This window comes from Chenopodium quinoa, unplaced genomic scaffold (assembly GCF_001683475.1).
Source record: "Chenopodium quinoa cultivar QQ74 unplaced genomic scaffold, ASM168347v1, whole genome shotgun sequence".
Classification (NCBI taxonomy): domain Eukaryota; kingdom Viridiplantae; phylum Streptophyta; class Magnoliopsida; order Caryophyllales; family Amaranthaceae; genus Chenopodium; species Chenopodium quinoa.
This window is the reverse complement of record NW_018743197.1, coordinates 1503824-1575912: the sequence shown is the minus strand read 5'-3', so window position 1 is coordinate 1575912 and position 72089 is coordinate 1503824. Positions and strand designations below refer to the sequence as shown.

The following is a 72089-nucleotide window of genomic DNA, read 5'->3' as shown; positions in this document are numbered from 1 at the left end:
AACTAACCGTTTCGTTTGACTTGTGTTTGTAAATAAGTATTAATAAACTAATAAATGACTAAAGGATTTTGCTTAATCAATTAATTAATTAATTTAAGCTAAAAAAATAAACTTAAAATCGAGTCATAGTTCCTTTAAGTAAACCCGGATTTTTATTCCCGTAAACTGAACATGCGTCAACTTGTTTTGGTCATAGCAGGAGTTCTAAAAAGAAATATGAGTCGTACAACCTATGGATTTGTTGCCCCGAGTTTTATCTTTAATTTGGCGTTGGTTTCATCCCAATCAGAGTCACAGATCAAAAAGTTATATCTAAAATATCACAACCAGTCCAGTTTAATGCATATACATGAAGTCTTAACTTAGTCTTTGCTTGAGTCTAGTCACATAGTCTAGCCACATGGTCATGATACAAGTCTTAACATGTCACCTAAACTCACCATTCCTAGCACACACTTTGTGTACAGTCATCATGACCATGTCTTAGGTTAATGCATGAGTCGGTTTATTCTGTCATTTGAGTTGGGGGGTACATTCTATTCCTAATTTTTTTTCCCATCTACATCATCTTTCCATTATATACATGCTTTCTCCATATCACAATATTCATTCTTCCAACCACCTTCCATCTATTGCATGTTGAATAGAGTTTGAGTCAAATAATTAATAGTGAATATCCCTAATTTCCCTTTCCACGATACTTGGTCAAGAAGAGAAGGGCGATTAATCAAATACAACACCTTCATTCAAGTACAACTTTTTGATAAATAGGCTGGTCGAAAAAGAAAAGCTAAGAAGATAATGGCAAGTCAAAAAGAAGTCAATGAGCTTAGGAAGAAAATGGCTAGTGTTACTGAGGTGCTAAGGACCCTAACCATCCAAATCAATGACCCTGTGAAGCAACAACAAATGGAGCTCATGCAAAAGAGCTTGAGCAAGAAATCTAATGACTATAGATTTTAGGGAATTAGCTCACAAGGGGTCTCGGTGGACAAGGAGCTTCTTCCGCAGAAGTTCAATGCCACTGACATCCTTAAGTTTAAGGCAACAGATAATCCTTATTTTCACTTAAGAGCCTTTGAAACTATAATGAACATTAAGGAGATTGATAGGAAAGTCTTTCATTCCTTGTTTTCTTTATCTCTTGAAACCGTTTGTCAACAATGGTTCTTTTCTTTTGATAAAGAGAAAACTTCTGCTTAGGATGCTATTGTAAACGCTTTCTTTGATAGATATAAGTGTAATATTCAAGTCGAAATCGATTATAGACAACTTAAGATGCTAAGGCAAAAAGAGAATGAAGGCTTTACTTCTTTATTTAATAAGTGGAGGGAAACTTCCGCTAAGATGATTGAGGTGCCCACCGAAAAAGAAACTCTAAGGATGTTTATCAAGAATCTCTAAGAGAAGTATTCAAAGAATTGAAAATACCAACATAATTTGGATACTTTCAAGGCCGTCTATGACATCGGTATTGAAATCGAAGATGACCTCACAAAGAAAAACGCCACTAATAATAGTAACAACTGTTGCTGGAAAGGAAAGAAGAACGACAATCCTTCTTCTTCCGAAAACGCTCACTCTAGTAACAATGTTAGTACCTTTGACCATAACGGTGTCTTAGCTATGGATAATCAAGGATCTAAAAAGAAACCCAAAAGAGAGTTCACACCCATTGGAATGACCTATGATGTTTCTTTTGATTGTCTTTATGATCGAGGATTAATCAAACCTATTGGCCCTATTGAGGATCCAACACCACAAAAGCGATCTTCAATATGGGATCCCAATTCTTATTGCAAGTACCATCAAGGAAATGTTCATACCACTGACGAATGCTACAGATTTCAAAATCTCATTCAAGATCTCATAGAAGCAAACAAGATCCCATTGCCTCTAGCTAGCAAGAAGATTGGGTGATGATAAAGCAAACGACACAAGACAAGAGGCGAGCTTCAACGACAAGATTTCATGACCTCTTTTTCTATTTCTTTTTCATTTTTTGCATTCCCCAAATAATTCTAGCATAGGCACCTTTTATTTTCCTTTGATCTTATTTTATAGGTTTTTCCTTTTTACCTTTTAATAAAATAAACATTTATTTTCTTGCATATGATCATTGCATTACATCGCATTAAAAAAAAAATTCATTGTCGAACTAAGCACAAGGTATACCAATGATTTGAGGCACCCCTTGTAGCCACATCATATTACCTTTCACCCTTCAAATATACAATATTTTCTTGATAAACCACTTTGAGCCTCGTCTAACGATAGACCTTTCTTTCTTCAACCTACATTTACCTAACCTTTGGATGGGACATAAGCAACTTATGCAATTTTCAAAGAACAAAAGCTTGAGTGTATTGAAAGATTAAAATAGCAGAAATAAAAATAAATAATAGCGTACAAAAGGGTAAGTGTTCCAATGTCATTGATATCAACATGTCTTTGATATGAACACGTCTCGGATTGCGTTTCTTATCAAGTGCTCGCTACCGTGCCTGAGAAACATGAATGCCAAGTAGTGATAGACCGCATGATTAGGATTGCCCACACTTATAAAAATAAAATAAATGCAAAAGCAAAAAAAAATAAGAGAGAGAAAAAATATAAAAGAGAATTTAAAAGTGAGAGACCTCAAGCATAATAATATAAAGATTCAAAAGCAAGGTTGCACACCTTGGGGGCTTATCGAGGGTCTTGAGCCTTTATTCCCTTTTTCTTCAACCTTTAGCCCAACCACGTTACAACCCTTAAAAAGACCTTTTTGAGGTATACACATACTTGTGCGAGGTTTGGCTAGAGCTACGTTCAGCCTGATTCTTAATGGATACATAGGCAACCTCACATCGAGGTACGGCCGTAATAAAAAAGAGCATTCATATTAACGTTCAAAATTGATCATATCAAGGGGATCTCTTATTCTCATCCTTATTTACTTAGAGCTAGACTTGGGGCTTAATCCCTACATCATTAGCCTACCCAGCCTAAGTGTCACCACCATTTGACTCTTTTCAATATATATTTCCACACACTTAGCCTTTGCGGCCTAACCTTAGTGTCACTTTCATACACTGCACAGATACATGACCAAATATACTTCCCTTAGGAACCCTTTGTCATGAAATCTTAACACAATGCATAAGCATGCCTTGTCATATCTCTCATCATTGCATAACAAAGTATGAAGTACTTTAGCCTCCTCGCCTAAGTTACCTAAATACTTTTATTATCAAGTCAACTAGGATAGTCTAAGATGTTACCATCCTTGTACTGTGAGAGACAACGTTAACGGATTAAGCTCATTCAACATGCACCCTGTAAGGAGGGTGATCCCATCGTAAGGGGTTCTCTCCATAAATGCCCTGGGCCACTTAAAAGCCTAGGACTTTACACTTGTTAGGGTGTTGTAGGATTTGAATTCCTGACTATTTTGGGGACCTTGAATTAGAATTGATTCTATCATTAAGCTTTTTTGTAAGAACCAAGTAGGAGTCGCCAATGAGTTTTAGGAACAACTCATAAACCTCGTTCATGCCTTTCTTCCATGTGGAGTTCATGGAATAATTAGCACAAATCATAAGTTTACCCATGCCAAAATTGGTCTATAAACCAGAAATGAGTTCAGGAGCGAGGGTACTAAGATAACGTTCCTTTTAGAGGGGAATCGTCATCCTATCCCTAGTACGGCCTCTACTAGCTCTTCCTTTTTAACAATTTCATCACCTAACAATATATGCAACGTGATACCTAAAACTATGTTAGTTGATTTTATTTACAAGTATTAATCACATAGAAATTACATTGCAAAAGTCGTTATTCTTATTTAATAATATTCGTGAAAGAACAATAAATAAACAAGATTCGCCTTTACTTAAGTGATCAACCAACAATTATTTGATTCAATTCGAATCTTTATTTAACGCAAGATACTATGTGGAATTGATTAACTTATTATCTTAAAGGTGATCAAACAACACTAATTAATTAATTAAAATCCTTTTAAACCAAAAAATAAAGGTGATTTAATTAAGTGCTCGGGAATTTACCACTTCTTTTTGCTAGATCTCCGTTTAGAATACTTATGGACTCCTTCTTGTTGGGGTACCTCCACCGTAGTAACAAGATATCGAAAGTTTGAGTATTTAGGACAAGAGGGCTAGGTTGCACAAGTGCACAACTTATTTTGCCGGAGATTTTTAGGTTAATTTCTGTCTATTAAAGCCTCGGTTTAAGCTCGTATTTATAGGGAATGATTAGGTTTAGGGTTTCGAGCATTCTGCCGTAACAGGTGTCGCGCGCAACAAATGAAGTTGCGCGTGGCATCCCAGCGAAAGTTATAGAGTTGGGCTGCTATGTGCAGCGCAACTAATTGTCTTGTGTGCGACTTTATGGTAAGATTCGATTTTATATTTTTCGTATTATTTCGAATAATTCTGAATCTTCCGCAGCGCAACTCTGATAGTTGCGCTGGGTGTCGCGCTTAAGAAAATTAGTTGCGCGCGGCAGCCCTGCGCAACTTTGTGAGATGCGCACGGCTTAATCTGCCGCAACACTAAGTTTAACCTAGGCGCTCCTAAATCCGTCATTATGAGGGTTTAAGCACGAACTTAAGCCTAATTATTATCGGGTTTAGTTAATTGGACCTTTGTTTTGGCTTTTTTTTTAATTTGGGCTAGTCTTTTGTGTTTTGTGGCTTAACCAGTTATCCATAAGCATTCTTCACTTCGATCCAACACGAAGATGGTTTTATTTATCGTCATTGCACTTCCTGTGGGGATAGGAGGCCAAAAATAGATGTCTACAGTAAGCCCCCACTTTGATCGAGTCTAGAATAGACGATGATCAAAGTAGTCAAGGAAATAAATCTGAGACTCATTCTGCGAGGTTCTCTAAGGATACAAAATCTTTCAGTAATGTTTAAGGATGTCAAAACAATTCTTGGTTCACTAAATGTTTGAAACAAGTAGCTATTGAGGTTAGAAAAATCCCTTCCTAGTCTTAACGCGCTAAAGAATCTAGATTGATCCTTTGCAATTGTAGAACGCTTTTACAAGTAAAATGTGTTCTGGGTGATGTCAGGTCATGAGAAGAGATCGGATTTAAAAGGATAAAAGGGGAGGATTTCCTCTCAATCGTGTCATCATTGGTCTAAAGTCACTCGATATGTCATTAAAACTTTAGCCTGACTTTAACAAAGTAAAAGATGAAAAAGGGGTTTTTGGTATTCGAGCCGAAATGGTCCGGTATTCGAGCCGGAAGTCCACAAGATAGAAATACATATCTCAGGACTAGAGGCATATATCCAAATTCAGTGAGAGGGAAGAAAGTCCGCAACTCTCTCACCAGTTTTGTCCACAAGATGAGTACACGTACCTCAGGACTAGGGGCACGTGACTACATGGGTGCGACATCGTCTCGTCGCTTCTTTATACAGGGGGGTGGATTCGACACCCTAACTGTCCGGTAAGTTATTAAGTGCACTAACTACCGTATCCATTCAAGAAGTGCATGTTCCTAAAGGTTCGGCGCGCCTATCGACTCGTTGAGCTAAAACCTACAGTAATTCTCTACCTTTTAGTCCCGAGAGGTAGATCTCGCAAAGCTTGGGCTAAGTGAAATTTTACGCAACACCTACACCGTACAATTTTACGCCGTACGACAAGCCATTTGCATTTTTACGCTACATGAAACCGCCTTCCTTTTTTCTTTGGACGTGAAAAAAGAAGAAAACCCGGACATTTGTAACGTCAGTACAGTAAAATGACAAACCTGTCTATGGGTGCTTTTACGTAAAGCACCACCACGGAACGTCTTAAGGCACTCTTACGAAAAAAGTTCAAAACGTATGCTTGGGGAAGGCACAAAGCACGGTGTGCATGCAAGATGATGCAAAAAACTAACAAAGAAGAAAACAAACTACAAAATGCAAAGCACTTTAAAAGAATTTGATAATTTACGCGCCATTACATCTAATAACGAGCAAAAACCGTTGAAAAATGATCAAACGGATCAAAATCCGGATACCGATCATTTTTGTGACCCAGTATCCACACGCAACTCAGTAGGTCGCGTTGGCTAGGCGCGCGCATCTTTGTGAGTTGCGCTTGTCTGTCACGCGCAACTAATTCAGTTGCGCGTGACATTCAAGTCAGCAAAAAGAGAATCGCTGGGCACGATTTTTCATTTCTCTTTCTCTCTCCTTCCTTCACAATTTTCGCTTCTTTCTCTCTCTAAAGAGCTCGGATTTCCTTGTTTTTCGAATCGACTGGAAGTAGATCTCGTCCCTTATTCATATTTTCCATAATTCGTTCATTCTTGGCTGAATTTGGGCGATTTTCGAACCGTTAAACCCCAAATTTTGAATTTGGGGGGTTTTTTATTCGACTCGTTTTCATGAATTTGTTTGTTTGTCATTGTGACATATTTAAGCAATATATTGCAACAAATTTCATGTGAAGTGATAAAGTATTGATCCTGTATAAATATGTCAAGCATATATTTGTTTTTATTTTTTTGTTCTAATTTTGACTTTGTGCTTGAACTTTATTTCTCTATTGTTTTGCTCATATAGACTATACTTATTAATTTTAATATAAATTTTGAGCTTTTACAATAGCATGAATTTGTTCTTGCGACTCATGTTTATTTTTTCATGCGTAATTTTCAAAATTGGTTTTATCAGTGATAAAAATAACCGACGGTTATTATTAGTCACTTATAAAACTGTGATTTCAAGATTTGCACAAAACTGGTTAGTCTAGGAAATTCTTGAAGAGATCATCGAACTGGTGTAGCTTGGTTATATCGCGGGTTCGTAATCCCCCATTTTACATTTTCAAAAGTTGTAGCCCCCGGTGTTGGGTGCTTTGATGATTTTCTTGTTGTCAATAATTAGACCCTTTCATGTCGCTTAAAATGGGTATACAAATCCCTTGTTTTGTCTTATTATGATAACAACTAGGATCTTAGAAATGATTAAACTAGTGTGTTTATACCGTTTTTTGACCATTCATAGTTTTAACAAAGAAATTTGCTAAGTCTAGTAGTATTTGTCATTCATTAGAACAAGTAAGGGAAAAATGAAATGTTGTTCAAATTTTTCATCTATTCTTGCTACTTTTGAATTCTTTCTTTTAAGTTCAAATTTTGTCACTGTTTTGAATCTCGAGAAAGTAGATGTTATCCTCCTTGCGAAATTCCAATGTGTGCAACAATGGAGAATAATTTGAAATGAAGACTCCTTAATTTAGAATTTAGTAGTCTTTGTTTACATTCTAACTCATGAAAATGTTTGTCTTATATTAATAATGTGTCTTGATATAATTTTCATGATGAATGATTGAGTAATAAACTTTTGTATGAGAAAGTATGATTTTGTTTCTTTTGCTCTATACTAGTTATACTCTCTAATCCCTAGAGTAAATTGAAGTATTGAAACAACAATTATGCCCTAAGATTATTTTTTGAATTTGAACTTGAAAATGGCTTGAGTATGTAACCTGTTTAATGGCCAAGTTCAATTGCAAACTTAGTTTTCAAAGGAACAACATGATTATTACATCATTTTGATACATTTGAAAATTGTAAGGCTCGAGATCTACGTAAACCATTTGTAGTTTAGGCGATTCTCGAAAGTAGCTCAAATGGCATGAATATCTCATTTTGTTTTTTGTTGATATTGGAGCCCCCATGTGTTGGGTTATGCGCATTCTTGCTATTTCACAAGTCTAATGACTTGCTAGGATATTCATATGATTTTGAGATGGACCTGTGTATATATCCTATTTTTGTTTTTGAAATATTTAGGACAGTGATATGGCTTTCACATTTAAGTTAAATTTATTTTCAAGAAAGCAAGTTAGTTTTTTGCTTGTTTATAGACCAAAAACAATTGTGTTTAAGGTTTAGTAATCTTACCTAATGTCTAAACGTTTGTAAAGATCATTGCGGTGATTTTATTCTTCAAAGTTAATTTAGAACATCAAATATTTTCTTTGTTCTTGTCAATCTTTGATTTTGGTCTTGTAGGTGGTTCTTTTACCATCTCTTAGCCAATAAGCGAGAACAAGTTCGAGTCAAGAAGAAGTTGAGTCTTAATTCATTCCTTTTGGAAATATCTATGTATATACATGTATTATCCAAACGGTTATTGAGAATCTGAAAATTTATTTATTTGAGAAAACAAAGTTTCAGAAAGGAAATTTTAAATACAATTTTTATTAGAAACTAGAATTCAAAATTTGAAAAGGGTCCAATGAAAGTTTGTTTTGAAAAGAAACTTTTTCTAGTAAGCAAAATACATAATCATATTATTTTCAAAACTGGACCCAAAATGGAAAAAAAAAGTCTAGCTCGTAATTGAGTGTGACTTTTTTAAAGGTAAGTTGTAATTTGCAACTTATTTCAACAAAGATATGAAAATGTGAGCAAACTTTTGTATATCAAATTTTGTCATCTCTCCCTTTTTAGTGTTCGTCATCATTGTCATACTTTGATAATTGAAAGTGAAGTTCTTTCAATTAAAAAGTGTCGTAGTTTGAAAATGAATATTTACCAAACTTAGGTTTGATGGAGTGTTAGAATAATTTATAAACTTATTCGAATCACTTTTCAGAATATGGTCTCATTTCAAAATGAAAGTTGAGGTGAGACCTATATTTTTGTAGCCTTCAAGTGTAACCTTAGGTGGCTTTTGCAATTCATGTGTACACATGCTAGGGGATGTTTCTCATGTTTATTTGAAGCCCTAAGGTTTGTATTTTACATTTGTGGAATATTGCATATGTTTATCATAAATGGCTTGATCAAGTAACATAATTAATTATCTTGGTCAAATAACAGGAAGTGGTATTCTTCCCTTTATTATTTAAAGTTGTTAAGATGGTTCGTAATAATCTTTGCATGACATTGATTTTGCAGCATAAATAGCGTGTTCAAATTTGTAAATAGAGAAAATTTGGGATGCCCTGGCTTTTTTAAGCCCCCAATTTAAGGCAAAGAGAGAAAAAATTATATTATTTTTGAGTATTTTAGTTGCCAAATGGGAGGGATCATCCCGACTTACCCCCTAAAAAAGAAATGAACAAAAAAGACGGATTTGTATAAAAAGAAAGGGGAATCCAACTTTCCCATAGAAGAACAAAGAAAGAAAATTAGACATGTTTTCGAAAAGCAAAGATTATTGACTTAATATTTGAATCATCGTGATGACTTGGCAGTTAGGTATACGTGTGATAGTGATAATGATAATTTTTTTCATGTAGCGATCATGTTCAATCAATATTCCTCGCTTAGAGAAGATGGAGATATCTCATGTAGGCGGACGTATAAGTGAGAAGACTAATTCTCAGGAGTTCTAAAAGACATCTAGAGTTGACGTCGAGGCTGTCGATATATCAAATCAATTTATTGTATTAACTCTTTTTCTTTCTAGGCAATGTATATAGAACTTGAATTACCTTGGTAATAAATAGCCCTATTATTAAAAGAAAATAAGATAATTGTGTTTTTTTTTTAAAAAAAAAAAGTGATAGTCATCTCATTTTTATTTGGCAAAAGATATGGAAAACATCGAATTTAGTTTGATTCGATTGCTTTACTAACATGATGTAATCAAGCCAATGGCTATCAAATCATACAAATCATTTGATTTATTTTTATATGATCTTGTAATCATAACTCAACACCTCATGCATTTTATATATGGGCATGACTATTCAATAGTAGGTCCATATGTGCAAAGGCCTAAGGTTGGTCATATTTTCATGGAATGATGATTTTGGTATGTGGTTATGGTCTACCTCAAGGAGGGCCTTTCCAAGGTTGTAACGTGGCTAGGCTTGGGGTTATGAATAATGGATAGGCTCAAGTATACTCCCAAAATCCCTTACTTTTTGGTGCTTCTCAAATTTAAATCATTTTACTTTGTGTGGCAACTTCCTACATTAGGTGCATTTTCCTTGTCATCTCTTTTTTTTCTCTCGTTTTTTTTCTCGTTTTTTTTTTGACAAGTTTTGTTTTGGGTTTAGAACGGTTTTTTCTATTTTTGTTTTTGATTTGATCTTTCCTTTTGGGTTTAGACTAACTGTGTGTCCTCCTCTTATGTTTCGTTCCCTCAATTTCCTTTTTATATCTTTGCACCATTCCCATCCCAAGGTATGGAATAATGTAGGATGAATAACTAAGGCTAAATTGACGAGGCTCAAAAGGGCTGCCAAAAAGATGGATTTTCTCTAAGGTTAAGAACATGAGATTATATTTATGGAGTTTCAAGTTGCCTCCTGTGTTGGCGAAATCATCATATCCTTTCTTTTTTGGCCTAAGATTGGCCTCTTTTCATTCAATACATCTTGTAAGCCAAAGCTGATCAAGATTCTTAAAGTGTTGAGTATGTATGCCTTTTGATATTGCCTGTTTATATATATACGTTTTGTTTAATTCAAGTCATTAATAATAAAGAGATTGAAAAGTGAACAAGATATATGTACTTGAAAATACATTTTTTATTCATTAATTAATGAGGGTACAAAATAAGTTTATTCGATAGCATGAATCCCTTAGTCTATCATAAAACAAAGTAAAGAAACAAAACAAGACCTAGGGTGCTACATCTAGAATTGTTGACAACTTCTTGAGATTGCGTCTTCGAGCTTTGTCCGTTTCTAACGTAGGTGAAATCCTTTCTAAAAATCAAGTCCATCTATATGATTTATGGTTTCATTTATCAAGTCCCTTTCAATTAATGTTCCCACAGTATAGACTTTATGAAATGTGTCTAAACAAAGGTATTGTAAATTGCAATTGTATGGTGGAGACATAACGTCTATGAACTTTAGGACAAGTTCATGATCCGCAGGTCTTTGTGGAATAAGAGCAACCTTTGATTGCCACCTGGAGAAGAAGTCAATGAAGCCTTCTTCTTCCCCTTGCTTAAGCAATTCGAGATCGCGCAAGGTAGTTGTGAGCTCGATGTTATCTCCATATTGGGTTAAAAAAACGCTTTTACAACGTCACTCCAAGTGGAAGTTTGTTTTGCCTCAAGGTTATAACACCATGATATAGCAGTTGGGTCCAATGAAAGAGGAAAAGTACATGCATATAGGCTTGGCTCAACCCTTTTCAATGCCATAATTCTAATAAAGCTCATTAAGTGAGGTTCTAGGATTGTCTGTAACCTTAAAGGTTGGCAAATCCGTAGTCAAGAACTCTTCTGGGAGAGTCTTGCCACTAGGTTGTGGTGCAAGCTCATAATTGAAGTACTTATTCCCTGAGTTAGCTCGAAGAACAAGTTTCTCTAAGGCCCCTACTCTTTCGGCTCTTGCTTTTTCTTGCAGAATGTTTTCTTTTTCTTTTTCGACTTTTATTTTAGCCTTTTCTGCTTTTTTATGAGCCCTCATTTGGGCTTCTTCTTCTCATAGGGCCTTTAGGTTTTGGAGTTCCTCTCTAAGTTTCTCCAATTCTGCTTTGTCACCCATGATTGAACTAGTATGCGAATGTGGAAGATGATCTAGTAATGTGTATCACGAGAAATTGAGCGCGTTCACTTAAACCTTTTCTGCCAAGCATTCAAACAATAAAATGACCAAAGCCAAAATGATTGTTTTATTTCTTTTTGTTAATCCTTGTAATACGAATTCACTTTTAGCAAGTTTGTTGATGAAGAATGTAAAAAAAAAATCACGAACAATCATTAATGAAATGTCATGATTTGTGTTGACTTCAGCAAAGTAATCAAATTTAAGGATTTTATTCATTATTTTACTTTAAATGAATTGTTTTCGAAAAGGTAGAAGAGAAAGTCAAGAAAGTTGGATTGAAAATGCTAATCAAATTTAGGAATATTAATCAACCCGAACATACTCCTTAAAATGATAAAAAAAATACTATGGTATTTGTTGATCACTGAGATTGCAATAGAGATCTATATTATTTTTTTTAATTATGATTCTCATATTGCTCATCTTTAAAGGATAATATTTTACTATTTGCTTAAAAAGAATGATGGCCTCCGAATGTAAAATCCCAGAAATAATTGAATTATTTTCTCGGTTTTATCATTCATTATTTTCTCTCTTTTTTTAAAAAAAAATGTATTTTTTTTGTATCATACTCTCTTTTTTATTATTATTATTTTTTAGAACGACATTTCTATATTTTTTTTCGTTCTATTTCTCTCTTTTTTTTTTCTTTTTGTGTGAGGCAATCATCCCAAGGAAAGTTCTCGGTATTTTCTTTTTAAACCATAGAAGAGGTATATAAATTATACTCTTAAATCAAGGTTGACCAATTACATCTAAAAAAATGATGAACACGAAAATAGGCATGTTTAAGAATAAACATATTAAGGACACCCTATTAAGAGATGAGAACTTCTAATGACGAACCTCACAAGAAATAATGTCATTAGCTCAATTATTAAGAACGTACACAAATCATCATAATAAAAATAGTATCGCGCACAATTTTCCCCATGCGCTAAGGTGGAAAGTGCATCTTCAAGAGTAGCATCTACCACATGCAAGGTTTTTTTTTTTGTTTTTTTTTTTTTTTTTTTTTTTTTTAGTGAAAACGCAAAAAGAACGATAAAAAATATTTTTTAATTATTATTTTTAATTTTTTTTTGCGAAAACGCAAAAAAGAACGATAAAAAAAAACATGTTTTTCGAAAAAAGACGATCATAGCAGAAGTTAGACAACGTTGTTAGCCAAAGAGATGTTTTTAACACCTACTTAACGATTAACCTTGAAGCGGTAGTATCGTTTTCTCCGTATGATATTGCTCGTAACGAGTCAAAGTCAACCTTGAACAGTGGGCGCGCGCAAGACACAGTGTTGCGCAAAGGTGCCGCGAGCAACTTCTGAACTTGCGCTAGGAGGGCGCGCGCAACTGGCAGTTGCGAGTGCCACCTGGTAGCTTCGCCATTTTTTTTTTTTTTTTTTTGTCGAACCATAATTTTTGCGATATTTTTCTTTTATTATATCTCTAGGTAAAAATGTTGGAATTAGTTAGATTAGACACGAAGCACATATTCATGTAGTCACATAAGCACTTAGAAGGGACCGTCAAAGCATACATTGTCATTCTAAGGTCAAGGCTTGGGTGTCAAAAGGTATCATATCTTAAGGGACGATGCACGAATCAATCACTCAATGTGTTGACCCACGACATAGCCCTCCCAACATTTTGTTGTTGATATGGGTGGGATGATTGTTATTGATTTTTGGGATAGAAGCCTAGTGTTGGCAACCCCTAGTCAATGAGCCAATCCCCAATGGTTAAAATATGCTATGATTATGCATGATGCATTGTTGATTTTTACTTTTGTGAAAAAGGAAGATATTATACGTTCGAGTCTCGCTCTCTAACTAGAGATTATCCAAGTTAGTTCTCGCTACAATCCATAGGCAACCAAGTGTAGGAAACCTTGAACCATAACTATGAACTAATCTTGTAACCTCTAAGTCCCCAGTGGAGTCGCCACTGTAAGGAGGGTGATCCCATCGTAAGGGGTACTCTCCTTAAATGCCCTTGGCCACTTAAAAGCCTAGGACTTTACACTTGTTAGGGTGTAGTAGGATTTGTATTCCTGACTATTTTGGGGACCTTGAATTAGAATTGATTCTATCATTACGCTTTTTTTGTAAGAAACAAGTAGGAGTCGCCAATGAGTTTTAGGAACAACTCAAAAACCTCGTTCAAGCCTTTCTTCCATGTTGAGTTCATGGAATAATTAGCACAAATCATAAGTTTACCCATGCCCAAATTGGTCTATAAACCAGATTTGAGATCGGAAGCGAGGGTACTAAGATAACGTTCCTTTTAAAGGGGAATCGTCATCCTAGCCTTAGTACGGCGTCTACTAGCTCTTCCTTTTTCACAATTTCATCACCAAACAATATATGAAACGTGATACCTAAAACTATGTTAGTTTATTTTATTTACAAGCATTAATCACATAGAAATTACATTGCAAAAGTCGTTATTCTTATTTAATAATATTCGTGAAAGAACAATAAATAAACAAGATTCGGCTTGGCTTAAGTGATCAACAAACAATTATTTAATTCAACTCTAATCTTTATTTAACGCAAGATACTATATCACTACAAGAAATTCGACTTTAGGCAATAACTAAACTTGAAGCCCAAAACCAATATCTAGTAGCCCAAAGTCTTGGGCGACGAATTGGGTCTAGACATGGGTCCAAAGCCCAAAGGTCGAAGCCCATTACATATTGGGCGACGAATTTGTATTTTATTGCACAAATGTTATTTTGTGCAACGAACAAGTTAGTTTCCTATGTACTATTCATTTCTTCGCCCATAATATTTTGGTCGACGACCAAGTTCGTTGCCCTATACTTTCTACTTTGGGCGAAAAAGTATTTTCGTTGCCCATAATATTTTGGGCAACGAAATTAATCGACGCCCATCTTTGCCCCAATGGCCCAATACATGTTACGTCGTTGCCCATAGTACTTTGTGCAACAAAGTTACTCGTTGTTCATATTTGTCAATATCATACAATATAATGCTTTGTTAATAGGGCCGGGTGTTTTTATTATTTTTTTTTACTACGGGTAGTACAACCTATTAAAAAACAAATTAATCTGAAAATAAATTCAAATACCAAACATTTTAAATAATGACTATATGAAATAGTTTGATTTATAAAAAACATGTTAAGAAAATAGATAATCCCACTTTGTCAACAAGGTACATGATCCTTAAAAATTAAATAAAATAACACTAATTACAGACTTAATTACATCGACCCCTTCTGAAGGCTGCTCATATATACCACCTTCAATAGTTGCGATCATCCATCTTTCATTGCTAGCCCATGTTATTCCTATGTAAGTGAAACATAAGTTAGTAACATCAAAATAATTATTGAAAGCATCTGATATTTTAGTATATAAATTAAGCAATCATTTTCACAAATCTAAACTTTATTACACAATAGTATTAAAATTGTTGGATCCAACAATATATACTACTTATTTTCACCTTGCGGATGAGGATATATCAAAGGGGATGCAAGAAGAATTTACAATTCTCCTGAACACAAAATCATTTTATAAAGACACTACTTGAATGTTGCTCGATTTCTTTTTTTCTTTTAGATAGTAAGAAATATACAAGTAGATGACTATACATCTATACATAATAATCACTTTTGGTTCATGCAGATTAAGGCTTTGATTGATTAAGAAATACAAAGTATAAAACTATAAAAAGGAAGACAGACAACCTCATAACCAGGCTTATGTGGACACCATCAAACAAGCATTGGATATGTTGTTTTGTTTTTCCATAGAAGACTTGCAAACTCTATTTGAATTTAGATAACCAGGATGAACTACAAAACTCCTCCCTATTAACTTCTTCACAGGGCAAATTCGATACCTTCATTCAATCACTGAAATTTCTCCACCCCAACTACAGCAAGCTATAACATTTGGAATTACAGGATGGAAAGCAACATCTATGCATGGCTGATTATAAGCTTTTACTTTCTTTACGAGATTGTATGATCTGACACTGTAAAAATATATTTCACCATCCGAGGAACCAGAGGCTAGAATTTCACCATCCAAGTTGAAACAACACTTAATAGGAAAACCAAAAACGCCATGTGATTCATACCTCTTGTACTTGTCTAGTCTGAATGGATGTTTAGTGAGAATATAGTAATATAGTTTCCATTTGACTGAGCCACAAATGAAGGTTCGAAATCATGACATATAACACAAGGGCATGTATAATAGATCTTGACTATATCAGGTTTTTAAAACCGGTCTATATTCAGAAGAAGCTATAAATTTGTGACTGGCTCGGAATTAAGCTTGTTACTGAATCATCTTAGATATGAAATAGGTTCGGTCTTAGGTGTGTGGTTTCACAGCCTGGAGGTTGATAACTCAGTGTGAATAAGACCAGTGCACAATTGGCCTCGCTTAGTTGAAGCAGATTTTTCAAATTAACTGTTTTCCAAAAGAAGCTAGAAATTCTTGACTGGCTCACCCATCCTATATATCTAAATTAATAAATTAATCTTGATACTGAATCAGGTTAGATATGACACAAGTTCAGTCTTAGTTGTAGTGTTTTGCAAGTTCAGTCTTAGATATGACACAAATCCTGCCTTGCCTTGCTAAACTCGATTACAGATGTAAATCTGTATTACTAAAGAAGCTAATATGCATGCCCAACGCAAAAAAATTCTCAACAGAAAACGAATACATCATTTCTAAAACTATTATTTGTTAGCAAATGAATGGAGTTTAAAATCTACGTTATTTAAGAAACTTGTCCCCAAAGACCCCAATAATAGAAATCAGATTTAAAACCATTTATCCCTACATCACACAACCTTATCTTTGTTCTGTTTCCAGCATACGACTCAGCCACACAATCAACAGTACCACCAATATAGTTTTTCCACCAAACCTCCATCCTTAATACAAAAGCACTTGCAGGAAGCAGAAATGAGCAAAAAGGAACAGATTAGAAAGACATTTCTGTCAACCATGGTAGAAGCATCAAGTAGAGTTTCTAATAAGAGTTAGTGTAATCCATGACCAGCTTATTTTTTGCCAAGACTAGCCTGCCCCACTGCCTTATCCATGATGTGCTCAAACCATAACAGCAACAACACGCAACAACATTTTTTTTATAATAACTAAAAATATATATCTCAAATAGAAGATGAGTAAGTTCCATACCTAAGTTGTTCAAACATTTTCATCCTATCATCTCTGAGCTTCTTTCACGTATCTGAACTTCTATGTTGATTCTAGATACGGTCACTTTAAGCTCATCATTTGATGCTATAAGCTCTTCATTTGAGGTTCTAATCTCTTCATTAGATTCCTTCAGGGATTCAATCTTAGATACAAGTACACCCTCACGTGTTACAGCATCCTCTTTTAATTGTTGAATCTCAGCCGATAATTCCACTCTAGCTTCATTAGTTTCTCCTTCAACTCTTCTTTTCTTAGGTGGACGAGCTCCAGGACCAAGTCCCTTGACCTATCCAAAATTTGGTTTGAAAACCTCCATGTATGCTGCTTTGACACTCAGTGTATCTTCACCATGCTCTTCCACTTCTTTTTCATGAAGGTTTCTAAGCGCTTCATAGTCTTTTTCAGCATTAGGTTCAAATACCTTGTCTTTATGCCTATCATATTAATTTAGGCACAACAATAAACAACTCAATTCAATAATTTATAAAAATTAAAAAAAAATTATATAAAAAGATGCTAAAAAAAATTACCAAGGGACTATTGAGTACTTTTTAGTTTTCTCAAATAAGGTGATGTATAGAGGATCCTGTTGAGTTTCAAGAGGATTATCTGATGATCCTTCATCTTCTTGACTACCTTGAGTTTGTTGCACATTCATCTGCATTTATGATAAGCAATGCCGAATTATACAATTAAATGTGATCAGTGCTCAAATAATAGTTACAGTCCAAAAGCTAGAAGAACTAATCTACCATGAAATTATTCATTTGCCTTTAGGCACAAATTAGTTTATAAACATGCACCACTTTAAAAATATTATTACATAAATCATTGCAAAAATATAAAAGTCGTACCAATTCATGGAAAATTCTTACGGTAGACCTTGCACCATTTGGAGGAGTTTCAGTTTGCTTAAGCTTATTTTCCGTATTAACTTTACTAATACTCTACAAGCCATATAAAAACAAGGCACTATCAGATTATCATAATAAAAATATCAACTAATGGTCAGGTAAAAAAAGAGTCAGAGGGAATTTTACCTTTTGCTTTTCATCATTCCAATACTCACATACTAGCCATGTCCATTGGTTAGCATCAATATTATCTGGTCTGTTGTTTATAGCATCTACAATAGACTTGTTTCTAAAGTATTGCTCTTTAAGCCTGAATCTCCAATGTTTATACAGCATGGAGCACTAAAAGCTCAACGCATCAATAACATCAGCACCAGCAACTTTATCAGGTAAATCATATTTACCCTGCCAACGTAAATCATAATAAATATGCATCCATGCTAAACACATTCAGACATTTTTAATGGTCCCAAATACTTAAAAACTTACCGAATCTTTTTATACAACCTCTCTTTTGCACCTGAATCCGTCTTAGCCCAATTCCTGTCATGAATAAAGTAAATTCAAAGTCATGAAAATTAACTTTAGCAGCATATATTCAAAAAACTTGTAAGTTATAGCACATACAATGACTTGAGGGGACAAAATTCTTTCACCCAATTGCTACAATCACATATGAATTCATCTGCCTTTTCACCAACCACCCTTTGAAGCTCATCCATGAAATTTATATTAATCTTTTCTTCAAAATTAGGATTCCACATCTTAGTAACACATTTCTTACCTCTAGTTGGCCCACGCCTCTTACGATCAGGAAACTTTTGTCGATGTTCAACTTGTTCAAGCATTCGTTTCTCCCGGTATGTCAATCTTTGCTCTGTGGACTGATTAGCAGTTGATGCATATATATATATATATATATAACACTTGCCATAAAAGCAACATCTTAAATTATGTTGTCTTTTTAATATAAATGTTGCCATAGATGGCAACATAGATATTAATGTTACATTTTCAAACAATAGTTTTGTTATTATTACCTTTTCATGCAACAATTATTATGTTTGTTGTCTTAGACAAGAAAAAGGTAACACTTTTAGCGATTGTTGCCTTATATAGTCTAGAGCAACACTTTTTTTCTGTTACTTTAGTTCAAGGTAACAAATAAATATTGTTGCGTTAGATTATTAAGAGTAACATTTATGTAAGTGTTGCAATCTTAAGTGTTGTCTATTCTTATTTTTTTGTAGTGGTTTGTTGTTGCTACCCCACAATCTGCTATTGTTGCTGCTGGACAGTTTGTTGTTGTTGTTCTGCATTTTGTTGTTGTTTCTGCTCTGTATTCTGTTCTTGCTGCTCTGCATTCTGATGTTGTTGCACATTGTGCACATGTTGCCTTGTATTTGACGCTTGCCTTATCTTACGCAACTGCGATGCATCCCACTGCACTTGCTCAATTGCCATTTTCCTATATCAATTTCTTGTGCATGATATTAGTGATATTCAAATAAGCATAAAAGCAACATAAAATTATGAAAAACTAAACTTCATCAAATCTAATCTATATAAAGAAACATATAAATGAAGACTCAACAAATTAGCAGTTGCATTGGAATGGAGGGAAGACCCTAAACAAGAGAAATTAAAACAAGAAAAGCAAACAAATTGAAAAAAGAAAGCTGCTACAAAACAAAGAAACTAACACAAAGAACAAACTAAAAAAAATAGAGCTAGTTTATGTCTAGTGATTAACTTTTCACCATATGAGAAAACCACTAATGCATAAAAATAGTTTTGCTAATTACTAACTAAGAGAAACAAAGATTTGATTATAGATTGTAGTAGCGCCTAAATTGCAACATTCTCTGCGGGTGCTGGGTAACTGCAATGATACCAATACAATATATTTATAAGAAAAAATGATTTAAGTGACTCATTTACTTCATTTTAGTTTAGAAAACATCAATTACCAGAAACTAAGAAGGGGAATCTGTAGAACTATCGCTGTCAAATTCTACATCCTCAAGATCCTCATCTATCTCATGACGCTACAGCTTGTATCAAGATCGTCTTCATCATCCTCTTCACTTTCCTCTTCTTGCTCATCGTCATTATCCGTGTCAGAACTATTATTAGTACATTCTAAGATGACCTCTGCATCAACCAACTCTAGTTCAACATCATCTCTTACCATATTGATTTCCTCATCACTAAGTGTAGTGAACTCTTCAAGGTTAGTTGCTCCTTCTTCCACAACATTCCATAGATATTCATTTTGTTCGGCGTCTTCATCATTAGGGAAATCAAAAAAGTTACGTGACTTAACTTTAATTACATATTTCCAATGTCGCTCATCATGAGAAGAGATAAAGAAAACTTGTTCAATAATCTTAAAAGCTAATGCAAACGGTTCATTTGTTTGCAATGTACAAGAAACATTGACAAGCGTAGACCCAAATTTGTCCTTTTTAATCCCTCTTGCGTCGCTGAATACATCAAACCACTTACACCTAAACAATACCACCTTAGGAATTATTCGGTTTTCTAAGGCATCATACTCGAGAACAATAACTTCATCTAAAGTCCCGTAAAAGTCCTTCCCTCCACTCTCTACATCCCCTAATACAATAACGCAACTATTTTGGGTTTTTCGATGTCTTTGACGCTTTTTAGTGTGAAATCTAAACCCATTAATAACATATCCATCAAAAGTTACAACACGCTTCATCGGCCCTCATGCCAAGCACAATAATTCTTCTGTAACTCGTTCATCCTTATCTTCCCAAAGTTGTATAATCTAATTATTTTAAATAAAAATAAAAATAAAAAATGAATATATGTGCAGAATTTAATGTATTTATGTGTGTGTGTGTGTGTATATATATATATATATATATATATATATATATATATATATATATATATATATATAGGAATAAAGAACTATCTTATTCTATTCTCAAACCACTTGCAAAATTCAACATCTCGATGGCCTATGTCATTCTCATACTCATTACGAAAAAAAAATTTGTTTATTAACATTTAGTCCGTATAATAATATAATTATAATTTTACATACTTACTCGAAAAAAGGTTGTGCTTCTTCATAATTCTGCAAAAACATACAATTGAGCTTTTCTCCAATCTTCAATACTCAATTGCATTAAATTTGGCTTCCCCAATGGCTTGCCGGTGTTATAAAACACCGAAAGACTTTGTAGTGTTGGATAGTTCATATCCTCATTTCGATCTAAACGATTGAATTGTGTCTCAATCTTAGGGAGATATCTAGCACAAAATGCTAGTAATTCCTTCTGAATATACCCTTCGACAATTGATCCTTCAAGATGCGCTTTGTTCCGTACAAATGGTTTAAATGTCCGCATTGCTCTAATAATAAAGACTAGAATAAGTGTAATAAATTTCACTTTATATTTAGATATTTAGACATACAATAAATTATACTTACCTTTCAAATTGATACATCCAGCGATAATGCACAGGTCCAGCCAATTTTGCTTCTGTAGCTAAGTGTATGGGAAGATGAATCATCACATCAAAGAAAGCCGGAACAAAGATACGTTCTAGCTTGCATAATGTGATTGTTATATTTGCTTCTATTCGTTCCAAGTCGGCTACTTTTATGGTCTTAGCGCAATGCTGCTAAAAAAACAAACTAAGCTCTCTTAAAGGTCCTAAAACTTTTTCATCTAAGACACCTTGAAAGGTCGGGGTAAGAAAATCTTGCATGAAAACATGAAAAACATGAGTTCTCATTCCTATGATTTTTCCATCTTGCAAAGAAGCACATCGAGCAATGTTAGATGAATAACCATCAAGGAATGCTAATTTCGATAAAAATGTGACAATTTTCCTCCTTTCATGTAAGGTCAAGTTGAAAGGGGCTCGCGGTATTTGATACTAATCCCTTACTTTCTTCGGTCGAAGATCATCGTGCATTTTCATGGCTTCTTAATCAAACCGAGCATTTAAAGAGTCTTTGTTCTTTCCAGGTAAGTCAAGTCACGTGCCTAATATATTTTCACAAACGTTTTTTTCCACATGCATCACATCCAAGTAATGTCGAACTAATAGATGTCTCCAATAAGGCAATTGAAAAAAAACGCTAATCTTTTTCCACTAGTGAACAATATATCTTTTGTCTCATTTTCGTTTCCCTTTATTATCTTTACCAAATTCTACATTAGGGTATCCATGTAGCTTCTTCCAATGCATCATTCCCTGATAATGGATTAGGTGGTGCGCGCCTTTCAACTTTCTTACTAAAGAACCTCTTATTAAGTCACCACTTATGATCTGGTTCTAAAAAAACACGATGACACATATAACACCATTTGTGGCCATGTTTCAACCATTTGGAATTTGTGTCTTTGTGGAAATTTGGGCAAGCCTTCGCCCCTTTAGTGCTCCACCCAGACAAATTGGCATATGCTAGGAAATCACTAATTGTCCACATTAACACTACTCTCCTATTAAATGTCTCCTTACTGTGGGCATCAAAAGTTTTAAAGTTTTTACCCCAGTCTCCCATAATTCCTTCAAATCATCAATCAAAGTTTGTAAACTAAAATGAATGCGATATGAAAGTACAGAGTGAACGTCCCAAGAACTAGAGAGAGAAAGTTAAAAATCCGATTCAAACCCACAATTTTGAACTTCGATTTTCAGCCCGATTTCAATGGCAAAGAGGAAGAAGGGTAAGGAAAGCAAGAGTTCAGGATCCAAATTGAAGAAAAAGCAGAAAGCAAGGCAGAATTCTGGACCCAAAATAAAAAAAGAAATTATACGAAGAGAAAAGAACAGAGCATTGCCTCTGAGGACGTTTCAGTTGAGAGCTGGCTTGATGAAGTAATGGAGAATACTAGCTCTATGAAGGAGGTAAATGTAGAGGATTATGGTGAGCATAAGCAGGGGTTTAACAATTGGCTTAAGGTAATTCGTTCTTCTTCATCCTCCATTGATGATGAACTTCGTACTGCTGCTTGTTGTGATAGTGTATTAAATTTTGATAATCCAACTCCTATTTTGATGCCTAAGAACTCTAAGTGTAATATGAATGCATTTTCCCCAATTTCTTAGAACCCCGATTTGCAATCCTCTGTTTTTCAATCCCCAATCTCTAATTCTGTTGCTCGATTAAATTGGAGGGAAAGCTTGTTTCAGGACACTAGGGATGAGGGTGTAGACCTTTCTGAGAGGAGGAATGATTCTGTAAGGGATAGTTGGGATAAGGTTCAAATCAATTTTGAGGATGTACAACCAGAGATTGATTTCTAGAATTCTGCAATCGTATGCCATGTGATTGGAATCAAGACATTATTGCCTATTGTTAATGGGTTTGTTAGAAGAATATGGGGTAAATTTGGTGTAGACAAGGTTTCTTGAATGGAAAAAGGGATTTTCCTTGTTCGGTTCAAGACTGTTGATGGAAGGGATAGAGTATTGGGTTCATGACCTATATGGTTTGATAATAAGCCTGTAATAATGAAAAAATGGGTGGCGGGAATGGACCTGGCTAATGAACTAGTGGATTTAGTCCCTATTTGGGTGAGGATGCCTGGTTTGAACCTGAAATACTAGGGACAAAAGGCTCTAATGAAGCTGGCTTCACTGATTGGAAAGCTTATTAAGACTAATAAGGCAACTGCTACTAAGGAAAGACTGGAGTATGCCCAGATTATGGTGGAGGTTAAGTTCAATGCTGAGTTACCAGAACTCATTTAGTTCCTGGATGAGCTTGGTAACACAATTAAGCAGGAGGTGAAATATGAATGGAAGCCTAGGGTGTGTAGGGTGTGTGGAGGGATTGGACATGATGATGCTCAGTGTCCTTATCATAAAGTACAAGCTAGGAAAATGGAGGGGCTGCAAGTTGAGAAAAATTAAAAGCTTAATAAACAAAAGAAAAAGCCACAAAGAGTATGGAAGCCAATTCAAAAACCTGATACTAAGAATTAGAATGCTAGGAGCAGGACAAGTACCTTGAATGATGATTTGCAGACTAATGATGCTTGTCAGAAACCTCAGTTAATGAAGCCAGGGGTGATTTTAATCAGCAACAGTGGTAACAAATTCAGTGTCCTGGAAGAGGGAGAATGTTCTCACTCTTACCATGGATAAGCTTGGATTTTGGAATATAAGAGGTCTCAATAAAGATAGCAAGCTCTGTGATGTCCTTTGGTTTATTAGACACCATGGAGTGGGTTTATTTGGACTTCTTGAAACAAAGGTGAAGGTTGGGAAGTTTGGTGATGTGTTTAGTAGGCTTGGAAGTGACTGGTCTGTATGTGCTAACTATCCTTACCATAAAGAGGGTAGAATTTGGGTGGTTTGGTTATCTTAGTTCTTTGATGTGACTGTGGTAAGATGTGAAGTTCAGTTGATTCATGTTTATGTAGCTCACAAAGCTACTAGGTTCAGCTTTGATTGTACTATGGTATATGGTCTGAATACTGCTGGAGCTAGGGTATAGCTTTGAGAGCAGATTGTTGAGCTCAGTAATAAGATTACAGGCCCTTGGATTTTGCAAGGTGACTTTAACAGTGTGCTGAATCTGAATGACAGAATAGGGAGCACTGTGTCCTTAGCTGAGGTTGAGCCTTTTAGATCTTGTCTAAGGAATGTTGGACTCACTGATTGGGCTACAGGAGGAATGTTTTATACTTGGAATAACAAATAGGAAGGCAAGGATAGAGTTTGCTCAAAGATTGACAAGGTTATTGCTAATAATGAGTGGATGCTGAAATTTGCTGATATGCAAGCTACTTTTTTCCTTAAGGGGATAATGGATCATAGCCCTTGTGTGATTAATCTATTTGATTCTGGTAATCATACTAAGAAACCTTTTAGGTTTGTGAATATATGGGTGGACTCTCCAGACTTTCTACCTGGGGTTATGGATGTTTGGTGTAAAATGGTCTCTAGTACTCCTATGTTCCAATGTGTGAGGAAGATGAAAGAGGTGAAGCAGTTTTTGAAAGAATCCAAGATGGGTAGATTCTCTTGTGTGGAGGTTGATGATGTAATTGCTGAGAAACACCTTGAAGACATCCAGATTATGCTGCAAAGTGATCCTGGTAATGAAGAGTTAATCAGTCAAGAAAGATTGGCTAGGATACAGTTTGCTAAAACTCAATCTAATAGATTTAACTTCTTAAAACAAAAAGCTAAAGTTCATTGGCTCAAGGATGGTGATATGAACACAACTTTCTTTCATGCTATGATTAGGAAGAGAAGACTTCAAAATAACATTTACTCTATTGTAACTGATGAGGGGTGTTTATATCAGATCCAGGGCAGGTGTGTGATGCTTTTCTTCAGTATTATCAAGGAATACTTGGTATTGAGACTCAAATGAATGGTAATATCCACCATGGAGTGATTTCTAAAGGTAAAGTGCTTTCTGAAGACCAGGGCATCAATATTTGCAGCGAGTTTTGTGAACATGATGTTAAGAGAGCTTTATGGAGCATTGAGGATGACAAAGCTCTTGGATCTGATGGGTTGTCCAACAAGTTTTTCTCAAGGCTACCTGGAGCATTGTTGGTTTTGATATCACTAAAGATGTTCTGGATTTCTTTAGTTCAGGTAAGCTCCTTAAGCAAATTAATGCTACCACCCTTACTCTGATCCCTAAAGTTGAGCATGCTAATAGGGTCACCCAATTTAGACCAATTGCTTGCTGCAATGTGGTTTACAAGATCATTTCTAAAATTATTTGTGATAGATTGAAGGAAGTGTTACCTGAGCTGATTGATGGATGTCAAGGTGCCTTTGTTTCTGGGAGATCTATCTTGGATAATATTCTGATTTGTCAGGATATGCTCAAAGCTAATAGTAATAAGAGGAAGCCTCCCAGATGTACTATAAAGGTTGATCTGAGGAAAGCTTATGATTCTGTTAATTGGAGATTCATTCATGAGATGTTGAGTGCTCTTAATTTTCCCTCCAAGTTCATCTCTTAGATCATGCAGTGTGTGACCACTCCTTCTTTCTCTTTGTTTCTCAATTCTGGTTGTTATTGTTTTTTCAAATGGAAAAAAGGTGTGAGGCAGGGTGATCCTATGTCCCCTCTCCTGTTTGTCATTGTCATGGAGTATCTAACCAGGCTGCTCAGGAAAATTGGTAAAAAGAAAGAATTCAAATTTCACCAGAGATGTGCCCATTTGGCTCTTAATTATTTGATTTTTGCTGATGATCTGATGCTATTCTCTTATGGTAACACTGAGTCTGTTAAACTCCTTATTAGAGCTTTGAAAACCTTTGGACTTTGTATAACCGGGTCTTTCCTCAAGAATAGCCTTGTAATATAAGGAGACTAGCTTAGGGGGTGTGCACACTTGGGTGAGAAATTACATTAAAAGGAATTGGTTCTTAATAAAGGAATTGGTTTTATTAACTATTATTTTGCATATTGAATCATTGGAATCGGTTTTGAAATAATGAGTTTTGAATTTATTAGATTAATTATTGGAATTGGTTTTAAAAGCATGTTTGCAAATAAATTGAGTTTACACTATCTTGCACTTATTGTACTTAGCATATTTTTCTATTCCGTATTTCTTATTTGTTTTGGTTCGCCCTGTTTACCGTAATGGTAAGCAATGCTGACTATATATAGGTGGAGTCATGAATGAGCATATAGGAGTCCAAGGATTTTCTTCAGTTAGTTTAGGAATGTTGGTCTTGTCTTTATTTTTTGAGCACTCATAACAATGTTACTATTTTTATAAGTATTAATAAAAGAAAGTTGAGTTTCCGCTGCAAGTTTTGTTGTTGAGTTAAGTATTTTGAGTAGCCTTGTGTAATCACGCGGCGGTAATACGCCCAAGTCTATCTCTACAGTATCATTATACGTATTATACTGGTATTTCTGTAGAGGGAGATTTGGGGGTGTTACAAAAACCATCTGGCATACCATTCCAATTCAATTCAAATTCAAACTTCAGAAAATAAAACACAAGTGTTAGAAACCAAACACAAACATTAAAAACCGACCTATTGGGCGGATGATTCATCATAAAAAGATAAACCCTTGGCCAGCAAAACTAAAAATTCAAATTGTTAACTGGCTAATCAGCCGGTGAAAAGAAAGAGAAATTGTTGATTAACCCGACTGCTCAGTCGGTAAAGAAACAAGAGATACTCGGCACGCAGGCCGGAAATGTATTTGAAATGGCCATCCGGGCGTAGAAACAACATTTAAATTAATAAGCTTCAAGACATGACTCAGCTTCATTTTCATCCGCTACCTCTTCATTGGCCGGATGATCTCCATCGCCTTCCTTGGCCTCGTCATCATGCTGGCCCCCTTCGCTGCCATCAGCTCCCTGGCCCGCCCGAGCATCCAGCTCCTCTGTACCTTGCTCATAACGATACTCCCAAATGGAGTAGTCGTCTTTGGGAAAGAGAGCCTTCCACACCATCTTCATTCGAGTGACGCAGTCAGCCTCGTTTTCCTCAAAGAGAAGCTTTTTCTCCTCTTCCACCCTGGCAGACCATTTGGAGGCGAGCTGCTTTTCTTGGTTGGCAAGCTTATGTTGAAGTTTTTCATTTTGGCGCTTGAGACTATCCGTCTCTTTTCCAGCATCTTGGAGCTCTTCAACCTTCTCTTTAGCCTCCTTCAGCTCGGCCTTCAGCTTAGTCACCCTTTTTTGGGTCGCCTCCAAATATTTCTTCACTTGCAAATTTGCAGTCGCATGTGAGTATAGGATATCTTGAGTCAACAACTCAGTTTTATTTACATCAATCATGGCTTTGTCAAGATTGGAAGCGGTTCTTAAGTTGCCACCCCTTACCTCATTCTGCTTGTCGGAAAATGGGTTTTTAAGACCATTAACTCGCAGCATGGCCTGCATCCGGCAAAAAGAAAAAGAAGGTTAGTATACAGTCGGAAAAGGCAAGAGTTAAAAAATAACTTAAAAAATACCTCCGCCAAATTTGCAAGGATATCATCAAAGTTCAGGGAGCCGACTCCTTTAATAGAGTCGCGCTGATCAGCAGAGACGTCGGCGAGCATGTCCTTGGCGATTTGCTTAACATCCGGCGCCTGGGGAGCATCTGCATAATCAATAATTGGTAACAGGATGTCATAGATCCGGCCAAAAGACTAGCTGGTTTCAGAGTGGGTTAGCGAATGACTGTAAGTCTTAACCCTACAAGGGTAAGGCAAGGGATCAAAGGTGGAGGTACCTGGGATGATGACCAGATCCTGAGCATTCTTGTCTTTCCACCTGCTTATATGGCCGCCTGGAGAGTCGGTGGCCCCATTTGGAGGTTTGTCCTTAGTCGATTTGGACTCCTCCGCCTCTTTCAAGGCAGCCATTACAACCGGCGACTTGCCGCCTGTAAAGGGGTGGAACTCAGACTGGCTGGCCGACGGTTTATGAGCAATCGTCTTCCTTCTTTTAGACGGAGTTTGGCCCTCATCCGGAGCCAGCTGCTTTGGGGGCCTTACCTCAAGTGTTGGTAGTACAGGCGGCTTCACCGATCCTTCCTGAAAAAGAATCACAACTTTGAAATAAGAAGTTTGAAAACAGGCCAATGACAAGAGGACGGATGTAAAAAAGCTTACATGCTTAATCTGTTCTCTCTTGAATACTTGGTTTTTGTGCTTCATTATTTGGTAGTAAGCAGAGGCGTCGCCTCCTGGTTTTTTGCTCGGATCAAGCTGAGACATGGCTTCTTCTGCAAAAGGCCGAATGAAATATTAGTAAAAAAAAAAAAGGAAAATGAATGATGAAATGATGGCCATGCAAAGACTTAGGCGGCTGCCCACCTCATCCTTTCTCACTACTAAGGCCACAGGCGTCCAAATAGAAAGGATTAGTTAGCCAATTGAATTATGGGATATAGCTTTTAGGGGTAATCTCTTTCTCGATTCCCCCCTTAACCATTTTTACATCAACTTTAAAAAGACCAGGCGTCAAAATTTTGTCCCAGCCTTCATCAGATACAAGCGGGAGAATAGCTTTTTGACCTAAGAGATAGGGATTTTGGTTCCAGGAGTTATACTTCCGGTTCCGGATGGTATTCGGGAAAGAAATAATGTAAAATTTGTTTCTCCAATCCTTCCATTTGGGTGAAGGCCTCAAAGCTAGGCTCAACGTCCTGCATCCTACAGGCGGCTACAAATCCTAGAATATTAACCCAAGAATTGGGTGCTAGTTGCCATATCCCCAGGCGATACCCGTCAAGGATCCTTTCAATTGCCGAATACAGCGGAAACCTAAGGCCCGCCTGTATTATGGCCGCATAGCACCCAAAGCACCTATCCCCATAGCTCTGGTCAAGCGTCTAGACGACTGAATCGTCAAGGGTCGAAACATTTATCTGATAGCTGGCACCCATGACATAGCTGTCAAGGAAATCACCCAAGTTTTTCCGCATGGTTCTCGGGGTAGATGTGGATATATGGGTGAAGTAAGGAGTAAATTTTTCTTGAAGGGAGGAAGAAGTTTCTTCCTAGCCTCGCTCGATAGAGGCGGCCTTTTTCTCAGAGCCTTCCTCAGCATTCACATGCGACTCTTCCTCACTCCTAAGGCCGCCTGAGCTAGCATCCGACTGAGACAAACCTTCTCCAGAGCCGGATGCCTTTTCGCTGGAAGCATTTTCTGGTTCACTCAGAATCGAGTCAGTCAGCGTCATTGGGACGCTGGATAGGTAATAAGATACCTCGCTTTTGGGCACTCTGATAGGACTCTCGTCCTCTTCATCACTAGGCGACCGAGCTGTCCTTTTTGTTCTAGCCATAGTGTCTTGCACAGACACAGACGGATTCGTTGGCGAGAGTAGTTCAGGACATGAGGCATCCCTAGTTCTAGATTCAGCCGTCCCAGGTGACCAGCTAACAACTACCCTAGGTTGTGCCGTGTGTGTTTGTGATACCATTTAAAAAAAAAGAAACAAACACAAGCGAACTGAAAAGAGAGAGAAAAGAGCAGGCGGTTGACTTAAAGAGGTACTGCTGAAGTTGAACAAGCCGACTGGGTCAGGTGGCAAATAGCAAGCGACAGACGGAAGTGCTTTTTTAAAAGAAAAGTCAAAGATTCTCTCATATTCTCTGAAGACTTTTTTCGTAAATGAGTGACAAGTGACAAGTTTATCTTCTCTCATATTCTCTCAAGACTTTTTTAAAAGAAAAGGCAAAGTTTCTATTTATAGAGGGGTAACTCCAGGGGCATCCTGGTAAATTCCCCAAAAGGTGAAAAATAATTATTGTTCCACCACTAAATGAGTGACAAGTGTCACAGATGCCACGTGGCCCTCCACATCACATCTGTAAGGGGAAAATGTTTTGGGTAAAATCACCCCGCCACGTGGTCCAATGAGAATAGGACACGTGTCCACCCTATATTGGCCTAAATTGGGCTACTTAAAAAATGACACGTGGAATCCACTGTCATCAAAAGGAATGACGGCTTTCAAAGGCCCAATTCCCAAAAAGCCGCCAAAAGTGCGGGCAGCCCACCAAATCAAGGTCAAATGACCTACGTGAGGGCACACTTATAAAAAATGACCCTATAAATAGGGAGATTTCCCCTATTTGTGGGACAGATTGAATTTATTACAATATCACTGATATTCTCTTACATCAGAGAAATCTCCTGATCTCGGAATCCGAGAAGATCTCACCTTTATCTTTTTCCACACTTTTTACTCACTTCAACACATTTTAACTTGATTGTCGGAGGCGGAGCTCCAACCACCCGGAGTCTCTGTTGTTTTGCAAATACAGGCGATCCTCAACCAGACTTCGAGTTGTAACTCTCCCGAGGGACAAAAACACCCAAAACAGGTGTGGAAGGCCAGTTATGTATCATAAGCAATTTTGGTGTTGGGGAAAACACTGGAGATTTCAGGGCCAACACACCATCTCTACAAGATTAATTTTTCTACTAAAAAACTATTAATGTTTGTGAAGAAAACTTACCATCCCTCTACATGGCTTTAACTTAGTATCCATTTTATGCTATATTATAAAAAAAAATTGGATGATAAGTTCCTGATAGGTAAGCTATATAACTCAAGTTATTTACTATTCTATATTATAAAATCAATTTTATAATCATGGGATTTTTTTATAGACATTATTGCTCAAGTTGTGGTAGTTGGTTCCATTGAAACTATTAAATGAAATGAGAAGGAAACAAAGAGGCTTACTATAGAATTGAATGATGATATTAGGTATATTTTCTTAAAGAGATATAAGAACGGAAATTTTGCAAAATAACACCACAAAAAAGATGAAAAATGGAGTAAACACCACAACATTTAAAACTTCTATAATAACACCACAAAAAATACCCGAAAATTAGAGTTCACTACCACTTAACGGAATTTGGATGAATTCCGTTAGTGGGGGCCGCAATAGACATGTGTTGACGTTACATTAGTTTAAAAAATAGAAAGATTAAAAAAACCCAAACTCTAACCCAACCACCACTAACAACCCAAACCCCTCCGCCGCCGGCAGCATATTGCACCTCCGAGGCTGGTGTTTCAGAATTGGGCGAGGGTGGTGCACATTGCTGGTGGTCGGATTGGTTGATTCAACAGTGGCAGGGGTTTCTGACGGCGAGGTTTCGACTGCAGTTGGTATGATGTGGGTTGATGTTGTAGGTGGTAGGGTGGTGCCGTGGTGGTTGAGTTAGGGTTTTAGGAATTTATTTCACTTTTTTATAGCTAATTTACCATTGACAAATGTACATAGTAGGTTCCATTAACGGATTCCGTCCAAAGATCCGTTAAGTGGTGGTAAAATCTAAATTTAGCTTAAATCGAAAAGGAAGTTCTAATCACGCCTTACTCTCACAAATTAATTTAATTATATGTTAGATTATAAAATGTTTAATCGTGCATCGCAAACCATCTTTTCCAAAGTTGTACACGTGGTGCTATCTCATGAAAAAAATTTCCGCTCAAATGGTTTTTTTTTTAAACAAAGTGCTAATTAATTTAAAATAGGCAATAGCTATTATTTTAGATAATTAATTAAAAATACGTACCTATTATTTTGATAATTTATATTGATATTTGGTTGTTGGAACCTTTATAGGAGTTGTTAGCACACTTAAAGTAAATTAAAGTGAAATTATGAACATTTAAAAAAAATTACAAAAATCCGAAGATAAATTACTGCGAAACCCGTGCATCACATGGGTGCTAACCTAGTTGTTTGAATAAAACACACCAAATGTGTAACACAATATTTTGAAATAAATGAATTTTCATGAGTGTATCCTCATTAATCTTATCTCTTACATACTTAAGTTATCATTTTTCAAACGTAAAATTAAACCCTTAAACTGCAGACATAACACACGTAAATGAACTTAATTGATCATATTAGCCTTTGACCTTTGTAACATCTCTCTAGTAGAAATATACGTATAAAAAAAACAACAAACTCAATATAAAATAAAAGTTACCTCAAATGGGTTTAACTTACCTAAAATTGTAAAAAGTTATTACCATTAGATTGATCGTCTTTTAATATAATTACAAAAAGTCTACATTATACAACACTTATTGTATATTATATGTTAAGGGTAAAAATACCCTAGACATGTGGATCAATCAGAGAGGTCCATGTGTCAAGTCTGGACAGGTCATCTTAGGCCACTCACAAGTTAACACGTGGCAGCCTCAGATACATCAGAAGAATTGTAGCCTTCAAGGCCCAATTCCTGAGAAAGCCGCAATTACAGCATAGCCCACAAAACCTAGGTCAGAGTGACCTAGGGAGGGGTACTTTTCCAGAGTGACCCTATAAATAGGGAGATATTTCCCCATTTTAGGGACACATTCAATCATTTATTACATCCATTTTCTCTCTCATCAGAGAACACCTGATCTCGAAATCCGAGAAGATCCCACCTAAATTTCTGCACCTTTTCCTCATATTCAAGTTCTAACTTGATCTTCGGAGGCGGAGCTCCTACCACCAGGAGTCTCCGTTGTTTTTGCAGGTACAACTCGAGTCGGACCAGTCTTCAAGCCAAAACTCTCCCGGGGGACAAAAACACCCAAAACATTTGGCACCGTCTGTGGGGAGAGTACCTCAAAGATGGTTCAAGAGTCTGTACCACTTCCTGATTCTACCAACCAACAAACGGCTAGTCAGCCAGGTAATCTCAATATTCCTCAGTCGGAACATCAGCCGGAGGTCTTCACTGACCATGAGGATGATGATGACTAAGTGGAAACGTACATGGTCGAGGATGGCTCATTCATTTCCAGATACCGTCGCTCAAGAGAATAACTGGAACGACATGCAAGGCAGGCAGGTCCAAGCAAGCCCCCTGGGCGCCTAAAAGGGGTAACCTAGACGGCCAGAGGATCAGCCCCAGTCACCCGAGATGAGCTCATGAAATTCATGAACAGCTTCAAGGGTGAGATTAAGGATATGATCAACAAAGGAAGGGCTGGCCCAAGTAAGGGTGAGTCGGCAACGAAGACTCCTCACAGAGAGGAGAAAGCCATCCAGGGACAGGCTGCTGTTTGAGTCAACCTCTACCTCGAGCGTTCAAAAAAGCTTCAAGAATACATCTGCAGGGAACGCCCAATCCTTTCATGAGAGTCATATAGGCGGTAATATCGTCCACTCTGGCCCTCAGATGATTGGGAATGCACCGTACGTACCGCCTTTGGTCTATGACCCGTTTTCTGCTCACTTCATGCAGCCGTCCCTCTTTGGGGGTTTGGCGACATATAGCAATGTCCAACCACTGGACTGGTAGCTCCGTCTGCTCCGACTTGGTGAACAACCTTTTGCGTTCACTAGGGAAATAACCGAGACGGCAAAGCCGGCCAAGGTTAAAAACGTGTTTATAGGTACTTATAATGGTACCTCCAACTCGGAAGACCACCTCATGGCATACACCAACTTCATGTATCTACAGGGGTTGGATGATGCCACATGGTGTCGATGCTTCCCGTCTACATTGAATGGCATCGCCCAACAATGGTTTGGCAACTTGCCAGCCGGTTCTATTGACAGCTTCAAGAAGCTTGCCTTCTTGTTTGCTTCCAACTTCTCAATGAACATCCCTACGAAGAAAACAAGTCTTGAATTGAGCACCATTAAGCAGGGAGAGAGAGAAGGTTTACGCTCCTACGTCAGGCGTTTCAATCCGACAAGAATTCAGATTCAGGGACTGTCTGACAAAAGTAGCTTTCACAGACTTCTTTAAGGGTCTGAGAGACGAGTCGACTTTTAAGTTCGACCTTGTCAAAAAAGGGGCATTCACCCTGCAGGTGGCCGTGAGGGAGGCGAAAAGCTATATTCAAGCAACCGACCTTTGTTCGCCCGACAGCCAGTCATACTCTAAGAAGTCTAACAAACAAAAAGACAGCTGGTCTACTCAGCCGAAAAAGAAAAAAAGAACGAAGCAAGAAGAGAAAAGAAGTCTAGGCGGTGGGTGATTTTGACCAGCCGTCCTAGAAGAGAAAGAAAGGGTTTAGGGCCTGTTCATATTTACTGAACTGAGCTGAACTGAACTGAACTGAACTGATTGGAGATGAACTGAACTGAACTGAATTGAACTAAACTGATTGGAACTGAACTGAACTAAACTAAGCTGAAATGAATATTTTATGAGAGAGGGAAATGAATAGCTGAACTGATTGGAGCTGAACTGAACTAAACTAAGCTGAAATGAATATTTTATGAGAGAGGGAAATGAATAGCTGAACTGATTGGAGCTGAACTGAACTGAACTGAACTGATTGGAGCTGAACTAAACTGAACTGAACTGAAAATAAGTAAATATGAACAGGCCCTTAAATCGTACGTCCCCAAGTACGAGTTTAACAAGGACTGCAACTCCATCCGCATGGAGATTAAGGACCGACTATCTCTTGAGAAGACGAATCCAATGAAAAGTTCCATTTAATCAAGGAACAAGAATAAATTCTGGCAATACCATAAGGAAGTTGACCATGGCACCAAGACTTCAGCCTTCAACGGGCGTTGAATTGTCTGGCTGACAAGGGGATGTTAAAGTCCTACATCTCTAAGTCCAAAGGGACTAATAAGAAGAACCCAGGGTAGTCATCTAAGACTCCCTAGCCTGCTAGTAGCTTGGATAATGACAAATAGCCGGTCTACACCATAGCAAGCAGGGTCTCATGCGGTCGCCCAACCATCCGGGGCACCAAGAACCATCATCAAAAGATGGACAAGGATGATGATGAGCAGGCGTCTGCTAGCTCCACCTTCCCAGACGTTCTGATCACTAAGAAGGACAGGGGCAGCGTCCCACGCCTGCATGACGACCCAATTGTCATTGAATGTAAGGTCGCCAATCAGTTGGTTTCGAGAATCCTTATTGATACCGTCAGCTCGTCGAATATCATCAGTCAGAGGTGCTTGCAGAAGCTGAAGTACAAGCCCAACAGCATGCACCCGGTAAACCACCCCCTAGTTGGCTTTGGAGGGGGGATTGTGTACCTAGTCGGTAGGATTGATCTACCCATCCGGCTGGGAGAAAAAGGAGAAGGGCGACAACTGGTCCTTAATTTCTTGGTAGTTGAGGAGTTGACCGGCTATAACATCATTTTATTCCGTCCAACTCTCAACAAGGCCAAGGCCGTAATCATTCCTTCCTTCATGCTGATAAAGTATGAGAAGGATAATGGTTTTGTTGGTTCCCTGAATGATGATCAGAAGCCGACCCGTGAGTGCTATCTCTCAGCCGTCAAGTCCATTGATATACCATTGGATGACAGCCGTCCAGAGTATACTGTTAAGGTGGGGACGACTGATTATGCTAAGTTGGGTGCAGATTTCTGCTGAAAGAATTCAAAGACATTTTTGCCTTTGAAGTGGAAGAGATGCCAGGCGTCAACCCGGATCTCGCTGTCCACAAACTTATCGTGGATCCAAAAAAGAAGTCTATCCGCCAAAAGAAAAGAAATCACAGCAAGGAAAGAAGTCAGGCGGCAGCTGCCGAAGTAAAAAGCTGCTTGATGCTGGGTTCATTCGGCCATGTAACTTCCCCAACTAGGTTACGAATGTTTTGCTTGTAAAGAAGCCGAATGGTGCCTGACGTATGCGTGTGTATCACACATACCTCAACAAAGCATGTCCAAAGGACAATTATCCGCTCCCAAAGATCGAAAGCCTGGTCGATTTTACAGCAAGTCATGCCTTGATGAGCTTTATAGATGCCTATTCCGGCTTCCATCAGATACCCCTGTGGAAAAAAGATCAATAAAAGAAGACCTTTGTCACTGATCAAGGGTTATTCTGCTATATTGTGATTTCGTTTGGCTCGAAGAATGGCCTGCTACTTTGCAACGGATGATTAATACAGTCTTCATTAATCAAATTGGGAGGAATTTAAAGGCGTAGATTGATGACATGATAGTCAAATCCTAGCAGCAGATGGATCACCTTGCTAATCTCCGAGAAACCTTCACCACACTAAGGCGGCATAAGATCATGTTAAACCCTAAGAAATGCGTCTTTGGTTTGAGTCTGGGAAGTTTCTTGGATTCCTGATTGATCAAAGGGGGATAGAGGTTAACGCCGAGAAGATAAAGGCGATGATTGACATGAAGTCACCCCGCACTGTCAAAGAAGTACATAGACTAACCGGTTGCCTGGCGGCATTGGAGAGATTCCTCATCCAGTCAATTGACAAATTCCTTTACTTCTTCCAAGAAATTAGGAAGAAGACTAGGTTTAATGGGGGGATGATGCTGAGGCGGCCTTTCAGAAATTGAAAGAACACTTGCACTCTTTGCCAAGGCTTGTTAGCCCTTTGTCCAAAAAGACGTTGTACATGTACCTAGCCGTCTCACACCATGCCCTCAGTGTTGTTCTCCTTGCTGAGAGAGACGGCATGCAGCTCCCGGTCTATTTCATTTTCCATGTACTCAGAAATGCTGAACTCCAGTACCCCATGGTTGAAAAATTTAGCCTTGTTTTGTATATGACATTCAATAAGCTAAAACCATACTTCTTGGCACATTCGGTGGTGATCTACACCGATCAACCCCTCAAGCGGCCACTGTCTACCTTGGAGTCATTCGGTAGAATGTTAAAATGGGCTTTTGAAATGTAAAGCCTTAAAATCGCTTACAAACCAAGAAAGGTAGTGAAAGGTCGGACGTTTTTCGATTTCATTGTTGAAATGACATAGACGGTTCCACCGGATAACCCTGATCAGGTTTGGAAAGTGTATGTAGACGGGAACTCAACAAAAACGGCTGTGGTGCAGGAATTATTTATGAGTCTCCTAAGGGGGACAAATTTGAATATGTATTACGGTTCAAGATTCATGCCTCAAATAACGAGGCGGAATCTGCATGTGGCAACAAAATTTGATGCCTTATCTGATTCACAGTTTGGTAATTATTTAGATTTACTTAAAATTTGGTAATTATTTGCGACTACAACACCAGCACCATTTTTATCAACTGGGTTAAAATATTAATATGAGGGTTTTTTGCATGAATTACCTGACTGTTAGTGTAATGGGTTTGTTAAGATGAATACAGTTTGGTCACGGGCCAGGCCTAACACATATACTTTTCTCTCTTGCACTTTGTTAAGCCATGATGTTCATAATTAGTGTAACATATATAGCCATATTATAAATAGATTAGGTGACAACATCAGATAACATTATACATATAAATTCACTTGCATAAATTAATACGAGTATATTACATTCCTTAGCCTTGAAGTACATATTCATTTATGAAAATGTAAGTATATTGAGTTTCTTATTGTAATAGACATCATGTCATACATTGTTTCATATTTAATATTTTTTTAATCCTTTTTGTCGTTTGATAAAGTAGTAACTATTAAGTCATATATATATATATATATATATATATGTATCATTAGTGAAAAGATGCAGCCGACTCTGCCCTGAAAGGCTTAGGAGGTTAAGTTTAATTTTGCAGCTTATATAGTTAATCCTAAATTGTTCGACGAAATTTACATCAGAAGAATTTACATTATAAGTTTAATATAAGATCATCTATACTAAGGCTTCTTATGTTCTTTTATCTAATATATGTATATATCCATGCATTTCAGATTGGTATTACATAGAATGTACGCTTAAAAATGTTAAGAAGCAAGAGCGCATACAGGAACAAAAAATAGCAGCAAATGAAATTCAGGTTTTCCCTGTTCTTATATTTAGCACTCATTAAATTATATAGACAATGGAAATTTGTATATATTCAAAATAAAATTGTTCGGTATTTTTTTTTATTTGGGAAACAAAGTCAACATATAATTCCTAGGTGAAATAGAAACTAATTGATGTCTTAAAGTTTTTATGCATGCTATTGTGTTCAGTGTGAGAGTAATTGTGGTTGTCACCTTAATTATCTATGCAAAATCTTTATGATAAGATTTTTTATATGCAAATTGGGTCAAAGTGTCATTCATATGTGATATGCAAATTGGGTCAAATTGTCATAGGTTCATATGCAAGTATCAACCAAATTGTAACAAGTCTTGTACTCAGTATTTTGGGTTATTTGAATGATTGGGCCTCATATGTTTGGACGTCGGCCCATTTTTTGATAACATCACTGGCAATTACACGATATTTGGGCCAAAACATGGTCCATTTTAAAAAACTTGGCCCACAATGTACTTGGCCTACACTTTGACCAAATGAAGGATAAAATCATCATATCTTTTGCAAAACCATCAAGAGATAAGATAAACACGAGTACGTAACACAACACATTTATATTACATTGAACAAGTCGGGATAAACGACTAACAAACGACTAACAAAGAGACAATGACCAGTTAAAATTAAACTAAACATCCCACCCGCAAATGATTGGACTATTACCTATAACTGATGGTGCATACCATGGTGGACATAAGCAAAATATAGGAGTTAGTGTTTGCTTTAGTACAATAATAACACTACAAAATGTTCCATATATAGCTGTAATAACGATTACAAAAGCGAACCATCAAAACAAATTTGCAGTGGTCTACTTTAATGCTTCAGGCATCGTACTTCGGAATCTCCACAAACTTGTCCCCATTCAGAATTCCCAATTCTCAAGTGGTGTCCACCATGGTCAGTACCACATATTCATGCATAAACATGAGATTAGTAGGATCAGCTTTCACCTCCTTCGCCCAAATATGGTACAACCTGCATAAGGGGGTGTCAAGTCTACTCTAAACTAGAAGTTTGAACTTGCGACAGTGCCCGGTGTTTTTGATGTAGAAGCGCTTAATCCTAGTATTGGTGTTGATTACACCATCTTGGCCATTACAATAGCGTTTTTCTTAATCAATTGCATACAAACACTACAAACAACTCTTCATTAACAATTGGGCCAGCCCTACTGCCAACAACTCTTAATTAATAATTGGGCCAGCCCTATTGCCAACAACTATTCATCAACAATTGGGCCAGCCCTACTGCCAACAACTATTCATCAACAATTGGGCCAGCCCTACTGCCCAACTATTCATTAACAATTGGGCCAGCCCTATGCCAAGACACAGTAAAAGACTATTTTGCTCACACTGGAGTTTTAAATATTGGTAAAAACCATGTTTGGGCTACGTATCCTAGAATCAATAAAAGGTATGGGCTATACTTACAATTGGGTCAGCCCATAGACCAATATAGAGTTAAACACAATAATCATATGGAATTAATAAAGGAATTAATAATCATATGGAATTAGCATACTATCTCTTTTAATTAGACAAATTTTAATATAATATATTACTTGTTTTGTGACGCAGAGAAGTAATAATGTGTTGCACATATTTTAAGCATTAACATAATGTTTAATAAAATCTTTGTTTTAAACATACTTTTATGCGAACCAAAGATAAAGGTTATAAAATCACAAACTATTTATTACTAGGAAAAAAGTACAACTAACAAGTAATTACATTAGTTCAATATTTCTAATACTAAATGATAACATAACTATTTAACGCACAATATCAACAGTCTATCAACTTGTCTATAGTTTGCAAAATCAAACTAAAACCTTGAACAAATTCCCATTTGGAAAATAATTTTTCTAAACGAAACAACCAAAAACTTTTCTCCCTTAAAAATTGCATAATAACTTTAATAAATGTTGTAATTAACATGATTTATGATGTAAGTATTGTGGGAAATATATGAACAATTATATAAGAATTGTACTCCAAGCACCAAATACAAACATGCACACTATTTAAAGCATGCACACTATCTACAAAGCCAATATTTATATATAATGCATCAAAGTTTGTAAAGATTATACCCGACCAACCACATAGAACACATCTCTAGATTGCACTCCGACATCTTCAGCAAAGGACTCAGGGAGTATGCACTCACCATCCTTCCATATTGTGATACGATGTGGCTGCAAGTCCAGCTTCGAAGCGTAGTCATTCACAAGATCCTCAACTGTCTAGTTGCATCAAATGTCGTACAACATGCCCACGTCGCCCGGGGTATGGCCCCTAAAAATTATAGAGTAGACAACTACATCAGAAGGGGGAGGGGGAGGTGGAGGCGGTTCAGCAGCGTTCAAGTCCACCACTTCTAGCTACTGTTCCACACCACCGGGTGGAACATGATTATCTCCACGGGGTTGTTTGATGGCTGGACAATAGCAGGTCCAACCCTAAGAGGTTAAACATCAACTGGCTATTCAACTGCAGGGAGGTTGTTCATAGGAACCTGCTCTACAACAGGGCGAACAACCTCTGGCTGGTTAGGGTGAACCTGGTTCACTGGAGGGTTGTGATCAGGAGAAGGTGGGTGAGGAACTAACACATCCTCCCTAATAATAGGTACACAGTAAGAAGATGATTCACTCTCATGTTTCACAAAGTTTGGGATGTATGTCTTGGAGAAAGGAAATTTAGTTTTCACCTTTCGGTAATGAGGTGCAGACATTTTCAATACTTTTTGTGCTTGTCTGTTGAGAATGGTTCTCAACAAACCTCTACTACGTTTGAATTTCTTGGAAATATTAAGGGTGGAACGTTTTTTGGCAAGGTTAGAGAATGAACCAACAAGAACAAATGAATTAGTAATGGCCATTGCACGTACAACCTTGGGTCAATGGTATTTATAGTGTGACTAATAGGTTAAAAATCATCTTGCGCGGGAACAATCTTGCGGAACATTAAACCATTTTCCATAATGTACTATGCAAGAAAGTAGTGCTTTATAGTTTTTTATTATTACAATATTACAAAGTTGACTATCAATGAAATAATGGTTTCAGAGTCCTTGACTAATATAAGTACATATTAATATAGTTTATATCTTGCTTTACAAACTTTAAACCATAATCTGCACACTTAAACTTGTTAAAGGCTATAAATGTCTTTGTTAAATTCATTAAAATTAACAATATTATGGATTTTATCGAGTCCCCCTTATTAGTAACATTTAGGTCCTAAATCGTCATGGATGATTTTACGCCTAAATGTATTATGCTAAGTATCACCTAGTGTTTGATGAATTATTTTAGGATTATAATAAGTGTATCACCATTTATTTATGGTTATGTTAATTGTATTTTCCGAATATACGGATTGTATTTAAATTATCACAACATTAGTGTGTAGATTATTTTAGGAAGTAATGAGTTTTAGAAATTAGGAAGTAATGAGTTTTAGAAAAAGATTTTCTTAAGTGTGTTAATTAATTTAGGAAGTAATGACTTTTAGAAAAATATATTCATTAAACTGACAATTTGTACACACAGTACTCTAAATCTATACTATGTGTCAATCTCAAAATAATTTTTAATTTATAAACTTAAGATTGAATGTACAAATTTTTCTTAAAAATATAAGCATCTAAAGAAATACATTATTTGACTTTTGCGCTTGATATGCTTTATTCTTAAGCCCCCAACGATGATATGCTTTATCCTTTGGACTGGAACTCTTACCCATGTGCACAGGACTTTCATCTATTTAGACCCAAATTACAAAATCAAGTCAGGTGGCGCAATGTCTTCATTAACATAAAATTTTTGACGAAATCAAGCCAAATACACTTTTTTTTTTAAATTGGCTACTTTTATGCTTACCCACACAGTGTTCACGTAAATGTTTAGTACAGACCCTGCAATATCCGAAAAGATTAGTTGTACTAAATAAACTTAAGAAAATTGAAAATAATAATAAAAAAAAACAAATTGTAAACTTACATCCTTATTCACTTAGAAATATTGATTCTAGGAATGTAATGTAACCTTTTTTGTATTTGAAAAATACCATTTGGAAAACTAATAAACTGTATACATAAAATTTTTACAAAAATTAAGGAAAACATTTATCAATTTTTTATTTAATTTAATTAAACCAAAATTTGAATTAACCCTTCATAAATTTCATAGTCCGTACATAATATCAAACCCTCATGTACAAATCAAAATATCTTTAATCATTACCCTACTCTTTAAGAAAGTAAAAGTAATACAAAAGGTTAACTCCTTTTAGGGATGGTAGTACATGATTTTGTCTTACCTGTACATGGTAGTACATTTCCTTTACTTGCCTAGCCCCATACCCTAGGTTAGCTTTTGGTAACCTTACTTTTCCAAGAAAATACAACTTACACAAGAAAAAATGGAGTCTAAATCACGGGATATCTGGTCAGAGCATTGAGATATGGTAGTACTTCCAAAGCTTGCAAGTTGTAAGGTCTTTTCAAAGAAATTGTAAATCAGATTTTGTGAATACAACTAACATAATATTTTATTTGGTTGCCTCCTAGTCTTATTGTGAATAAAATTACTGTTACATGAACTCAGTTGTTGTTGCTCGTCTTCGACTTGAACACTAAGATTTTTATAAAAAGTATTTTACTAGATTGTACAATTAAATATAAACATAATTAATTTGTCAAAATTAAAACAAAATACAGTAAAACAATTACCATTATAGTATTGAGGACTTTTCCTACTTGTAATGAATCTAAGTTTTAAAATGATATAATTTTGTCAAAATTAAAACAAAACCCATTAAAATAACTAAGATAAATTAAATTAAATATTTTGGATGAAAAAGTAATTTTGAATATTGACAGGATTATAGGTAACTTACAATGACCGCAACGCTACAAATTTTCTACGAAAAACTATAACAATTCAATTCATTCAATAAACAACTGCTAATCAAACGCATTACCACAAAGCGAATTGAGGCAAATGAAGGTCTAACACATTGTAACAAATGCTAATGGTGTCAAATGAAGGGCAAATGCATTGTAACAAAGATTTTTAAATGAAATGAGAAAGTCAAATCCATTCAATCACATCAAATTGATTCAAATGAAAATTCAAAGACATTGAATTAAAAATTGCTCAGACTTTGTCAATGAAAAGTCTAACGCATTTTAAAATACCTTTTTGAATCACATGAACAAAGTCAAATCGAGTCATATAAAGCTAATTCAGTCAACTGAAAGTCATAAACATTCAATAAACTAATGTTAAATTAGTCAAATATAAGTCAGGCGCATTGAAACAAAGCTAATTGATTCTAGTGGAGGTCACATGCATTTTAAAAAAGCTTTTTGCAACCAAATGAAAAAGGCTTTTCAAATCAAATGAAAAAAGTCAAATTCATTCAAAAATTACATTATTCATTCAAATGAAAGCCAACTGCATCCAAACAAACACTGAAAATATAAGTGAGATTCGTTCTTAATGACTCTCACATAATGATTCACTAAATACGTATACAGTGCCTCCTCGACAACTTTTTGAGTCGCACCGTACATACAATACACTTTTATAATCTAATATAAGCCATTGAATAGGACGAGTTATATAGTTACATGCATATATGGTGGGAGTAGTAAACCAGTCAACCCACTTCATATATATCAGGTGAATCATAAGGTGGTTTGTTGATTTTAACTGCATAGTTTAACAAGTCGTACCGTATATACAAGCGACTGACAAAAATCACATTACTTACGTGCTTTTTTGTGTATGATTACATTGACTCACTAAGAAATGGAAAAAATGGGTAGAGGCTTTGGGGTTGGTTAAACTTGTAGGTATTCCTTAAGAATCAAATATTCAAATTTGTCTTGTTTCACAATTTCAAAATGTTATGCAGATGATTGAAACTGGTTTACGGGTTACAAGTAATAAAAAAAAATCGGTCTAACTTCTATGGACCTACATCTATAGTTTTATGTTGATAAGGTATTCTAATTCTCATTGGAGAGAAGGAAACACGCTATTCTGCATGACCCCACTGAAATAGGAACCTTATCCAGCATTGAGTATATGTATCTATTTGCGAAAGTATCATCACTCGTTGTGATTCAATAACGAGCTCTTTCCCAAATTAAGGTCAAGAAGAACCGCAATTCCCAAATTGCAGCCAAAGTTTTAAGAATTCCCATTCTACCGTCCACGTCACCGGTTCAGGGGGAAGAAATTTTAAATCCGGTCTACAGCAAAACCGCTACCTGAAGTAGCGGTTTTTACTAATAAACCGCTACTTCAGGTAGCGGTGTCTTTTTAATAAACCGCTACTTCAAGTAGCGGTTTTTGTTTAATAAACCGCTACTTCAAGTAGCGGTTTTCTAGCAGGTATAATTTCCCGATTTCACTTTCCTCTTTCATTTTCGTCTTCTCACCAAAATCCCATCCACGCCTTCCACCAAAATCACACCTCCTTCAACGGAAGCCGGCGCAGCCAAGGAATCCACCGACGCCGCCGGAGCATTCCTCAGCAACGAAGGCCGCCGCTGTTGACACCGAGGGTTCGACTTTAGTGGTCGGCTTCGCTAATTTCAGAAGAAACGTGCTGATCTTCTTGTTTGTGGTAAGTGCCCTAATTATTTTTTGTATTCAGTTATTGGGTTTGTTGTTGTTATTGAGTTTGTTGTTGTTATTGAGTTTCAGAATTGTATGTATGTGTTGTTGTTGTTGGTTTTGGTTGTGTTGTTGTTGTTAGTGTTCTTGTTTATTGTTGTTGTTATTGAGTTTCGGTTTTGGTTGTGTTGTTGTTGTTAGTGTTCTTGTTTATTGTTGTTGTTATTGAGTTTCGGTTTTGGTTGTGTTGTTGTTGTTAGTGTTCTTGTTTATTGTTGTTGTTATTGAGTTTCAGAATTGTATGTATGTTTGTGGTTGGTTTTGGTTGTTGTTGTTGATTTACTTACCTTACATATAACCCTTGTAGAATTATTAATGGTTTCGATCACATTACTCAGTTTAGGTTGCTATAATTGCTGATTTTGAAAGTGAAAATAGAGCTTCTATACACAAAGTACATGAGCTCAAAGTACATGTAGTCATGACTTATGCCCATGTTGAGCTTCAAGAGGTATTAAGACCTTCATAGCTCAGTTTAGGTTGCTATAATTGTGTAGTTTGCTTGCTTGATGTTAGGACATTGCCACACTGTTAATGAATTTTTGCAATCTAATATCTTTGATTAATAATGGTCTTTTCTAGAATGAAACATGGAGGTTCCGAACTACCCTCTATATTGCTATTGGGGTGGAGAAATTGTCCACAAAGATAGCGATATAACGTATAGGGGTGGGAATCAAAAATTTGTGTTTGTACATTCTGCGATGACATATTCACAAGTTCTGAACAAGCTATATGAAGAATTGAGTGTTGATCCTAGAGGTGTGGAGTTGAAGGTGGTTATGCGTTATCCTATGGCTGGGGCATATGTTGCAATTCCGTTAAATGACGACAACGCTGTTAGAGCTATGTGGATTGCTGTGACTCAGAGTTCTTCTGTTGCAATGCAATTGTTCATTGAACAAGTTCCAAAGGAGCCAGTTGTGCAAACTAACACTGGTTCCTTTCCGGGGATGGATTTTTTTGGTAGTGTGGATCAACCGTTTTCCACTGGTGTTCAAAGTGTGGGCATAGGGTCATTCACAAGAATGCTTGTTGATCCACATTATGTCAATGACCATCTCTCACAGTTTAGGTCTCCGGCCTCATCGCCTAATGTTGGAACCTCGACAAGCACACAACCACAAGGCATTCTTGATCTTTATAAACTTGTTAATTATGGTGGTTGTGTTGAAAATATGCTATATATCTCATGTTTTACAGGTACACAACTTGCAGGTTTTTTTTTTTGAGTGATTATGCAAGTTTGAAAAAAAAACCAGTCCAGGGTAAACCGCTACTTCAAGTAGCGGTTTTTCAAAGTAAACCGCTACTTGAAGTAGCGGTTTTCCAAAATAAACCGCTACATTAAATAGCGGTTTTTTGTAAACAAACCGCTACTTCAAGTAGCGGTTTTAAACTAAGAAAACCGCTACTTGAAGTGGCGGTTTATTGCAAAGAAACCGCTACTTCAAGTAGCGGTTTACCCTGGACCGGAAAAAAAAAAAAACGGTTTTTTAACCAGTGCTTACGTGGACGGTAGAATGGGAATTTTTAAAACTTTGGCTGCAATTTGGGAATTGCGGTTCTTCTTGACTTTAATTTGGGAAAGAGCTCTTCAATAACCCCCAATAAAATTATTTAATACCTATATTGTTTAATAGGAACACAATGAATCAAAAATGCATTACAAATTGTGAAGCAATAGATGCAATTTCGGAAGGAGGTATAACAATGGGAGATGTAACAGAAATATTCGGTGAAAGCGGGGTAGGAAAGACTCAGCTATGTCCGCGGCTTCTACTAACATTCATGTTTGACCCCGCGTATAGAGGGCTATACGGTGCTTCAATCCACCTACAAGCTGGACCTATTTTCCCTGCTGAGCGCCTAGCACAAATTGGCGCTAGTTACTTTCATGGTCGTCTAATAGATGAGGATCCACTACGGTTAGTTAAAGTGAAGAAGATAGATGACTTGCAGAGCATATTGCTAGTCCTGAACCAAGTGGAATGAATTGTGTTGTCGTCCCATGATGGTTGTCGGCATATCAGGGTGGTTAATCTAGATTCAATTGCGTATTTGTTTCGGCATGAGCATTACAACACAGTTGTAAGTTTTTCCGAACAGAAGAGATTGTTACAACGCGTTGCCAAAAAAATTAAATAAATTGCTGCAAAAAACAATTTTGCATTTGTTGTTGTAAACGAGGTTACCGATGTGACGCACCACCCCCCAACATACTATGGAACAAATACTCAAACTTTTACTTCGAGGAGAGAGGTAAAAGCGACATTGGGTCCAACTTGGGAAGTTTGATCCCAAACAAAATGTTCATGTCAAAACAGTACCATTCAATAATAAACTCTTGGTATCATGACCTCCTCATTTTGAAGAGTCAGAATCTGAAAATTCAAGGGCGGCGTTGCGCATTTCGCATCACCGCGGAAGGATTAGTCTCATAAAAGGTAATTTACTTTATCATTATTTATACTTACATATTTCTTTACTTTATTGTATGGATCTTTTGCCAAAATTGCTACTTTAGCCAAATTATTTACCAAAATGAATATTTTTAATATGGACTTTCCACACAAGCTAGAACAATTTTTTATGATGACTAAATAATACATTTAGTCTTTCCTCAAGTCTTTCCTCATCATAAAAATATTTTGGTAATGTGTGTTTTACTAACTGTTTTTTTTTTTTTTTTATAATTGGGGTTAAATATTTTATTTAATTAAATTAAAACCCCTACATACTCTTGCACGTAAGTGTGTTTGATGATACGCAAATGAAGTTCACTACAGTGATAAGCTTCAATGTCTAATATGATCTACACCTGCACTGGATAATTATATGAGGTTTAATTATGTACTCTTTGAGATTTTTTTTTAAAAAAAAAATATTTTGAAAAACCATACTCTTTGAATTTGTTCATCAATCTAAAGCGTAACCGACAAATACATATGCAAGAAACATTTTTTCATTCATTCAAATATGCAATTCAAAAATGTAAACAGTACAATATACATAATTATCAATTATAGAATGATGCTAAGTATCTAGCTTTTAATCATAGAACGATTACAGGAAAAGAGTATTGGCTCAAATGAGAACTTGTGGAAAAATGGGATGGTTAAACCTAATTCCAAATTAAATTGATCAACTATATTCATTGGGCTTTTTTCAAAAAAAAATTTATATTTTTTTTGTTTTTTTAAATTAAAAAAAAATTATACAATCAATATATATTATAGCTACTTTGGAAAACAAGGCTTGTTCAAATAAAAAAAGGAAAAAGAATAATGTTCCATATCTTTTTCATTATATAGTCAATATTATAGCTACTTTGGAAATTAATATTTCAAAATAATCTTTTGTATTCTTATTTTTATTAAAGTGGTAACAGATACTAATTATTTCTGAAATTTAATCTTATCCAAAATTCACATTTCCTTTCAATTATACCAACTGAATATGTGAAGATATTTGGAGTTGTTGGGACACATTATCCATTTTTCCATCCAAACTCTTTCATGTGTACTGAACATCAAGTTTAATTCACTAAATATCAGGTATATGTGCTCGGTTCTAAAAGGACAGCTTTAATTAATAACATCAAAAGACTAGTTACTGCAATTTGCAACGTGATAGAGTTACATCCCATACCTAAGTTACAACGTTAATAGTACGAATTAACAGCTACAATATAGGGTGCCCCTAATTCAAAAATAAGAAGATATTTTACCCTTACACCTGTTCACGCTGTTAGATGAACATAGGGCTCAGCAAAAATTCCTAACCGGTTCTAATTCCAATTCTTGATTTTTCGGACTCGGACCTGGTTGAGTGCCCGATTAACTAAAATGTGCTACTGTAGGGAATATTTCAATCATTAATCCTACTAGCTCGAAACCCACTGTGATCATACACTAAAGTACGGTGGCATCCAAAAGGGAAGAAGATAGAGCAAAAGAGTCGCCAACAAGTATTTTTAGGAACTTGTAAACCGTTCACAGGGTGAAGGTTACACCCCTTAACGATCCAAGAGATCGTCAACTCCATAAGGTCTAGAACCAAATAAGAGTTTGGGGATGAAGGTACAAATCCAACCTAAAAGAGATTGAATCTGCCCTAATAATAGGCCTCTACTTTATTCTGATCGTATTCATATGCGCTTTTTGACTAACATACAATCAATAGGATTAACCCTAAACCTGTTTATCTATGTTGGTTGAATATTAATGCACAAATAAACTATTATTGACGATCACTTGAATTATAATCAAATTAACCTAAACAAGATTATAAATTATCTTATTAAGCGTGATTACAAGTACCAATTCTCTTTAAACATGCATAAAAGGTGTAATCAAGCAATAACAATAAATATCAATATCAAGCAACATAATGATAATAATAAATATCATGACAATAAAATTATAATCATAATAATAATCATCATAAATAAAATAATCATCATCAAAATAATAATAATCATAATCATCATAAATCATAACAGTTATAATAATAATCATGTTCATGTTAATATTAAAGCATAATAATAATATCAAGATCCTATGCATGATACTAACAAAATTAATAACAAATCCTAGCATGTCACTAAGCAATAAAAATCAAATCTTTAACCCTAACATGATATTAACAATCATAAATATTAGAAAGAACATAGGAAGCATCGCAGGAATCATCGCAGGAATCATAATAAGCATATTTGATATTATAACATTTTCCCTAAACATGATACTAGGAATATCACAATAACAATTTAAACATGATTTCTACATCATAATATCAATTAAAACCATTAAAGCACTTACTTTGATGCCTCATACCTCTTTCTAATAACAAAATACACGCGTTATTAACTTCAAGGAAAATAATAAAAACAACAATTTAAATAAACAATTAAATTAAATTAAATTAAATTATTGAAATTGAGATTTGGCACCAAACCTCAGAAATTAAACATTTCATGTCTAGGGCGAAGGCGACTTCGAATATGGCTAGGTGTTTCTAGATCTTGCGAATGTGGAATTTTGTATTTAAAAAGCTAGTTTAGAAAAGGAGAGAGAGAGAGTAATCAAGAGAATCTTGATGAGAATTGGTGAATGATTATTGAAGAGAATGAGAGAGAATTGAAAACTGGTTGTTGATGAATGAAAACGGAGTTTTTACGACATTATTTATAGAGAAAATCAGCCAAAAAGATAAAATTAACAAACCAGAGTATTAGCGCACGAAAAACAGAGCTGGCGCCAACATTAAGTTATTGGCACCGGGCGCCAGGCTTAGCATCAGGCGCCAATGCCTGGCGTTTGGCGCTAACACCGTTTTTGACGCGCTTTCTCAAATCAGATATATTTTGCCGTACAGGAGGATAAAATCATATCTTTTCCTCAAAAATGCTCTTTGATTTTAATTAAAACTCTGAAAAGTCAACAAAAGTCAATTTATCAATGCTAATTGAATTAGGAATGAAAAGAACCTTCTAGAAAAATCTAGAAGACTAAAACCATTCCTAATTGCATTAGGAATGATAAATCATATTAGGCCCTCCCATAGATCATTGGGCCGCATATAAGATTCAAAACGGGCCCAGTTTAGTAATTTGGCCATAACTTCCTCATTATTCATCGGAATTGGGCTTATAATATATCGTTGGAAAGCTCTTGTTAAGCCTCATCAAACTACACTACTATTGGACCCATATCATGGACCAACAAAATTGGATTGGCTTTTTTCTTAAAATAAGTTTTCAAAAACAGAGAGAAGAGAAAAGAAATTAAAACTTTCCGCAACACTAAACTTTCCACACTTTCGCTTCATTCGATTATGATTCGACATGAAAGGTACTCATCACCGGGTTTGGTTTTGGGGAGACACAAATGGGTGTCTACAGAAGCCCCCACTTTGACTGAGTTTGGAGAAACGCAAGTTTCGAAAACAAAAGTCAAAGTAGCGATAGGGACGGAGAATGATTGAGAACGTTCTGCGATCCTAAATCACTCTTGTAACGCCGATACCTGCAAACTAGCGCTAGTTAAACAGATAAAAGAGTTAAGAAACGCGTATCTTGCACCGTCGAGCACACGTTCCTGAAAGTAACCGATTGTTGTTGTATCCTTGTTGTTTTGATGACCTCCTGCAAGCTAGAGAACGTCATCCCGCTTGAAAACCACTACGCCCGTAATTGCTTCCAAATTAGAAGATTGCTTTGCCTGAAACTATCCTCCTCCGCTTTGATAATATTCTGCGTCCAAGGGAATACCATCGAAGATTATTTCTCTCGAAACAATCCTCATCCGCATTGAAAATATTCCACGTCCAAGGGAATACTATCGAAGATTATTTCTCTCGAAACAATCCCCATCCGCATTGATAATATTCCGCGTCCAAGGGAATACTATCGAAGATTGCTTCTCTTAAAACAAACTCCTTCCGTATTACGACCATCTTCCACGTCTAAGGGAACATGGCCGAAGACAACTTCACTTGAAATTACCTTCAGTTGTTTGTGACAACTCTCCACAAGCTAGGGAACGCCATCTTGCTGTTTGCTTTGACGATCTTCCGCAATCTAGGGAACGCCGTCGATCAATGTTGCTACATCTCGAGCCTTTTCCTGAATCATAGTGACAACCTTTCCAATCATAGCAAAATTCGTCGAAGACCGCCTCATCATGAACCGCTCTTCTCATATCTTGGTGACAACCTCCACAATCTTAGCGAACGCCGTCAAAGACCGCCCATCTCGTGCTATCTTCTCAAATCTTGGGTGACAACCTCCACAATCTTAGCGAATGTCGTCGAAGACCGCCCATCTCGTGCTATCTTCTCAAATCTTAGTGACAACCTCCACAATCTTAGCGTATGCCGTCGAAGACCGCCCATCTCGTGCTATCTTCTCAAATCTTTGGTGACAACTTCCACAATCTTAGCGAATGCCGTCAAAAATAACTTTACTTGAAGTCATCCTCAATTGTTGCGATAATATTCCGAAGAAAATTACTGAAGACCAACACTTGTCGATCTTTAAAGCTCGCTTGAACTTTGCTTCCGCTAAAACCAGTATGTCGGTGTTTTCGTGATGAGCCAATTCTTAGGCGCTTTAAGCTAAGTGAGATGATCTTTCGTCAGGTCAATCACTTATTTGCGGTTGTAATCAAATTGACTACTCAATCATGTCAAATTGCTTATAGGGGCTAACTGGCGTACCAAGGAATCAGAAATTGCTGTTCTGAGAGGCTTCGAGCTCTGTCGCTGCTGAAATATCTCTTGCGCCAAGAATTGGAGTAGGATCTTCCCTATTCTGTTGCACCTGTATTTATTTTTTACTATAGAATTTTGCCAATTTCTTTTTAATCATCTTAGGGTTGACCTAAGGTTTAACGTCGCTTGACTCAATAACTTGATACGACTCAAGGTATAAACTTGACTCGATGTGATTGACTGACTCGAGGTTGACTCGACTCGGAGTGAAATGACACGTGTGACTCATGACCCGTGTGTGCATTGTAATGTGATTGTGCGACTCGAAAAATGCAAAAAAAGCAAAAATGCAAAAATTTTCGTCATTTTTGTGGAGGGTACCGAATTTCTCCCGAAAAAGAAAGACGCGAAAAAGAATATCAAAAATTTGAAGATGCATGTTGAACGAGCTTAGTCAAATGTTGTGCAAGGATTAATCCATCCTAGGATTTCTCAATAGTTGACTCCACGATGAAAGTATTTGGGTAACTTAGGCACGGAGGCTAAGCACTTCGTACTTTGTGATGCAATGATGAGTGATGTTGACAAGGCATGCTTCAGCATTGTGTTAGGATTTCATGACAAAGGGTTCCTAAGGGGAGGTATATTTGGTCATGTATCTGTGCAGTGTGTGAAAGTTACACTAAAGCTAAGCCACAAGAGCTAAGTTTGTGGAAAGAAATTATTTGTTAAAAGAGTCAAATGGTGGTGACTCTTAGGCTAGCTAAGCCAATGATGTAGGGATCAAGCCCCCAAGTCTAGCTCTAAGTGAAAAGGGATGAGCATAGTAAATCCCTTGATATGATCATGGTGAAAGTGTGTGAATGTGAATATGAATGCATGTTTATTACGGCTGCACCTCGATGTGAGGTTGCCTACGTATCCGTTAGGAATCAGGCCGAACGTAGCTCTAGCCGAACCTCGCACAAGTGTGTGTATACCTCAAAAAGGTCATTTTAAGGGTTGTAACGTGGTTAGGCTAAAGGTTTGAAAGAAGAAGGGGATAAAGGCTCAAGACCCTAGATAAGCTCCCAAGGTGTGCAACCTCGCTTTCGAGTCTTTATATTTTCATGCTTGAGTTTCTACTCTTTTTTAGCTCTCTTTTATCTTTTGCTTTAGCATCTATTTTGCTTTTATAAGCGTGGGCAATCCCGATCATGCGGTCTATCACTCACTTGGAATTCATGTTTCTCAGGCATGGTACCGAGCACTCAATAAGAGACGCAATCTGAGACGTGTTCTTATCGAAGATATTTTCATATCAAAGACATTGGAACACTTACCCTTTTGTACACTTTTATTATTATTTTATTTTTGCTTATTTTTATTTTGATCTTTTGAATTACTCAAGCTCTTTTTTAGAATTGCATAAGTTACACACCATCCCATCCCAATGTTAGGTAAATGTAGGTTGAAAAAAGAAAGGTTTTTCGTTAGACGAGGCTCAAAGTGGTTTACCAAAAAAGGATGTATAATTGAAGGGTGAAAGGTAATATAATGTGGCTACAAGGGGTGGCTTAAATCATTGGTATACCTTGTGCTTAATTCAACATGGATTTTTTTTAATGCAATATAATGAAATGATCATATATAAGGAAATAAATGCTCATTTACTTAAAAGAAAATATATAATGATTCTACAGAATAAATCTAAGGAGAATAAAAAGGTGCCTATGCTAGACTTATTAGGGAAAGGTTAAATAAAAAATAAATAGACAAAAGAGGTCGCGAAATCTTGTCGTTGAAGCTCGCCTCTTGTCTTGTGTTGTTTCCTTTATCATCACTCGCTCTTCTTGTTAATTGGAGGCATGGGAATCTTGTTATTATCAATAAAATGTTGAATAGCCTCCTTTACCTTCCAACAGCCCTCAGTAGTATGACCCCTACCTTGATGGTACTTACAGTATTCGTCTGGATTCTAACTAGGCAATCTCTTTTCAGGCGCGGGATCTTGAATAGGTCCAATGGGAGTAATGAGTCATTTGGCATGGAGTCTATCAAAGGTAGTATCGTAGCTCATCCTAATGGGGGTGAAGTCTTTCCTTAGTTGCTTCTTAGATCCTTGGTTATCTATGGCTAAAACTTCACTAAGATCAAAGGTACTAACATTGTTACTAGAGTGGGCGTTTTCGGAAGAAGAAGGATTGTCGCTCTTCTTTCCTTTCCAGCCACCGTGGTTACTATTGTTGGTAGCTTTTTGCTCTGCGAGGTCATCTTCGATTTCAATTCCGATGTCATAAATGGCCTTGAAACTATTCAGATTGTGTTGATATTTTAAATGCTTCGAATACTTTTCTTGGAGATTCTTGATAAACATCCTCACAGACTCCTTTTCGGTGGGGACCTCAATCATATTAGCGGAAGTTTCTCTCCTTTTATTAAAGAAAGAAGTAAAACCTTCATTCTCTTTTTGTCTTAGCATCTCAAGTTGTCTATGATCGGTTTCAACTTGAATATTACACTTGTACCTGTCAATGAAAGCGTTTACTATCGATTCCCAGGTAGAGGTTTTCTTTGTCAAGGGAGAAGTACCACTGTTAGCAAACAGTTTCAAGAGATAGAGAGAACAGAGAGGGGAAAACCTTCTTATCGATACCCTTAATGTTCATTATAGTTTCAAAAGCTCTTAGATGAAAGTAAGGGTTATCTGTTGCCTTGAACTTAGGGATGTTAGCGGTGTTGAACTTATGTGGAAGAAGTTCCTTGTCCAGCGAGACCCCTTGTGAAATCATGCCTTGAAATTTATAGTCACTAGATAGCTTGCTCAAGCTTTCTTGCATGAGGTTCATTTGTTGTTGCTTCACAGGATCATCGATCTTGAGTGTGAGTAGCTTCAGTGTCTCAGTCATGTTAACCAATTGGTTCTTGAGCTCATTGAATTCCTCTTGAGTTGCCATTATCTTTTCAGCCTTCCTCTTTTGACGAATCGGTTTATTAAAAATTGAGAATTGAATAAAGAGGTTGTCCTTGATTAATCGCCCTTCTCTCCTCGACCAAGTACTGTGGAAAAGGAATTTGGGGATACTTATTGTTAATTATTTGACTCAAACTCTATTCAACATGCAATGGATGGAGGAATGAAGAAAGAATGGAACAGAATGTGAAGGAAAATGATGTATATGGAGGGGTATGGAAAATTAGGAATAGAATGTACCCCCCAACTCAAATGACGAAAAAAAAAACCGACTCATGCATGAACCTAAGACATGGTCATGGTGATGTATACTCAAAGTGTGTGCCGAGACTAGTGAGTGTAGGTGGTACGTTAAGACTCGTGTCATGACCATGTGGCTAGACTATGTGACTTATCGTCTAAACTCGATTAATGACTCAACCAAGTACTATTGACAGCGAAAATCAACCGAATTAATTAGCAAACTGGTTAATTATGCACTAGGTGATGACTCGACCAATCATCCGAACTGTCGGCCAAACGACAGAACTGGCGTCACACTGCGTAGCTTGGCGCCAGACGACAGAGCTGTCGCCAGGCGCCACACTCCAAGTGTGGCGCTATAGCTTAGACTTTGGTGCCAATATTGGAGCTTCAATCTGGGACTGTTTTCGGTGTTATTAATCAACTGGGGTATGCCTAAAGTTGTACTAGGTTAATTTTTGATTAAAACATTAAACTTTATTGACTAAAATAAATAAATTAATTAATTAATTAATTAGGCAAAGTTCTTTAAGTCATTAATTTATTTAATATCAACACAAGCCAACAAACGGTTAAGAGAAACATAGAATATATGCACAACAAATAATGCACAATTAGTCAAGCAGGCACAATATGATGCAATGAGTTTGCAACCTAACCATGGCTCTAGTTCTCTAAAGTTCGGGATATGGTTTAGTCTATAGAAGGTCTATGGTTAATTGTCCAGATGCACCGCGCGGAAGCCTAACCGTGAAGGGTTGGCACGAGTGGATGGGACACCGCGAGTTTTAGAAAAAAACTCGCTTCCATGGTTTGGTGAATTCAACATTCTTGGATGTACCCTTTGTTGCACGGAGCGTTCAATCAGATAGATGGAGCATGAATTCCCAGAGGGTTATGTCCATATGTAGAACACATATGGGTTTTGGAAAAGTGAGAAAAAATTCAATCAGGAAGTTGGATCAAGCAAACAATACGAAAAATTGGTCGAAATTAGAACACATATTTCTGGCTCGGTATTGGGGGAGGTTGGCTCCAGCAATCAAAGACTGGCGCCAGCTTTTAGCTGTAGCGCCTGCGCCAATGCTGGCGTCTGGCGCTACGGTTAAAATGCTGGCGCCAATGCTCTAGCCCCTGGCGCTACTTCCCACATGCCTCAGCAGCTTTCTGTGCTCGATAAAATATTCCAGTTTCGCGCAGTGTTATTTCGGTCCTAGTTGTGAAAGATATTTCTCAAATTTCCTACGTGTAAAATCCTATGTTTTTAACTCATTACAGATGGTCTTTCCAATGATATCTTTTTTATGCATATGACAATAATGTTAATCAAAATTACGCACATGAAATACTTAGAACCTTTCGAGTCTCATCCACTCATTCTAGATCTTTGCCGAAACAAATTCAGGAATTAAAATAGAAATCCTCCCCATTGGAGTCGCCATAAATTATAGGGAATATTTCAAGCATTAATCCCACTAGCTCGAACCCCACTATGATCATACACTAAAGTACGGTGGCGTCCAAAAGGGAAGAAGATAGAGCACAAGAGTCGCCAACAAGTTTTTTTTGGAACTTGTAAACCGCTCACAGGGTGAAGGTTACACCCCTTAACGATCCAAGAGATCGTCAACTCCATAAGGTCTAGAACCAAATAAGGGTTCGGGGATGAAGGTACAAATCAAACCTAAAAGAGATTGAACCTGCCCTAATAATAGGCCTCTACTTTTTTCTGATCGTTTTCCTGTGCGGTTTCTGACTAACATGCAATCAATAGGATTAACCCTAAACCTGTTTATCTATGTTGGTTGAATATTAATGAACAAATAAACTATTATTGGCGATCACTTGAATTATAATCAAATTAACCTAAACAAGATTATTAATTATCTTATTAAGCGTGATTACAAGTACCAATTCCCTTTAAACATGCATAAAAGGTGTGATCAAGCAATAACAATAAATATCAATATCAAGCAACATAATGATAATAATAAATATCATGACAATAAAATTATAATCATAATAATAATCATCATAAATAAAATAATCATCATCAAAATAATAATAATAACAATAATCATAAATATCATAAATCATAAAAATTATAATCTTAATCATGTTAATATTAAAGCATAATAATAATAGCAAGATCCTAGGCATGATACTAACAAGATTAATAATAAATCCTAGCATGTCACTATGCAATAAAAATCAAATCTTTAACCCTAACATGATATTAACAATCATAAATATTAGGAAGAACATAGGAAGCATCGCAGGAATCATAATAAGCATATTTGGTATTATAACATTTTCCCTAAACATGATACTAGGAATATCATAATAACAATTTAAACATGATTTCTACATCATAATATCAATTAAAACCATTAAAGCACTTACTTTGATGCCTCGTACCTCTTTCTAATAACAAAATACACGCGTTAGTAACTTCAAGGAAAATAATAAAAACAACAATTAAATTAAATAATTGAAATAGAGATTTGGGACCAAACCCTCAGAAATTAAACCTTTCATGTCTAGGGCGAAGGCAACTTCGAATATGGCTAGGTGTTTCTAGATCTTGCGAATGAGGAATTTCGTATTTAAAAAGCTAGTTTAGAAAAGGAGAGAGAGAGTAATCAAGAGAATCTTGATGAGAAGTGGTGAATGATTATTGAAGAGAATGAAAGAGAATTGAAAACTGGTTGTTGATGACTGAAAACGGAGTTTTTACGATATTATTTATAGAGAAAATCAGCCAAAAAGATAAAATTAACAAAACAGAGTATTGGCGCACGAAAAGCAGAGCTGGCGCCAACATTAGGCTATTGGCGCCAGGCGCCAATGCCTGGCGTTTGGCGCTAACACCATTTTTGACGCGCTTTCTCAAATCAGATATATTTTGCCGTACAGGAGGATAAAATCTTACCTTTTCCTAAAAAATGCTCTTTGATTTTAATTAAAACTCTGAAAAGTCAACAAAAGTCAGTTTATCAATGCTAATTATATTAGGAATGAAAAGAACCTTTTAGAAAAATCTAGAAGACTAAAACCATTCCTAATTGCATTAGGAATGATAAATCATATTAGGCCCTCTCCTAGATCATTGGGCCGCATATAAGATTCAAAACGGGTCAGTTTAGTAATTTGGCCATAACTTCCTCATTATTCATCAGAATTGGGCTTATAATATATCGTTGGAAAGCTCTTGTCAAGCCCCATCCAACTACACTACTATTGGACCCATATCATGGACCAACCAAACTGGATTGACTGTTTTCTTAAAAGAAGTTTTCAAAAACAGAGAGAAGAGAAAAGTAATTAAAACTTTCCGCAACATTAAACTTTCCACACTTTCGCTTCATTCGATTATGATTCGACATGAAAGGTACTCATCACCGGGTTTGGTTTTGGGGATACACAAATGGGTGTCTACAGCTACACTAATTAAGTTTTTTTAAAATAAAATTATGTTAAATGTAACTAGTTAGTAAAATTAAAAAACATTATTTTTAATACCTAACATAAACAAAATACCTTAATTTACATATAAATACAAGTGAAACGCTATAAATGAAAATAAACTTAAATAAGTTTCATAATTTATTTTTTATTTTAATAGTTATTTATATAAGTGGGTACCTAGAACCGGAACCGGTACCCAGTGGTTCCAATTCCTAGTCCTAAATTTTAGGACCCTGTTGAACCAATTCCAATTTCGGTTCCAAATTTTACGAACCGGTTTGCTGACCCCTAGATGAACATGTGTAACATTATTTTAAAAAACACTATATTGAAATTAACAGTAGTGTGTTAAAATTGTTTATAATGAAATAATATAATCAACAAATTCAAAGATTAATGAACATAGTCCTCATCATACCAACGTGTCCTCTCCTAATCGGTTTAGATTCAATTTATGAGTCCTTCATTATTTGGGTATAAATGGCACGTTTTGCATTAGTAAATTCATCTTTCACTCAAAGATTAATGAAATCACTAGGTGAAAAAAGGGGTTTGGCAGCGGTTCAAACCCGGTCTAAGGCATCGGTTTGAACCGCTGCCTATGTGGGGGGTGCCAAAACCCCAATTTTTGGCACCAGTTCAAAACCGGTGCCATAGGGTGAAATAGGCACCGGTTAACCGGTGCTATATGCCCACTTAGGCACCGGTTAACCGGTGCCTTAAACTGCTCTCCCGCCAATTTTTCTTTTTGGTGGCAGCTATTTTAGGCACCGGTTGCTGCCTAACCGGTGCCGATTCACCAATTTTTTTTTTTTCCAATTTTCGTGCAATAATATTTAAAAAAAAAACCTGTTTCCAGGAATAATAATAACCTGTAATTCCAGCAATTATATTAAATATAATAATTAATAATATTATTATTATAATAACTAATAATAATAATAATGTTATTAATTATTACAATAAGATACAAAAATAATATTAAAAACAAGAATTCAATTATATATATAGATATAAATATTCCCAAATGCAATACAAAAAAAAAAAGTTGCTTACATATACAAATAATAGTAAGTACTATATAATGAATAATAAGTTATATAGTTCAAAAGTTAACATAAATAATTTACAATTACAATGCCATTTACATGTTGAACGTGATAAAAGACGCCAACATGTCACGGACTTCATTAAGCTCCTTGATTGTCAACGGACCATCCTTTTGGACCTTGCAAAATTTGAAATACAAAAACATTATGTTAAAATTAATTAATTAGGCAAAACAATATGTATTTTATCAAATATTACCTATATGACTTCTATGTAGCCCATTTCCTATATTACTTATCAAATGAACTATTTCTTTCTCATAACATGTCAATGTTGGGTAGTTGTATGTGTGTAAGCCCTAAAATTGTATAGGAGAGCATTTTATTAAGGTTTATGACGCTTTTTACTCAAAATGGCCCGAATATGGCCTATATGACTTTACTTAAATGAACTTTATTTATCTCATAACATGTCTATATTATCTAGTTATAGGTGTATAAGGAAAGAAATCATATCAAAAGAGCATATTAACACAAAATGGCCATAATATGGCCCATATGACTTGTATTCAGCCCATTTTCTACCTTTCTTGTGAAATAGCCTTTTTGTTTCTCATAAAATGTCATTTTTGGGTAATATTAGGTGTCTAAGGCTAGAAATCACATCAATATAGCATTTCAATAAGTTTAACAACGCATTTTACTCAACATGGCCCAAATAGGGCCTATATGACTTCTATGTAGCCCATTTTTTACATTACTTATCAAATGAACTATTTCTTTCTCATAAAATGTCAATGTTGGGTAGTTGTATGTGTGTAAGCCCTAAAATTGTACAGGAGAGCATTTTATTAAGGTTTATGACGCTTTTTACTCAAAATGGCCCGAATATGACCTATATGACTTTACTTTGCCCATTTCCTACATTTCTTATTAAATGAACTTTATTTATCTCATAAAATTTCAATATTATCTAGTTATAGGTGTATAAGGAAAGAAATCACATCAAAAGAGCATATTAACACAAAATGGCCCTAATATGGCCCATATGACTTCTATTCAGCCCATTTTCTACCTTTCTTGTGAAATGGCCTTTTTGTTTCTCATAACATGTCATTTTTGGGTAATATTAGGTGTCTAAGGCTAGAAATCACATCAATATAGCATTTTAATAAGTTTAACAACGCATTTTACTCAACATGGCCCAAATAGGGCCTATATGACTTCTATGTAGCCTATTTTCTACATTACTTATCAAATGAACTTTTTCTTTCTCATAACATGTCAATTTTGGGTAGTTGTATGTTTGTAAGCCCTAAAATTGTATAGGAGAGCATTTTATTAAAATTTATGACGCTTTTTACTCAAAATGGCCCGAATATTTACTTTGCCCATTTCCTACATTTCTTATTAAATGAACTTTATTTATCTCATAACATGTCAATATTATCTAGTTATAGGTGTATAAGGAAAGAAATCACATCAAAAGAGCATATTAACAAAAAATGGCCCTAATATGGCCCATATGACTTCTATTCAGCCCATTTTCTACATTTCTTGTGAAATGGCCTTTTTGTTTCTCATAACCTGCCATTGTTGGGTAATATTAGGTGCTGAATCATCAAACGCATCATATTCTTCCTCATCCTCAACATCTCCAATGCCTAGGATTCTTCTTTTGCCAGCTAGCACTATAGATCATTTTGAATCCATTGGGTCAGTTACGTAGAACACTTGCTTAGCTTGAGATGCAAGGATAAATGGTTCCGCACTATCATTCAAGTGGCCAAGATATACAAGAGTACAGTCCTCATGTTTGACGTTACGCCTGATATTATCAACCCACTAACACTTGAAAAGAGCAACCGTGAAGTCACAATAATCAAGCTCCCATATTTCTTGAATTCGACCATAGTATGACAACTCTGCATCGACATGTGATTTATCCTTAGAACTTGAAAACTCCCTTGACGATGCCACAAGCGTTACACCACTGTTTTGGGTGGAGGAATATTTCAAATCACGACCCTCGGTCCAAAAAGTGTACCCATTGATGTCATATCCCTCAAATGAACGGGCATCATCACTAGGACCGTACGCAAGCCGTCGTACTGTATCGGTCACATTAGTATCATTCAATCCACTCATTACTCGATCACGAAACCAATCAACAAACCTCCTATTATGCAACTGCATAAGCGCCCTTTCACCTTTGGATGGAAATTCGGCATGAAAACTAGCCATGTGCTCGTCTAAATATGGGTGCACATCTGAAACATGGTGCAACACATAAAGGTGTGCTTGTAAGAACTGCTCTCGGTCTGGTGACATTCGTTTCGACCCAATTGTGCCATGACCATCAAGTCTACCTTCATGTCGAGAAGTAGGAAGACCAATAGGTTAAGCAAGGGCTATGTAGTCCGCCACAAAGTTACCTATCTCCTCACCCACTGTCCCTTGCATCATACTTCCTTCAAGGTGAGCCTGTTTCCGTACTTTATCTTGTAATGTACCCATGTGTCTTTCAAAAGGGTAGCACCACCTCATGAACACTGGACCGCACAACTTAATCTCACGCACCAAATGAAGAACCAGATGAACCATTATGTCAAAAAATGAGGGTGGGAAATACATCTCAAATTTGCACAAAGTCACAACCACATCTGCTTGCAAAGCATCTAGTGTACAAGGATCAAGAACTTTGCTACAAATTGTATTGAAAAACGAACAAAGGCTTGTAATCGCTTCCCTCACGTGTTTCGGTAGAATACCACGGATTGCAATCGGTAGGAATACTTGCATCATAATGTGACAATCATGGGATTTCATACTTGTCAGCTTCAAGTCTCCATTTAAGGTTGCAAATCATTTCATGTTAGATGAGTACCCTGATGGAACCTTAATGTCATACAGACATGCACAAAACATACGTTTTTCTACCCTTGACAATGTATAGTAAGCTGGGGGTAAATAATTCTTTTCATCCTTCCCTTTACCCTTAACTTTCTTCTTTGACGCATCTTTGGCCTTTCCCTTTCCCTTGCTCTTCTCCTTCCCTTTTTTCGAAACATTTTCATCTTCTATTCTCGGCTCCTTCCCCTTTCTAACCTTTTCTTGAGGCCACAATTCTGGACGAATCCCCATCTCTTTCAAATCTAACCGTGCACCCTTTCCGTCCTTTGTTTTGCCTGGGATATTCATAAGCGTCCCCAAAAGAGCATCACACACATTCTTCTCTATATGCATCACATCAAGACAATGCCTAACGTCATGTTCTCTCCAGTACGGAAGCTTCCAAAAGATTGATTCTTTCTTAAACAGAGCATCTGAGACCACAATTTTTTCTGATTTTCCAAACACCGTTCGTATCCCTTTCACCCGAGCACTAATCTCAGCTCTAGTCAATGGTCTAGGCGCAATATCCTCTTCCACGGTTCCATCGAAAGCCTTTTTCTGCCTACGGTACAGGTGATCACGCCTAAGGAACCTTCGAGTCCGTAGGTAGACATCTTTGTGAGAATGAGTCAGGTATACGCTTGATGTGTCATCAATACATATGGGGAATGATTTTTTCCCTTTGACCTTGTAGCCACACAAGTTGTCATATGCAAGGAAGTCATTCATGGTCCACATAAGGGCTGCATGCAATTTGAACATCTCATCCTGATGAGCATCGAAAACGGAAACCCCTTCGTCCATCATCTTTCTCAAGTCGTCAATAAGCGGCGCAAGGTAAACATCTATGTCGTTTCCAGGTTGCTTAGGACCAGTTATTAGCAATGAAAGCATTACATACTTACGTTTCAAGCACAGCCAAGGAGGCAAATTATAAATCACTAAAAGTACCAGCCATGTGCTGTGTTGGGTACTAAGAGTGCCAAATGGATTCATCCCGTCCGTGCACAACCCAAGCCTTAAATTTCTAACTTCATTACCAAATTCCTCAAACTTTAAATCAATGTTCTTCCACTATGGAGAGTCAGCTGGATGCTTCAGCATTCTGTTTTTCTTTCTTCCCTCTGCATGCCACCTCAAGTTTTTAGCGTCTTTTGGTATTGAGAACAGACGCTTAAACCTTGGAATAATGGGAAGATACCACAACACCTTAGCAGGAGGTCCCTCCGTGCTAGGATTGCAACTCATGCGCTTGTACTGCGACCGCTTGCATCGTGGACACTCCTGCAATTGTTCATACTCATTTCGATACAAAATACAGTCATTAGGACATGTATATATCTTCTTATACTCCAAACTAAAGGGACACATGAGCTTCTTTGTGTAATAGTAAGACTTAGGAATTTCATTTCCATCGGGCAACATATCACTTAATGCGGTCAACAAAGAAGTAAAACTGATGTCCGTCCACCCATGCTTCGACTTAATGTTGTAAAGTGTTAGCACGACCGATAGTTTGGAGTATTTTTTGCACCCGGGATACAAAGGCTTTTTGGAAGCCTCCGATAATAACTCAAACACTTCACCTTCAACACCATGCAACATCTCATCCACTTGTTCATCCTCGACCTCATCCGCCTGATCATCATCGGCTCCATCCTCACCATTATCAACAATATATTCATCATTCTCGTATTCCTCGTCCACATGAATCTCATTGCTTCTAACACGCACATCATTCCGATCAAGATCCCCACTGTACTCTCCACTTTCTTCGTGCCAAATCCACACATGGTATAATTGCCTAAACCCACGACATAATACATGATCTCTAATGATTTCAACACTATCGACCACATTCACATTATTACAATCAACACAAGGACAATAAAGGCCTTTGCCTCCCAGTTTGCGTTGATAAGCTAAAGCCCTCTCGCAAAACTCTTGAACCCTATTCCAAAATTCCAATGTATCGCGTCTACCATACATCCAACCACAATCCTTCTCCATTTAGTAAATTGTCTCTAAACATATATAGCAACATATAATTTATAATGTGTAAGTGCTACATATTTTATGTAAATCAAATTCAAGTACAAAACGTGAATATACCATTCATATAGTGAAAAAATGCATGTCTCCAAAGGGTCCTTATCACTCCAACCTAACCCATCCTTGAATGTCTACTCTCACTAGTGAATGTATGTCAACTTTTCAATTTTAAGGAAAATCCGGCAGCATTTTCCCCTAGTTCTCCAAGTACACGATGTAGATAATTAATTACCCACATATGTACCCAGAGAACATAGTGAGGAAATGGTAAGCCAAGATGTTCCTTAAAATCGAAAAGAAAACATACATTCACCACCTAAGTGAGAGTACACATTCAAGAACAGTCCCAACCGGGGACTATTCAAGACTTTCTCCTAATGAGAATGCCTTGAACGGGTATCTAGGCATATGATGATGCAAGTATTCTATATATTGTTGTATTTATTTGCAATTAAACAATACACAAGTTGCAATTTCATGAATAAACTTTTATTAAATGGATAAATAGAAAGAACTATAGCTAAGTAAAGTTTATAAGTCATACCAATATAGCAACTATCCACTTGAGCTCAATATGTAGTCCTCAAGCTAATTAAACTCGTGCTTCAATTCACATATGAATCTATATATTAAAAAAACAAAAAACAAAAAACAAAAATTAGGTTAAATATTATGTATGTACTTCTCATAACATGTCAATTCACTAATTTATTTCTAAGCTAAAACACATCATTCATCAAACTAACAATTGCTAAACTAAAAAGGTTACTAATCTCTAATTTTTTCATTTTATTTATTCAAAATTGCTAAACTACAAAGGTTACTAATCTCTAACCATTATACCAAACCAAAATTCAACTAATTAAGTAACAAGGCTAATATTCTCTACTTTATTCAAAATTACACATCAAAACAAATTAAATTAACCATTAAAACATACTAATATCCAACTAAATGAGTAACAAGGTTACTAATTTCTAATATTTTCACAATTTCCCAATAAAAAAACCAATTATTGAAACAAATTGAAGTAAAATTATATTCTAACCTAAATTATAATTTGCCTAACAATTCTTCAACATGCAAAACAAATTAATATAAGTTCATAAATGGGAAATTATTGAGAATAAATAAAAAAATTAAACCTAAAACACTCAAATTGAGAGTTTAGTGGTCAGTGGTGTGGTGGTCAGTGGTGCGGCGGCAACCTTTAGCAGGGCGGTGGTGCGGCGGCAACCTTCAGCAGGGCGGTGGTGCGGCGTCGACCTTCAGGGCAGTGGCGTAGGAAACGAAGAGATGAAGACGGCGTGGAGGGGGTTGAGCTGAGGGGAGAAACACCACGGCAGGGGAGAAGAGAATGCCAGGGGAGAAAGAGAAGGCCAGGGGTGGCAGCGGTGATGGTGGCCGGCGACTGTTGCGGCAAGAGTACAGGTGAGGTGAGGGGTTTTGTAGGTGAGGTGAGGGGTTTCGAGAATGGAACAGTGAAGAGAAGAATAGAGCAGTGAATTGAAGCAGCGAAAATGAATGAAAGAGAAAGAGAAGGAAGAAGGAAAGACGCGCTTTTTTTTTTAATTAGGCACCGGTTCATTTGGCACCGGTTCAAACCGGTGCCTTTTACAATTTTGGCACCGGTTCAGGCCAAACCGGTGCCTTTTCTCTTGTTATAAAATCCCGCCCATTTCTAGCTCGATTTTCGCCGCCGGTTTGGCCTGAATCGGTGCCATATGGGGGCTGCCTATTGCAATTTTTCTACTAGTATAGTCCTCATCATAGCAACGTGTCCTCCCCTAATTGGTTTATAAGATTCAATTTATGAGTCCTTCATTATTTGGGTATAAATGGCACGTTTCGCATTAGTAAATTCATCTTTCACTAACACATCCTTACTCACTTAACAAGAAAAGACCCACCACACCCACATCCAAACAACCACTCAAACATGGAGGCTTATCGAACAACCGTTTTAGGAAGCCCCCTTATCATGTTTTACAAACCACCCTAAGCAACACCTGGTATTATACCTGAAATGAACCCAAATGAGTATGACTATTTCTAGCAAACAAACACTCGCACTTATCCTGCAACAAGAGAGTCTCTGTGAAAGATATATCTCAACCCAGATGAGAGATTTAAGGAGGGTACTAGCCTTCGCATGGTCTCATCTAATGGTCGTGGCCCTTGCCGTCAGGGGCACATTCCTAGTATTCACGACTGCGTCTCCCTTTCACAAGAATTTGGCCATCTAGTGGACCATCACATAGCCACAACCAACAATGATGATGCGGATAGGTTGTTCCCGTCTTACCTATTGCATTTACTTGACCCTTACCCCACTCTCGACCTTACTCCACCACCATTCTTCTTACATGATGGTGATTTACGCGTTAAAATGGGCTCATTCACTGATGCGGTTCAAGCCGTTATGCTCCCCACCGCTTTCCCTTATGCAATACATCTAATGGTGTTCTCCCAATTTCACAATGACCAACCCAAACACCAGACCGCTGTGATTGAAACCTACAGCACGCCCCTAGCTCCGCAAATTCCCAAGCTCCCTTCCAATAGTACTCCCTTCGTCCCTAAATTACATTTCTCCGTTCCATTTTGGGTATTCCAAAATTACATTCCACCTTTCTATTTTTATTATGTTTTTTTTTTCTAAAACTCCAAAATAAACCTTCTTTTTCAGTTTTCTTTTAATTTATAATTAATTCTTTCCCTCATTTTCTACTCCTTTTCTATTCCTATTGTCTGAGTATTTTCTCTCTCTATTAAGTTCTGGGTTCTTCCACCAGACTCTCTCTTCTTCATCCTCCGTCTTTCTCTCTCTCCTTAATTCTCATGGTTTGTTGCTTCAAATCTCACAAAATTTATATGATTCCATCTGAAATAGTCCCCTATACAAAAGCCCCATGTTAATTTTGCGGAAATTGCTTTTCTTTTTTCGTAGATCTTAAATTGTCCAAGTCACTGTTCATTTTCTCTCGCTTAAAAAACCATCAGATCTAAGGTTAGCTTGCTTATTAGATTTTTTTGAGGTAATTTTCGACAATATTCGGCAATTTCTGTGCAGAAATTGAGCTTCTTTCTCTGATTTTTTTTTGACAAAATGTCCAAAAATTCGAGTTCCAATCTTTCGAAGCAACAAAATCCTCCAGTTTGGGATGAAAGGTTTGGCCCAGATCTTGATATTTATTTTCGTACCGACAGTGATGAGGATGATGGGGAAAGCGTGCCTTACGAGTGTTCGAAATGAGACTGTCACTGGCCGACTGACTGCAATGGCGACCATTCTTACAGCTTAGATGTTTGGAGGAGTCGCTTTGGTTGTTACCTCTAAACTAGGGAAGAATTTAAGCTGTATGGGTTGTCTGTTGGTGATGGTGATGGTAAAACCCTAAGTGGTGAGGAGGTGACATCTAAAATGGCTGGAAAAAAAATGATGGTGAAGTTAACTCCTCTCCTATTATTGAAAAAAAGTCCCTTGATATTGAAAAAAAAAATCCTTCTTGATGACAAAAAGTCCCCTGCATTTGGTTATGTTAGTAACTCTAGCAATACTGTGTCACCTCCTTCTCTAGTTCCTAATCACGACTTGGGCTATGTGAGTAACTCCAGCAACACTAATTCACCTTCAGACGACGGTAATGTTAGCGGCAACGTAAGTGATTCATGTGAATCACATAGCTAAGTATTCTTCCTCCCTATAAATCTCTGTTTTTACTCTTTTTTTTTAGGTTAGTTGTTGATGGTGTATGCCAGCAAGTGTGATATCTTGTTGGCCAGGAGAATTATGTGTGTTTGATTGAGGAGAATTGTTGTTAGGAGCATGTTAAGACTGTTATTTTTTTATTTTTCTATTTTTGTTTTACATGTTTACAATTTATGTTGTGAAATATGTTTACAATACATGTTAGGAGCATGTTTACAATACATGTTTACCTTATTTGCTAAATATGCACATACTACTCCAGTATTATTTCCATGGCCATATATTTAGGAGTTTGGTCTGTCTGACACTTTTATTAAATGAAATCATAACTAAAAGAATATTTGTTTTTCATCTTACATATAATCAAAATTTTCTTAGAAGCTAGAAAACAATAATTGATCATTGTGAAATAGACCTTACAAACAAATTACAAAGTAATGTCATACGCCCCCAAAATTCATAAAGTGATCTTATAATTATGAATAAAATTGAGTAATACGAAGTATATAATTTGTTTTAATTTGTGATTTTATCGTTAAAACAAATGTAAAAGTAGTGAGGTCTTTCTCGATCAATAATGTAATTTAGGTTATTATCATAACGCTAATGATGCAATTAAAATGTGGCACATGATGAGTCAGCATGTACAACTTTTGTCAAGACTAATACATGCATGGTTTATCTTAATGAACTCTCTTGCTCAAGTTTTGCAAATTTTAATTTTAAGTTTGGATCTTTTTCTTGGGTGAATATGGTAAATCATGAATGCTTTGATTTTGACCCACATTTGTTTAGCATAATAAGTTTTGCTCTTTGTAGGGTTTTTTTATGATTAGTGAAATGGGTATATGTGTTTTTTTTTGGGTTACTAAATTTAGTGAAATGGATTTTTTGCTATGATTTGCTTTGATTATGATAATGAGGATGATATGCTTTGATTATGATAATGATAATGAGGATGATATGATGTGCTTTGATTATTTATGATGATGAGGATGATATGCTTTGATTATTTGTGATTATGAGGATGATATGCTTTGATTATTTGTGATTATGAGGATGATATGCTTTGCTTGTGATAATGAGGATGCTATGATGTGAATATGACTAGTAAGATGCTATGATTTGATTATGAATATGATTAGTGGCATTTGCTTGAATTAATGATGCAAGTGGTATTTCTATCAATGATGAGACTCCAACATATGGGATTATATATGCAATAATGTGTCAACATTATTTGCTATTTGATTCCACCTTTACCTATGGGTGTTGAGACTTTTAGGCAGCTAATTTTGAGCAGCGTTTGTGTTTATAATCACTGATTGATTGGGACTTCTGAGATGAATTTTAGTCCTTTATTTTGCAGAAAATGTGATGCCATGTGTTGTTTTTTTTTTCCTTCTGTCCATTAATGATGAGACTCCGAAAATATGAGATTATATATGCAATAGCGTGTCATGATTATTTGCCATTTGATTCCACCTTTACCTATGGGTGTTGAGACTTTTAGGCAGCTAATTTTGAGCAGCGTTTGTGTTCATAATCAATGATTTATGGGGACTTTTGAGATGAATTTAATTTCCACATTTTTGTTACTATGTGATGCCATGTGTTGTTTTTTTTTTTTCTTCTATCCATCAATGATGAGACTCAAAAATATGAGATTATATATGCAATAACGTGTCATGATTATTTGCCATTTGATTCCACCTTTACCTATGGGTGTTGAGACTTATGGGCAGCTAATTTTGAGCAGCGTTTGTGTTTATAATCAATGATGTATGGGGGATTTCTGAGATGAAAACAATAAGCTTATACTTGGCCTTAAAAAAAAGACATTTGATTTATATATGATGAAATAAACGTTTCATTTCATTGAGTCATTAAAGTTACAAAAAACTTGGTACCATTGCTTACATAGCATCACATGGCATTACATTACCTTTTTTTTTATGAGCCAGCCTCATGGTCATTGTTGCATAATGGAGTTCCATATTTTGACAACCCCTGTGACTCTAGAAATTCTGAATTGTTTAGAAATGACGCCCAATGATGTAGTTCTTCAGTGTACTCACTGTAGTTGAACCATCTTAAATCCATGTTATCTGCTTCTTCTTCATGAATGTCTGTGTTATATTCCTCTTGAATACCTGCAACTGTTGCTGGTGGTAGTTGATGCTCTGATTGTGTGATGTTTTCTGGTTCTTCAAATGTGGGATCACCCACATCCCCATAAACTGCCTCCCATGCCTTCAAAACAGCCCATGTAGGTGCATCCATTCTTTCCTTTATGTTGCCTTCCCTTAAGAGTTTTTCTTTATTAATGTGAGGCACGGTGAAGTCATTGCCACCTCCAACCTTGAGTATCTCATTAATAATTGTTTGCAAAGTACACCACACAAAACATAGTGTTTGTGGCTCTATCTCATAATATGCATCTTTAACTGCCTTGAGTAGCTCATCAATGTCTTTTGGCATTTTTTTGTGTTGCAATGATTGTATGCTTCTGAAAAATCCCAAATCTAATATGTTAAGATCAGGGTCGTTTGGTGGTTGTTGTACCAAAATGAATGTGAAATCATCTTGCTTGTAGACTTGTTGCCACTCGTGATCATCTTGAGTTATGTGTGTTCTGCAATTATCTTGTTGAATGTAAATAACCTTTGGCTGCCCATCATTTGGCCACTTTGACTTTATAGCTAGTACTATTTGATCTATAAGCATCCTTCTTGTAGTATCTTTTGTGATTGATTCAATGATTTTTGTGACCATAGTCCCTTTCTCCCTGTGTTTTGAGTTTCGCTTGGCTGGTTCTTGCTTTGTGAATGGGAATATGCCATGTCTTCCATCGAAATAGCAATCCCCATTTTCATCAAACCTTGGCCTTGAAGTGGCTGCCATGGACATTGCCTTTGGTATTCTTGTGCTTGATTTTGCATACCTGTGTTTGCCCTTTTCGGACTTTGACAAATAATACCTCTGACTTTTCCTTGATAAGTTGAACCATTTCTCATCTATATGAACAAAGTCGTACATTGGAAAGTATTTGTTCTTTGTCCAAGCTGTTGATCCCATTAGCAGCCCTAGGACCCACCTCAATCTTGCAAATTTGTTAGCTTCTATCATTTTTGGCTTTAAGGCATTAGTGTGGGCCTTCAAGTCCCCTCTCTGGATCATCCTAAATATTGTGCTTTTAGAGACATTAAGCATGTGTGCCAAATCTCTAATACATGATCTCTCACCAATTCCTAGTTTTGTTACATCTTCTTCTTGGATTTGGATCCTTTTCCTTCCTGCCATATAGTATTTTGGGACTGGATTGTAACCTCCCATATCTGCTTTTTGTTGTTTTGCATCATGCCATATTTTTCCCGCTTACCTTTTGCATATGTTGAACTTTGATGCTGCTGCTTTAAGTGCTCCTTTGTGTGGTTTGTCCCCTTCAGAATGTTTCATGAGAAATATGAGCACATTAAACCTCCCTTCAATGCTGAGCCTATTGGCCTTTTTTCTTTGCCTTTGTGGAGCTTGTTGTTGCTGCCCATTCATATGGACTTCTTGTTACATGTCATTAACATGATCCTCATGCTCTGAATCAGAAACTTCTATAGCTGGATGCGTGTTTAAATCAAAGAAAAGTCCCCTAGTACGTCCACCAATGTTAGCTTCAGTAGGTCCATCATCGTCTGGAGGCACGTTCAAATCGATTCCTGAAGGCATGGCTCAATTCGGAAATGATGCGAAAAAGTCCCCTCTTTTCTCTGTTTTTTTTCTTTGTTAAAGTTGTTGTAAATGGAACAGTGATTATGGTGGAATATTTTTGGTTTCAGAATGTTTTAAATAGGCATGCACGTTGAATTAGAAATGGAGGGAATCTAAAATTTTCAGTCAAAAAGTCAGGATCCTTGTGCCAAAATTATTTGAATATGATTGGTTTCAATTTTCAATTACTAGCATGTTATTGGTCCTTTTTTTTTGTAAAGGATTGATGACATGACT

General features: G+C 36.5%; 2 protein-coding genes across 2 annotated transcripts; both read left to right on the top strand.

The window, feature by feature from the left end:
* Positions 1 to 23741: 23741 nt before the first annotated feature.
* Positions 23742 to 25593, top strand: LOC110733232. Its single transcript, XM_021913248.1, has 6 exons — positions 23742 to 23912; positions 24009 to 24065; positions 24114 to 24221; positions 24309 to 24819; positions 24918 to 25216; positions 25330 to 25593. The coding sequence occupies exons 1-6, from the start codon at positions 23742 to 23744 to the stop codon at positions 25591 to 25593; spliced, it is 1410 nt and encodes a 469-aa protein (XP_021768940.1).
* An 18795-nt stretch (positions 25594 to 44388) lies between these two features.
* LOC110733231 lies at positions 44389 to 45732 on the top strand. Its single transcript, XM_021913247.1, has 2 exons — positions 44389 to 44450; positions 45083 to 45732. Exon 2 carries the CDS (start codon positions 45091 to 45093, stop codon positions 45730 to 45732), a length of 642 nt encoding a protein of 213 aa, XP_021768939.1. The 5' UTR covers positions 44389 to 44450; positions 45083 to 45090.
* The last annotated feature ends 26357 nt before the right edge of the window (positions 45733 to 72089 follow it).

What these genes read in the sequence shown, in the direction of transcription:
- LOC110733232 (XM_021913248.1), top strand. Translation starts at nt 23,742, where the DNA reads ATGGATAAGCTTGGATTTTGGAATATAAGAGGTCTCAATAAAGATAGC. An exon ending in GGCTTGGAAGTGACTGGTCT is followed by an intron (nt 23,913 to 24,008) that starts GTATGTGCTAAC and finishes TGTGAAGTTCAG; the next exon opens with TTGATTCATGTTTATGTAGC. An exon ending in AGTTCATTGGCTCAAGGATG is followed by an intron (nt 24,820 to 24,917) that starts GTGATATGAACA and finishes TGTTTATATCAG; the next exon opens with ATCCAGGGCAGGTGTGTGAT.
- LOC110733231 (XM_021913247.1), top strand. Translation starts at nt 45,091, where the DNA reads ATGGAGGTTCCGAACTACCCTCTATATTGCTATTGGGGTGGAGAAATT.